At 39.6% G+C, this 53,907-nt stretch overlaps 1 protein-coding gene across 3 annotated transcripts; it reads right to left on the bottom strand.

Annotated features, from left to right (window-relative positions):
- Positions 1 to 12,239: 12,239 nt before the first annotated feature.
- On the bottom strand, positions 12,240 to 53,640 carry MND1 (meiotic nuclear divisions 1). Of its 3 annotated transcripts, XR_008233539.1 has the most exons (9): positions 53,531 to 53,640; positions 51,998 to 52,063; positions 51,124 to 51,181; positions 49,346 to 49,494; positions 32,639 to 32,713; positions 30,628 to 30,742; positions 30,164 to 30,205; positions 14,159 to 14,203; positions 12,466 to 12,492 (listed from the first exon to the last, which is right to left on the bottom strand). XR_008233539.1 is itself a non-coding variant. In XM_052777597.1 (8 exons), the coding sequence occupies exons 1-8, from the start codon at positions 53,531 to 53,533 to the stop codon at positions 12,386 to 12,388; spliced, it is 618 nt and encodes a 205-aa protein (XP_052633557.1). In that variant the 5' UTR covers positions 53,534 to 53,640; the 3' UTR covers positions 12,240 to 12,385. The 3 variants fall into 3 exon arrangements, 2 of the variants coding, with proteins under 2 accessions (XP_052633557.1, XP_052633568.1); XM_052777597.1 differs by lacking the exon at positions 30,164 to 30,205 and having other exon boundaries at positions 12,240 to 12,492; XM_052777608.1 differs by lacking the exons at positions 30,164 to 30,205; positions 53,531 to 53,640 and adding an exon at positions 52,737 to 53,264 and having other exon boundaries at positions 12,240 to 12,492.
- Between the last annotated feature and the right edge of the window lie 267 nt (positions 53,641 to 53,907).

The following is a 53,907-nucleotide window of genomic DNA, read 5'->3' as shown; positions in this document are numbered from 1 at the left end:
TTGAGATCCATTCATTTATTAAAGTTGAGCAGCAAGTTCGAAGAGAAAAACAGCCAGAAATACGGTGCGGGCTCATTAGAGCTGCGTAATGGTGAATACCCACCTGTCTTTTCCTTGCCCACCACTGCCGTGGCTCAGTTTAGCAGTTTCATCTAAGTCCTGGAAGAAAAAAATCAGAATAAGATCCCGTGGGGTAGGTTTGACTCCCCACAAGCGTTAGCCAGTACTGCTCCAGCAGCCTGCACCACCACTCAGCTGCCCAAAGCCCCTTACCTGACCTGAGGAGAAGCCCAAAGGCCAACATCTGCCCATGTCTTCCCTTCCTGCTCTCCCTGCTATAGAGGGGTGATGGTTCATCAACCCCATGCTCTCAGGTCAAGGCACTGCAAACCCATCTTCATGCACATGGGGTAACCCCGAGACCTTGTTCTCAGTCTCCAAAGTCTTCGGGTCCAGGAGCAGGCTTACTGTCTTGCACAAATGCGTGCATTCATCAGTACAATAAAAAAACCCCAAACTTACCAACTGACTTTGTTTTCTTGTTTACAATTAGGTTAAACACTTTGAATCATTAAGTAGAACGGATGCTAATAATATTCTTTTATAGATGTGCTAGAAACTGTTAGTATAGGAAACTCAAGAGGCAATTTAATCATCATCATGATTCCCTGAAACGCCAAGAAGAGGGATGCAACTGCTTTTCCTAGAGCAAAAAAGGGTGAAAGTTTCAGCCTGAAAATACATTTGTGATTTGGTAATTGCCATGTGTGAAGAGCATGAACTAGAGGACTAGACAGACAGAGAGGGACAGTAAATCATACGGATGTAAAAGCATGTTACCACTCAAGCTAGAAATACCATTTGAAGGAATTATATTGTCTGTTGGCATAATATTTTATTTTCTCTTAACTGAGCATATAAAGAAGTAGATCACTACTCAATGCAAACTTCTGAATTGGTGCCTCCCTACTTGGATTTATCTGTGGCCATACAATTATGGATGATCAAAACCAATTAAATGCATTCATTAAGTAAACCTCTTACCAACAGAAAATAGGTGAAACTGAAAAGTCAAAGAAGTCATAGGAGAAAATGTTCTAAAATTGTTTATATATCTATATTCTAATATGACGTACAATAGCAAGGAGGACAGGCTGATATTTCTAAAAGGTCAATTTTTTGTGCAAGTAATCAGCAATGAAAATACCAGAATCATATATTCCACATGATTCATAGTCCTAGCAACATGACCAGCGTGTGAAAAGAAAAGAGAGGATGCCTGATGCAACTTCCTCAAGGAAAAAGAGTGCAAACTCACCTCTAACTCTCCTGGAAACCCTCCCATTCCAAACAAGAAAAGAAGGGGAAGAAAGCATAATGGACTAAACTCGAAACTTGGTTTGTTTCAATTTCTGTTTTAAGTCATTGAAGATAAAGCATCCACCCTTCAAAAGCATTGAAAGCTGATGAGACTGATTCTCAAACTGAAAAAGGACACGAGAATTCTGTCAATTCCAAAACCAGTTATTCAGAAAAAAAAAATAAATCTGCTTTACTGCCAGTCTCTGTTGAGATCCCAGATCCTATCCAAGGTATATTGGGCTCTGAAAACAGTAGTAAGCAAAATGACTTTCATCTACTTTGCATTTTCCTGCTGTATTCAGAACCAGTCTCAATTGCTCCTGCAATAAAGGATGATTTACAATCCTGCTTCTTTGACAACAGAAAGCTTAAGTGAAAAAAACCTCAGAAAATCTCCCTTATCTACTTGAATTCATCTAACTACCCTAGGAAAGAGACCTGAGACTAACTCAGATTTTTAGGCTCCCAGTGATTTCAGTAGAACTTGGTCTCCTGAAAAGCTCTGAAGAGACATGGATTCAGAAGTGCCTTACACGGCATTCAGCAGAGCTGTACTCCGAACCCCTGGGGATGTCAAGGCAGATGCTGAAAAACACTCAATAACCTGCTGAGGGGCCAGGAGCAAAAGAGACTGTACCATGCTTAAAGCACGCCAGGAAAGCAGTCGGAGAAATTGCACTGTGGAGTAAGATCTTTTCCTTAGTTTGCAGGTAAAATGGAAGTATAAGTAAAAAATAATTCATTTAAAGAAAAAAAAATTAGCAATACTCTTTATGATGCTCATGAAAAGATAAGCTCAGGCTGGTCCTTTCCATAGGCTAGGCTGCAATACAACTGCACTTTTAAGTTGCATTTGATGGAAGCACATTTTTCAACAAAACCTCTTCAGTCTTGAAGCCTTCTGGTGTTGCAGAGAGAGCTACTTTTCTCAACAGCGGGCTAAAGCTGCATCTCACATCTCATTTTGACACACGACAGCTGTTTCTGCAGCAAGACATTACAAAACATGTAGCATTCGAGGCTTGTTCGCAGAGACTCTTTGCATGACTAATCTCTGAGCAATCACAAGCTTTCCTCGAGAGAAGCTCCACAGCGTACAGCAGATTACCGGGCTCTGCCTTGGCATCAAGTGCTCCGGCTGAAACACGTCCTGGGGCTGAGAAGTAAGAAGACATCAGCAATGAGGGAAAGGCCAGAGGCACAATATCCTGCATCATCTTGCATTGCACTACCTCCCAGACTCGCTGCAGAGAGCGCTCCAGCAAAGTTACTCTGTTTCGATAAAAATCAGGTGCGATTCAAGAAGCTTTAGCCAAAAGGTAAGAGGGAAGCCACACGCCAAGGAGTTCTGTAGCACAAACCTCCCATATTTTTACCCCTGAAGCAAAAGTTACCGATTTCAACTCAGAAGGCAGAAAGGAGTGGGAGAGGGAAATTGTGGGGGCGAAACCCAGGGCACGCTTGGTGGAGGTGAATGGGCACAAGAACCCTGATTCCCTAGAGGTGAGTAGGGTTCAAGTAAAAAGCGAATTTTACTAGGCTGAGCAGAGGATTCCTAAAAAGGAAATTATTTTCCTCCTTTTCATCGACAAAGATTGTTGCAGTGACAGAGTTACCATGGAAACTGATTTTGAGAATAACAAGAAAGCGTTTATGGTACAGAGCTTATTTTAAAGGATGGTGAACCAGTAGCATCCCATTCCCCTAACTGGATTGATAACCCGGCCAGATGGCCCAAAGAACCAAAATAACAAATTTTAAAGTGGTGTGGAATGGCCATGGTAAATGGAGCTGTCACAGCTTCGTATCACTGTGCCTTTAGGACCTTCGAAGCTGTGGACAGGAGACTCGAAAGAAAGTTTCTCCCAGGAGACGGCTTTAGCCACACTGACTGGCACCGCATCTCTCGGCGAGCGAAAGCCAGAGACTGGTGAGCACCTCTCCTCGAGTTAATTCAATTAGCGCGTCTTTTTCTTTTGTGTCATTCAGTTTTACTACAAAGGAAGTTTTTTTTTTCCCCCAGTAGACTGAAAATTCACAATTTTCAAACGCAAGGGCATGCACGACTGACCGAAGCGAGGAGGGCAGCACTCCTGCTCGCCACGGTGCCTTTACACTCACACATATCGCTTCTTCCTGCGGCTGCCACACAGACAAGGGAAACTGAGAAATACCTGCTACCCCAAGGGCTACCGTGATGCTGACTGCACACCTTGGTGGCAAATACTTTCCTCACCAGCTGTGGGGAAGCTGCTGAAAAAAGTAACTAAAGTTACCTGTAAAATTTAGCATACATTGAAACAAGCACATAGCCCCAAAATGCCCATCTGTGATTCACTCCAGCTGAAGCAGAAGCAGAGCACAGAAGGGTTTTCCCATTATACTAGCCCTTTGATCTCGAAAAACCAGGAAGAGCTGTGACCTTTCGGAAGGGCCCATCGCCTCGTGAAGCTGCTCTTTAGGGTGAAGGAGTTAATTTCTGCCAGGGCAGCTCAAGTCCTAAAGGAGGAGGAGGAGATACTACCTTGCACAGCCAGAGGTATTCTCAATGAGAGAGCATCCCTCTGCAGCGGGGAATAAAAAGCCGCTATAATAACGGTTATTGCGAGCGTGAAGTCACTGGCACCTAAAATTTTCATTCCCGTTAAATGGAAATGCAAGCAAAAACTACTTGTATATATTGCCCCAAGGTTTCCCATCTTGGGAGTAGCCATGTGAGGCTGCAAGTGATAATACTCACCGTCTGTGAAGAAAAAAAGTCTGGTTTACATTGATCTGAGATTCAAGCATGAGGTAGAGATAAGAAAAGACATTTCCAGGGTGTCTCTTGACACACAATCTTAAAATGTTGACTTCAGAGTAGAAGTCATGAAGTATTTTTCTTCCCCTCATCTTCAGTCTTTGCTCTGTTTTGTATTTACATTGTATTTTTATTGCTTCTCCTAAAACTTTGAAGGCTGAAGGACAGGCAGCTGGACACACGTGTTACCTGTATTTCAGACTTCAAAGACAAAGAATATGTGGACATGAGCTCTAAAATAAAGGGAATAATGTTCTACTAGCACTGCGACAATATTTTTCACACAAGGCTATCAAGAGCTTTTCAGCTTTCCGGAAAGATATGAGGCTGTTCTCTGCACACAAGTAACCGAGGAGCAGTATCTCCGCTCACAGCCACCCGCAGTGCTGGAAGGAGAACCTCGCAGCCCAAACTCCCAGGGCCAGCCTCTAACGGCTAAAACCCCAGATAAGATGACACCTGTCAGGTGGAGCAAAGACGAGAGGCAAACCCCAGGCTTTTGCAGGATGTGAGCGCAGAAGTGGATGAGAAAATAAATTAACTTAATCAGATCTGGATGCTTTTTAAAGTACTCGGAAATCGAGCAAGATTTTACTGCAGAAATGTTTCTTTTCAGGTAGACTGATTCTGCTCGGAAGGTTCTTCCTCTGCTGGCTTCTTGGCAAAACTTCTTTCATTTTAGTAAAAGCTGAAGCCATGTGTCCCACCATCGTTGCGTCGTTCATACAAGAGGTAACGGAACTGTTCCATTAGCATTGGCGTGGTGAATGAAACTAAAGCCTCTGAAATATATTACCTTGAAAGAAAGTACATTGTCAAGTAGATAGCTTGACATCAAATGGTTTCTTTCAGTAACTCCATAGTACACCCGCAAGCTTGGTCCTCTGAATTTTTTTATTTAATTGTAAATGATTGCTTATACTATTGCGTACTAGTTTATGATGCAAAAGCACTTGCATTAGAGTACAATTATTCACCACTCACTTGCCAAGATAAGCGTTCGTTAGGGTTACTGCGTCAAAAATAAAGTTGGCTAGAAGAGCTGAGAGGGGAACTGCTGTCAAATGTAGATCTAAGTGTAGATCTTGCTAGTGCTTTTTAAGCAGTGAACCCTCCTCCTTCTGGCCCTAATTCAGGACAGAGACATACTAACCAATAACAGTAACCATAAAAAGGAAAAATACTTTACAAAAAGTTGTCACTATTGTTTTATACCTGCTCCCTACCAAAAGCTGGATGATGCAGCTGGGGGTTGGTATAGGAAATATTTGCATAGCAAGTCAGGAACCAATGCTTTTCGTTTATGATTTTCTAATTTGGGAAGTCAGTCCAAAACGAAGGTCAGACAATGCCCACTCCATTGGCTCAAGACTGATGAGGTGAAAGCCTAAAAAGAACCAAACATTTTAAATTAAATTCCCCTTTTTCATTTCCTCAGTTCCTATCAAGTTAAGAGCCAAATTTGCATATCAGTAAAGGGCACTTAACAGAAAACTCTCTCCATTTCAGTAACTAACATAAGCATTGAAGAAAGAGTAAGAAGAATGAAAATACACAACCCCAAAATGCAGATTTTATATCATGCCTACTCAAAAGAGAGAAGACATATGTCCTGCTCAGACATGCATGGTTTTCCTAGGTTTGTACAATCTTCTAACAATTTAGACAGTTAATGATAAGGTAAGGGCTCCTAGACTTTTTTTTTAGGTAAAGAAAAAGACAGCTTCAAAGATGTGATAACCAATTTTGAACAAAACGTTTTAAATTGAAGTTTTGATTTTGAATTATTTTGAGTATTTTCATTTTTACTGCCTCCAATCTAAGGACAAAAGAGTAAACCAGTACTTCTATAACACCTTTACTTGAAAGGACAAGAAAAAGTTGATGGACTCCAAAGATGGATTTGAAGCTGGTTTGTTCAAAATAGCTGTTCAAAAAAAATTACTCACTCACTGAACGTTTGACAGTAGTTACACCAAAACCGGAACATATAATCCAGGCTTTTTTTCCTTTTTTTTCTTTAATACATGAGGATGCTAATGATAAATACCTAATTGAAATCAGCACATAGCAGAAAAGAAAAAATAAAGCTTGTTGCCTTTCACCAGATGATACTGAGACTGGTGTTTTGGAGCTCTTGGTATAACTTTCTTTGGTGTTATTTCTTACATATCCTTCTCAAACAGATACAGTATTAATGACCATGGAATAACAAACAGGTCTGCTAAGAGCCTTGACTTTTGGTTTTTTAATCACTGATCTCAGGAACTGACTGACTTTTAAAAACATAGTGAAAAGTATATTCCCTAGAATACTTTTTAGGAGGAAAGAAAGCTCACAGAGTAATATAGTTTATTATGATGATTAATTGATGTCCATGCAAAAAACTAATCAAAAAGCATTTCTGCCACTGGGAGTATATCTTTGACCAAATACAGCACAATAGGGAAAAAAGACATAATCTGACTCAATAGCCAATTCATTTTTCTGAGAAACTGAAAACAAGATACGAAAATCTGACTTTTATCACCCTACAAAAATCCTCCAGAATGCTAGGATCAGCCAGAGGCATTATTTTGCATGGCTAGTAATGGTAATGCAAGAGAACATGATGTGGTTGACTTTTTACCTCTCCTCCCTTTTTTTCTTAACAGAAAGGGGAAGGGGGGGGAGGGGGGGGAATCATCATTTTTCTCACTGTAAACTGCAGAAATGAGAAAAAAACATTTTTGCACCTCAGCATAAAAATCTGATCTCCAGAATGCCAGAGGATCAGCCTGAAGGTAGGTGACATGAACAAAGGTGGCCAAGGAAAGAGGTGGATCCCTGTAAGACACGGCTTTGGTATGCAGGCAGTAACTTGCGCCCTTTTCACTTCAAACGCAACTTCTTCCTCCGCTGGCTTTGTGTAGGAGCCATAATTTTTAACCAGCTTTCCCTTTTGAGCTTCACCGGCAGCACAGTTGAAGTTCATCACCTCACCTGAAAAATGGTGCCCCTCAGACTGGTTATAGGACTTACTTTAGAGCTGGTTGCCAACAGACCAGTAAGGTTTTTTGAAACAAAAGGATGTACTATTTTTTAACATGAAGTCTTTCATGCGGAAAGGCTCTTTGTTTCTTAGAATAATTTGGGTTTTTATCAAACAACTGGAAACAGAAAATCACCCAGCAGGTTTTGGTTGAAAGCTGTTCTTTATAAATACTTCACCAGGAGTTTTTTTTCCAAAAGGAAAATTTTTCTGAAATAATGACCGGATGACCAAATTATCCATAGTATAAAAACTGTTCATTCATTTGTGGGGCATTATAAAGCTTTTGAAGTGACCCTGAAAAGTTCAGTGGTTCTTGTGGTGGTGTTCACAGATAGTTCTGCCCTCTAGTCTTCTTACCATGCAACCTTCTGCACATGCAGTTTATAGAGGCAAGTCTAACGTATAGATGCTTGCCTTCCTATATGCCTGTACACTGGAAGGTGTGTGCGCTGACAGGCGTGTCAGCAAGAGGAGGAGTAAGACAGACAACTATCTGTACAGACTGCAGCGTGTTGCTCGTTCAGCCTACGTAGTTTCTGTGAGCAGATCTGAAAGGGCAACGACAGTGGAGGGACGGAAGAGAAAACGCAAAAGGGACAAGGAGGAAAGGAAACCGAAGAGAAAGGCTATCACTGCTGTGAAGGCAGATCCCTTAAGCACGTTGAAGCCACCAGCCATGGACTTCTGTCTGGGGTGTGCTGATTCTCTAGAGCAGGCAAGATACCTAATCGCTATCTCAGCAAAGCCTTGTGTAAATTTACAGTGCCACAAACCCCCAGACTAATAATCATAGCTCCATGAGCAGCAGAAGTAACAAAGCCTGGCTGCCAAGAGACCACTTTCCTAGATCCTGTTCCTTCCCACTGAAATGATGCACACGCTGTCCCATCTCCGTCTCAGCAATGCCTGCTGGTGGTGGAGTTGATGTGAGAGTCTGGCAGCACCAAATGCTTCCAGGTCTTTTGCAGGCATCTTTGACATTTGTCCTTCCTCCTCCCACCCCCAGCAGGCTCTACCCTTTCTCGGGTCCCTACACTGGCAGGTGGGAAAGGAAAAGCTTGTATTTATCAGGCAGCCAGCCAAGCAGAACAGATAAATCGCGAGCTCACACCACAGCCCCTCAGACTAAATTTGGCTGAAATCCATGGCAAAATTTAAGAACACTGGGAGGGAAAAGGAGGACAGAAATGACAGGAAACATAATCATAACAAACCTCACCTCTACAAGAAACAAGGTGAAGATAAAAGCCAGATCATCTGACTAGTGGAAATATGCCTGGGTGACAGGAGGACTCTGTAAGGAGCTCCTGCATCAAACGTCTTAGTCACCATCACAGGCTGGGTTTCTTTACCCATCGTTCTCCCAGTAAGTTTCAGTTCCAGCTTTGCCAGTCAGTCACAGCATCACTGTGCCATTTGCTTCAGAGCCTGGATTTTCCCTTTTAAAATGCGTAGGTTACTACACCCCCAGAAAGTAATGGCATTTCAGAGGATGCCTTAATGAAAGGGTTAGCAGCGGAATTACATCAAAACCTAAACCTTTGTGACTGTTAACATTTTAATGCTCTGCAAGTACCACAAAAGGAGCCCTAGAGTCCATGCGTGGCTAGATAAAAGAAAAGCTGAGGAAGAATATGTTGTTTCAGGGCAGATACAGTCAGCAAACTTTCTTTAAACTGGTAAGTTTTCTAAGCAGGTCAGGTACAAACAAATATTTTCTTCTGTGTCTAGGTTTGATTCACAGCGGCTAATCAACATCAGTCCCAAAGAGTAAGGTTTACCCGACACCTCAACCGGGTACTGTAGTGATAAACTCCTCATAAGATTATTTTGAAAAGCTGGACCTGATAGTGCTCCTGTAAGAGCTGCAGACTGCTAAAAACAACTGCCTTTGATATTCACACTTTGCACTACTAGCTGCTTTAATTATAAACCTGAATTGTAATAAGGGCCTGACCTCCTGACTTAGCTATAAGAGTTGAAAACATTTACCTTACATGGGCAAAAAACCTACAGGGCAGAAGGGAAAAAAAAAAAAAAAAAAAAGAAAAGAGGAAGACATGAAGACATATACATAATATAGCTGTGACATAACCACAAGAGTGACAGCAGAAGTGAGCATTTAAACCCAAAAGTGTTCGTACTAGATTCTTTAGAAATATACTAGATTCTATCTCAGGAAAACTCTGAAGAAACAAACTGGGACACAAGATCAGATTGATTGTTTTCTCTTTTTTTTTTTTTAGGCTAATAGCCAAAAACATCTCAGGGGAAGGAGAATCATTTTAACTGTTAGTGACTTTTAACTCAGCAGAAAACAAAAGTCAGCTTCTCTTAAAAATTAAAGTGAACACACATCTCAAACCATGTAATTATACATGGTTTCATACTGTGGGATTTAGCAGTCTGTTGCATATCTTTTTAAGAAAAAAATCTTCTAAAAGTGAGCAGATGCAGAGTCTGAAAGTATCTTAGAATATTCAAGACATACAAATTATCTCTTTTTGTCTCAGAAAGGATCTGGATTTGCTTTTCCTGTTGAAATTCACCTACACTAAAAGAATGCAGAATCACAAGAAAGTTAGTGTAAAATACATCAACTCCACTAGAGGAATAAGCATCAGTTTCTGATAATAACACGCCTCTTCTTCCCTGCCTCTCTTTAGCAGAGAAATTTCTGTTCTGGCTGTTCCAAAATTGTGTCCTTACAGGAGACGCATTCTTCCGCCAGGCTTGCTAACCAACACCAGAAGTAGAAGACAGGAGTAGAAAATAGAGTACGATCATATATCTGTGATCTATTCTGTACCTGTATAACAAAACCAAAACTTGACAGAAAATTATATTGCTGGAAATTTCTTGCACGTGAACTAAAGTTTTGTGTCCAAAGTATAAGGGCTGTGTTTGACATTTTAAAGCTACTGCTCATGTTGGCTGACTGTAGCATCGCTAAGCAAGTCTACTTCAAGTACAGTTATTTAGTTGCTATTTATTATATTTAATAGTTTTGTTCCAGTCCACAGTGCCTTCCTACAGACAGGAAGCCACAGTATTGCAGCTAAACTTACATAGCTGGTCATCCTCATTTCCTTCTTGAATTTGGAAAGTAACCAAAGCAGTAGAAATCAGTAAGAAACCCTCATCCCCACAGGTACCAGAGGAAGTCTTGTTGCGCTAACTGCCAGAGGCCATAAATTACCCGAGACTCCTTGATGAGTAGAAGCTCAGCCACGCGAAAGCGATTCTAAGACGTAAGAACCATCAGTAAGTTCACGCGCTCAACGCTCCTTCATACGAACAAGCCTTTTGAGTCATCGTCATCTCTTGTGCGTGGCAGATACGTGCTCTCAAATGCAGATGTGCCAAGTAGCTTCTGACACCTGTCAGATGGTACAGAAGGTATTCACAGAAAAAAACCAGACATTTAGCCAAAAAAAAAAAATCACTTAAGAGAGGTATTCTACAAAGAACAGAAAAAGCTCACTCTTTAGTGTTTCACAGCACAAAATCCAAGAGTAAGAACAACCACCCAAGCTACACACGCATCAGTACATTGGTTTGGCACCATCGCTTATCTTTGGTGCATAGCACTCCATTCATGGGGCAAACACCAGGCCTAGCCTGGTGAGAAACACTCCATTCAGCTCAATACTACCTACCTGCATTAAGCTTTTGCCAGTTAGCAGCTGGTAAGCTGTTACTCAGTTCGTAACACATTATATATTAAATATTGGATATAGTAGGAATAAAATCTTTCCAAACACATAAAAGGAGATGTCTCCATTGCAACCATAAGCACAGTGACATTTTGCTGTGTGCCAGGCAACGCTTGTATTTTCCTTAGGCAGCAGATAGCTTGCTACACTACCTCTAAGAGGAAAATCTTCCACTTGGTATCCTCCCAAGAACTTTGCTGTCTTCATAGACGCAAGATGACAATAGCCAGGGGCACACCTGAAATCCTTGGATTTTAACATGCACTGAACTGGTAGGAAACTTTTTAGTTGGAAAGGTCACAGGAGGGAGACTTCTGAGCATATCTCCAGCTAACTGTCACCTTCTCAGCGATGCTCTCATCAGAGGTTACATAAAAGGCAGACAGACACTTTCTGGTGGTACGCACATCTACCTTGCAGCAGGCCTGCCTGCCTCCTAAAGGTAAAGATTACATCCTCCAGAGCTGTACAGCAGAAACGCCATCTTGCAATCCATAGCTGTGGGAGGTACAATACCAGTCTGTACTCTCCACCTCTCTTTCTGTAGCCACACACTGATCAGAGCTAGAAAGTAGAAGCTGATACAAAGTGAGGTGCTTGTGAAATGTCACCAAATAAAAATGAGACATTCTGAAATTTGTTCTTATTTTGGTTGGCTACTCTTTTAGCCTAAAAATTAAAAAGTGTGCATAAACCCAAAGATGCTCGATTTTGAACAGCAAATTGAATGCTGTCTGTCACATCCCAGATTAGCATCCTAAATCTTGGTGCACTGTAGTGTGGTGTGAATGGATAGATGGGTACTCTTTGCTTCCTCTCCTATGCAGTAACAATCTTAACCAGAGAAGCTTTCTCAGTGTCAAATCCGGTACATTCGCTGGAACAGATTTAGCTCTGAAGAACTAGTATTTTCCAACAACAAACAAAATTTTGTCACTAAACTTACAAGCAGTTCTAGCAACACAATAAAAAACAACTTGAAATCAGACCTCACCCTTTCTACTCACATCCTTACTGTCTCACTGTTTTCCATTAATGCATTATGCCTCTTTTCTATTTCAATGGTGAGATGAGGGAAGAATTCATTCTATTCCATATTGTCCCCTGCTATTTCCACTCCAAAGTCTTTAACATGTTTAAACATAAATCCCTGGAGCTTCTAGCTCTTAGTACTACTCCCAGTTAAGCAAAAGAAGAGTAAAAACCAGTCTCAGGACTTTGTGATAGTTATTCCCTATAACCCCTGTCCATTCTTAGTCTGTCTTACAGAAGTAACTGAGACATTTACTGTCCAGAGACTACAAGGCAAAAAAGGAAACACAAAAAATATTTTTAGAATTTTATTAACTGTAACAAAACCTGCGAATTAAAGGGTGGTCAGTTGTTTGGAGAGGATTCAGATACACATTTAAATGCCAACTGAGAATATTTAACAAACTATGTACAACTGTGTCAGCCATCAACTGCTGAATGCTAATCAATGTAATCCAAATCTTCTGGGATTCCAAAACTTTTGTCAATTCTGCTCTCTTCAAATCCAAATTTACGTTTGGCCCAGGACTTTATTGAAAAGATGTTATCTGTAAACAGAATGAAAAACATTGTTTTGAATATTTAGGAAAATATGAATTATAGCCTTGGCTACAACAAAATACTTCCATTTACTTCCCTACCTAGTGGGGAACATCATTATTAAATAGATTTAGAACAGAAAACGGGAGGCTTTTGTTAATGACATACTTTTACTCAGTACTAAGTAAAATATGTCTTCCTTTTTGGAGGTTACCTTTATCTTTTCTTGCTCCTCTTCTATGAGAAGACTGAAAGCTACAGTTACAGTGTAAGCCTGCTATAGAGTGATGAGGTAAGTGTGAATATGCATAAGTATTTTATAGGTCCTTTTTGAGCTAGACACCTACTGTGTGTCTGTATACAGCTGCGAAAATCAGTTACCTACAAGGTCCTTTCTAGTCCTGAATATATTTGTTAAAATAATGTACATTTTGTTTGAAAATAAAAAAAAAAAAAAAAGACATTCAAGTAGCTTTATTTTAGTCAGCACTTCTCTTTTAGCGACACATTACTATTATTTTAGCATATACATTCTCTTCAGTTTAACATCATTTTTACTGCAGTATTGATTGAAACTCACTATGTCATTCCTAAGACCCATAAATTGCAGCATTCCTTAAGACAGGAAGTGTTGTCTGTGTCTGCACACCTTAGAAATGTTTTCTTTTTTTTAACCATCAGACATTCGGTTTTAAAACTGTTTCTTCAAAAGAAGAATATGCTACAGCATATAACCTAATTGTCTAATTAAATAGCAAAGTACTTTCTACAGGCTTTACACCTCTCAAGGCCTTGAGAACAACAGCCTGTCATCAACAGTAGAAACCCCTGACAGCAGTACTCACAGAAGTTATTTTCAAATACGTAACTTTATTTCTCCATATGCAGTAAACAAACCCAGTGCAAATGAAGATAAATAATAATAGTCAAAAGACTATGACAATGATATCCTGCTGCACTTGGCATAACCAATGATAGTGAGCAGTCCATCAGTAGTAGATGAATTCTAAACAAAAAATTACAAATTATATTCTAAATAAAAAGTAAGGACATATATATTGCTTGCTCTGCAAAATGGAAATAAGTAGCAATATAGCAAAGCTAAGCAATAACAGAAAATTGAGTTAAACTGCCATGCAAATGTTATCACGTAACCTTCCTCAAAAATGTGCAGCATTTTTCCTGCATGTCAAAGCTGATGAATTAGTTTGAGAAATACCTACTTTATATTAGCATCCATCATATGGTAGCAGCAATAAGGTTCCACAAAGCATTCTACTCTTTAGAAACAGATGAAAATTCAGAAAAGAAGAATTAAACTTTCTGAATACCTGGACACCACCATTTCCAGTCTCTTTCTATTAAAGTTTTCCTGATCTTAAGAGATTTTAACTCAACCAAGAAAATGAGTTGCAGGCTTTAACACAGTGTGCAAGATAGCACCAGAAGAAAAATCCATTATGTGACATGAAGTATGTTCAGTAACTAAACTGAGAAAATATATTCTTTTTTGATTCATTATAATTTATAAGTAAAATGTATTTCTGCGTGCTTTAAGTGAGGGCTACCCTACATCAAGTCCTAATCAAATTTAAAATTCTTAACAATGAGTAGGTCTTTTACTGAAATTGCTGTAGTCTGAAGCTGTGTTAAGCAATACAAATGCATACACACCAGTCCATCTATTGGCTGCCTCCTTGGCTACTTTGTTTGTTTGGCCTGAAATAGAGAAGAAAACAACAACAAAGCATACATCACAGTAAAATCATACCATAGTTTCAAGGCACAGAGATTAAATTTTTATTGATGTCATTTTTAGGGAACCACACAATATAAGCAAGTTATTCTACTGCTTCCAAACACTTCTTCTGTTTTATGCTTTTAAAGGTTCCGACAAGCAGAAAGCTAAGTTAAGGAAAAACAGGAACAAAGGAACATGAAAAATAACATATGAACAACTGTGAGTTTCTGAAGAGCATTTTAAAATAAAATAATCCTTGTTTGGTTTGCCTGAGGCCTTAATTGTCTGCACCAAGACTGGAACTAGATACATGGCCTGAAGATACTAGAGGCAATGGAGATGGAAAATAAATTATAATCCTCTCTGTACATAAGTCATCCATCACATAGGTATGCATGACTCTATATAGATAAGGAAAATGACAAGGGTAGCAGTCTATCATATTAATCCAAAAGTTTAGCATATAGCTCTGGAAGGTCTCCTGAGCTTTGAGAACCCCCTCAATGAAATGAAGACAAAATAGTGTTCCTGGTTATTAAACTTGGCTTCCCTCCCTTACCACCGCTCCATATCTAAATACATAATAGTAAATTACCATACTACAAATAGCTTTTATATCGTTTCCATGAGGCAAAACAGTATCAAGAAAAGTTCCTCTTAAATCACCTTGCTCCCATTAAAATAAGTACTGAATCAAATCAAGCAGGTTGGTTTGTAATGTGGGAATTTATCAGAATCATTATGGTTCTCACACCTACACATAACTTAGTTATTCCCAGTTAGTCTTGTTAGTACTTGCATGATAATACTCATTTGAATGGTCATCATGAAATTTGTCTCCAGATACGATCAGGTATCCATTGTTATAAAGATTAGACTTCAGGCAAAATTAAATTACATTGAAAAATTATCTGCTAGCACACAGGAAGGTAAGCACTCGTTATTCTACCCTTAATATTTCAGTAAGTGATGTGAAAAATATTTAAATCAGAGTAAAATACCATTTCAAAACCAGTGTAGTTTCTAAAAACGGCCTATAATTAGAAAGTTTGGGCACAGCACGAAGAAAAGCAAAAGAGAAAGACGGGCAAAAAAGGGAGTGGGTGAGAAGATGGCATTTTTACTTGCTTGCATGCATCAGAAATTCAAGTTATTCCTAGCCTGAGAGAGATACTCCTTATTTCCTTTGCTGACTGCTTGTTGCCACCCCCCGACTTGTTCCGTTCTGTGACTGGCAGCACTGACAACATACTGGCAGCCAATGGCATTTTGAACAGTACTTTACCCAACGCTACTTAAAGCGAGTCTGCAGTGTAAGGGCTTTCACAGGTCAAGATTTTAAATGTGTTAGCTACGATACTTCCCTCAGCATTTTTCTGAAACTCTGGAGTAAAACTGGAAAGCTTTGTTTGACTCCAAGTAATGAAGTTTGAAATGAAGTGGGGGGAAAGTAGGGTAGTATTAAACTCCATGGATCCAGAGCTGCAAGGTGACAGCATCCTGATGGCAGGTGAGCCAACATAGTCCACAGCACCTGCTAGGTGTCCACAGAAAGCTCTGCTTTGCTGGGAGCAGTTAACGAGCTGAGCCCTAAGCTTCTGCATCGCACAGCAGCTCTAAGTTCCTGCAGCTTTCAGCACGCAGCCCTGTGCTTAAAGCCCAGTGACCACATGGTACAATGCTTTAAAAAAAACCCAACAGTGGCGGCATGGTGCATTGTCACCCTTCAAATATTGCTTATGGATGTTTAAATATATATATGCGATCATGTGTTTTTAAAATGTGACTTCTTAACTCTGCCAAAGAAAAGGCTGAGGTGACCAACAGATACAGGCTGGGCAACAGGGTGGTTAGAATGGCAGTAGCTGCCTATAACCGAGTTGTGGCTAGAATTGAAATCATGGGAGCAAGAGCAGGAAGCTGTAATGGGGAAATCCCACAGTGGGCAGCACCTTCAATGACTTAAATAGCAGAGAAATAACAAAAAAAAAAACCAACCAAAAAACAAAAGAAACTCCTGAGAGTAGAAGTTAGAAATATTTTAACCATGTCATTCTTTCCATGCACCACCTGGGACTTATCACAGACTGGCAGCAAAGTGTCATGGTAGAAATGTGGAAGGATCACAAGTGGAGGCAGAACTTAAGGATGGGGAAGGTGACATTCAAACCATCTGGCTAAATATCAAAGAAGAGGCTGCCTCAGTCCTTCAGAGACTGGGAACACACATCCCCCACATCACTCTGCTGCCAGGGAGCTTAGAGCTGGGGAAACGGGAGCCACTTGTAAAGCCTCAGGCACATGACATCTCCAGGAAATGCATTCACAAGAGGCTGGGGCAAGTGTTTGCTGCTTGAGATTTCCCATTTACACTAGCTGGCCCACATGCCCATGTACATGATAGCATCATAGGGATGCAGGTATGGATTTATTCTGCTGTGTTGAAAGTTGCTTAGACCATCAGGCATACTGTATCAACAGTAATGCCAGCTAGCTTGGCAAGTTGCAAGACATCCGCGTGTTCCTCATGTCCAGCCTGAGCAAGCTCATGCAAACAAGACAGCTTGCAGTCTCTTGTCATCACGTGAGATTGTCACTGCCACTGCTGCAGGATGGCACTGCAGTCTGCTTAACCCTAAATTCCTTCAGTTAGGTTTTCCCCTCACGTTTCTTTTTCAATTTTGGGGTGGGGGAAACACACCTCATCCATCTCCAGAAACTACTATGTCATCACCTCAGCTGTTGCCTCATGGCTATGGGCTGAGCATTTAGCTATCTGAAGGCAAGATTTAAGTCCCTTGAGATCAGGCTCAACTCTTGCCTGTGATTCCACTGCAGGCTCTTGTCTGCCTGCTCTATCCAACACCATGACTGAAAGAGGAAGGAGACACAGGTATTGGTAGTTACTGACCTGCATCACCTGAAGACACGAGCTACATCCGCATCATCGCCACCATCTTCCAGAGGCCCCTGACTCCAACAAAAGAACTGACAGAAAGGAAGGAATCTGCACCTTGACTACTTTCTAGAAACCTTTTATAATTGCTTGTTGGGACTTTCATGGGTTGCATTATCTGTATGTGTACGTGCATGGATGATGAGGGAAAGGAGGAGTAGCAAAACAGACATCCCCCAGACTCACCTACTTTACGTACTGATGTAGCTCAAAGTCATGCTACTTCTGATTGCCTATTCTCTAGCTCCACAGGCTATTGGCCTCCTGGGTTTTAGACTGCACTGTAAGTTTAAGATCTAAAGAAGACAATAGCATGGGAACTTAATAATATATACACCAAAAAAGAATCAGGACACAAACTGCATGAACTATAAAAAAAAGAGAAACTCAGAGACAGCGCTGAGGGCAACTGGCTAATTGCCAAAACCACCACAACGATGGGGTCCCAAGCTCAGCTGGAGTCCTGCTGATCCTCCTGCTGACCAGAGTTGCTCTATCAGAACTTGATTTTTGGCAGCTACTAAATAGTGCTCCAGTACAGAAGCTGTGCAAGACAATGAAAGGGCCAAATGTGCAGAAGAGGTGAGCAATACAGGAGGCCACATATGTTCCAGATGTTCTAATTACCACTATTAGGCCCTAGTTACACTCTACTTGATATCTATACATCTGCACATAGGCTGACAATACATACAATTGCTGTCTGGAAGCAACAGAATAATCCGTTTGTTCTGGACATCACATTTATTTCACCAATTTGTGTGACAATGCATCAATAGACTTTCCTGCTCCCATGACTGCAGGATACAAGTCATTCACTTGGCTGAGGCACACACCTGTATCATCCACTGACCAATTTCAGGCACACTTGGCATTTTCTATGCAGGAAAATGGAAGTTTGCATTTTCTCTCCTGAACTGAACAAAAGCAACCACTGTGTGTACAGCAACGCAAGGCCCAGGAGCAGCATGGCTTGCAACACCAGTCTGTTATGTTAGCAAAACACACCTGGAAATATGCCCTAAACGTGAAAGACTAATACTCAAAGAGTTAGTTTTGACTAGTCTTCATGGAAGTCTCTTCTTCCCTCAACTTCAGGTATCTCTGGAGAACTGCAGGGAACTAAAAAAGCCCAGATTCTGGCAACTGAACCATGGTCCTATGCATCTGTGATTGTCCTTATCACAGGGACAATCCCCTGTATCCCCTTAGAGGAAAGCAAAAGTAGGGAAAGGAAGGTCCAGCAGCAGTGAATCTCTAAAAAGAATGTGAGGGAGGGTTGGAAACATGCTTTTTAATGCAGGCGAGTGACATTCTACAGTAATCCACAGGGATTCAGGAGCAGACCAGGAGACAGAGCTGACAAAAGGGCATGTGGACAGCTGTAGGACGTGCAGTAAGAAGCCTTCTAAAGCAAATGGACAGCACCTGGTCAGGAGTGAAGGCCAGCAGCACAAAACATTAGCACAGCAATGTTTCTGAACAAATCTGAATTGGCAATATATATTGGCTCAAATCTTAGCACAGTAAGGCCACATTGTTTCTGATGTGACTCAGGAAGCCCTGCAGTCATTCTCAGCATGCTGCAGGACTACAGCCTCCTCTTTTCTCTCTTCTTTCCTCCTTCCCCCAGATTCACTCACTTTTTTCCTGGAAGGGGAGGTGGTAGGAATTAAAGGTCTTATTTGCATTCCAAACTGGAATGGCCAAAAAACTGTTGAAGCCTCAAATATTTCCACAGGAGGGAAAGATGACTACATGCCTCAACAACACAATATACATACTCCAGGAGACTAAGTTAGTCTTTCCATCAGACTTTGGACACTTCCACAGGTGAAAAACAATTGCAATAGCAACAGCCATCACCATCTCCTCACAAACATTTTCCAAACCTACTTTCAGGTTCTTTCTAAAAGCTTTTTTAAGTCCTGCACGTATCATCAAAGGAATACTAAGGAAGCAGTCACTGAATAGTATTCAAAATCAGACTGTAAAGGTAACATACTCCAGCTCCAATAGCTACACTAAAAAAATCTCAACAGCCAGAACCAGCTCACAAACCACCTATAGACTTGGAAACAAAGAAAGAGCTGTAGCTTTCTTTCCTCTCCTAGCTTCTACAGAATAACAAAAGCTAGTTATATTTATAAAACTAGCACAGTTTGGTGCCAGTTTTGACCTACCACAACTAGTGCCACAAGAAAATTGTACAGATTTCCTCACTTAAAATGTGCATGACTGCAGAGGGAACTAGCGCCTCTTCAAGGAGACAGTCACTCATCAACCTGTGGGATTGTTAGCAGATACCTGCAAAATACAACTGCAGTCTTCAGCACGGGGGCGAGGAAGTAATTTTACAGTGTGAATCGCAATTCTTCTGCATGAAATGCAGCAAACGGCTGCAACTGTTCTCAGAGGCCAGTGAGGATTATTAGCCCAAAGATTCTCAGTCTCTCTCATGAAACTGGTCAGGGTAAATTAATTGCATTTGAATTCCAGTAGTGATTCTGCATCCACTTAGACTGAATTTAAGTATGAAAAATGGCAACTACCGTAAGAACAGTACGTGAACTTGAATCTGCAATGACTCTGATTATCCATTGCTTTCCGCAGAGTTATCCATTCTCCTGCTCGCAGGCTGCCTCAATTTCCAGAAACATTGTTTACCTTGCTATCACCACACTGTGACAGATTTGTGTTTCTCTTGGAGAAGCATCATTATAATATCCTGTGATGCAGTTTCCAAAATCTTTCCCATTAATGAAAACATCTCATGCAAATAAAGGGCCTGCCTCTAAAGGCCAGGGTAGAAGGTGAACATAGAAATTATACACCTATCATCCACAGAGAGTACAAAATGTAATTGCCTAGTAACTCCTACTGGCATGTCCATCCACAAACCGACACCAGAGACTCCGATCAAGAGACTGTAGCTTGCCATTGGAGACTATTCATGGCAATGATGTGATCAAGCGGCTTCTTTAAAGTCCGTATTTGAGTATCCTTGAGACTAAGTAGTCTACAACACTATCAACAGCCTAACCCACAACATAGCAAGAACAGCTTTAGAAGAATGTTTTGTAACCTAGTATTAGGCAGAGATACCTCCACACTACATGCAATCTTTACCTTCCCCCATGCTTCCCAAAGAGGTGTTTCCTCTTATAAACAGAATAAATATGATTTCTCATTTAAATGAGATTAAAAATGAGATAAAATTCAAAAGAACTATTTATACTGACATATTACTAAATAATAAAAAGGAGTATCTTTTTTTTTACATTTAAACTCTGGATAAAGTTTCAGAACTACAAGAAAAAGCGTTGACAATTATGAACCCTACCTACTGATCTACAACTATTTTGAAAAGCATAGAACATAATATAAACCATTTGTGATAGAAAAATACTCAAGAAATTTTGATATATGAATTAGCATTTCTGCTGCAACAGCTCTGTGTGCGTGTGTGTATGCTTGAAAATAAACCTGAGCAAATACATAACATGGTGCCAGTCTTGTCTATATGGTAAAACACGGCAGTGCATAGTAAAGCTACTAATAAGCTGATCCGCATCTCTGGGAATATGCTTTTAAAGGGTCTGCAATCTTTGTTAGTGTGTTTGAAAAAAGTGTCAAGTCTCATCAGCAAAAGCTCCCTCTGTCCCATATGAAAAGGTCACACTGTCAAATTTCATCAGGATGTACACAGTGTCCCTTTGAAAAATGTCCAACAGAATTTGTCAGAATTGCTACCAAAAGATTCCTCTATGCAAAATACATGCTCTTGCACTTAAGTTTACTATATTCATGTACCCACAGAAAAAGACCACTTACCTTTCATGTATTCTACCTGAAAGACCATGCTGAAATCTTAGTTGCATAACTAAAATACATCTATCCTTATCCAAAGAACAGAGGGAAGCAATGTGCTTACAAAGGGGAAACAAGCACACCAACTTTCTGATTCAGGGCTCCCTAACAACACTTTGTTTTTCTTTCAGTGGACAACTCCTCCCTCCCCACTTCGCTTACTAATAAACTCCATACCCACAGCACAGCTAAAGGAACTTGCAAACATCTGTGCTGCTGAACTGCATTTTGCAAGGAGGCCCATCCCAGAGCACTATGGGTTTTGTCTAGTTCAGGATGTCACTCTGCTGCATGCCTCACATGTCACAGTAGGTGCAGAGAAGAGCCTGGAAGGCATCGGAATAGGTCCTCCGCTCTCTGTACCCATGACTCAATGCATGTCCAACCTTACCTATGCCATTTCTGAGGTATTTGTAGCCTGTTTTTAAGGTTTCCAGTGTTAGAGCTTTTACAACCTTCCCAGGCAACCTAGCTCTGTGTTTTATTATTGCTACCATTAGAATAGATTTCCGTCTAACTTTTTTTTTCCCCTGCAATTTAAGGCTATTACTTATTGCTGAGTTCTCCATGAACCTGAGCAACAGGCTATTCCTTTCCTTTTTTAAAGGAGATACAGATATGTGAAACCCAGAAGCAACCTTCTTTCAAGCCCTATTTTTGTAAAATTTTTACTCCTAGAATGTGGTTGCTCAATGTCTGGTCTTTTTGCTCTGCTCTGAATTCTCCCTAGTTAGCTATATACCTCTCCAGTAGGAAATCCAACACTGACACAGTGTTACAGCTGAAGCCTCACTAATGCCAACTTGAGTAGAAAGATTATTTCCAACATCTCATTGCTGGTTATACTTCTGTTTCTGTATCCTAGTATGACGATTTTGCTTTTCACAACAAGAATGTCTCGTATTCAACCTGTAAACTACTATAACCCTGACATCTTTTTCAAACCCTCCCCCCTTAACCAACTGCTCCAGATCATTTGCGTAGCACAACATCCTTGAATGCGTATACATCCTTGCACTTGCCACTACTGAATTTTATTTGGTGTTTTTGACTATCTTTGCAATTGTTGTGTTCATTTTGAAATCTCACCTTGTCCTTTGTCCATGCATTCTCTCCTAGCTTCATCATCTGCAAATGTAACAAAAGTGTATCTTCTGTTCTATTATCCAGCTCATTAATATAAATACTGAGCAGATGCAGACATGACAGACCCTATTGCAGAGCGTCATCGATTCTACCTCCCTTTCTGATACTGAATTACTAATGAATACACCTTGAGTACAATTATAAAGTAGTTTGAGATTCACAATACTGCAGTTTCATGAGGATATTTCCCTACTTTCCTTACCACAGTATCATGCAAAACTGAGTCAAAACGCCAAAGACAAACTTCTCCCAATCCACAAAGGTCTCTGTGTCCTTCCAGGTGTTTCCAAACTGGTTCTTTGTTCCAGATTTTTTTCTGATATCCTGCTCTTTTCAGTGAAACTAGCTCATAAGATGTTAAAGCAAGGAGGGGAGAAAAAACATTGGAAATACTCTCAAATACACCACCAGTGCCAAGATTAGTCTTGCACTCATACAACCTGCCCTGCAAAATGTCTGCAGTTAAATAGCACAGAACAAGGTATCTATATTAGGAATATACACCAATAATATATGGTCCTAATCTAGATAAATCCATAGTGAAAACATAACTTACCATCCCACAACATATGGGAGATTTCCTAACATATGAGACTGGCAACACGTTTTTATAAACAAGGCCAGGGAAGACTACACTTGACAGTCCTGCAACTTAGCACTGAAGACAACGAATGAAACATCCACAATACCTTTCCTGACCTCATTTTGCATATGGAAGTTATAAAAAGATACAAACCAGTATTTAAAAAAAAAAAATTCCTTTGAATATCACCATAACTTTATCAAAACAGTCTGAATGAAGGGTACCATACACAACTAACTTAGCAGGTCTAACACTGGGAGAGAGAAGCAAAGTAATCACTCCACAGAAGCCTTTTTGTTTCATATATAAATGATCTATAGACTACTTCCATTTGATGCTCTCTTCAGGGCTTTAAAACATGGCCAAATGGATTGCTACTGATTCATTTCTAAATCAAGGAGTATCATAAATGTAGTCACAAGCAGCCATTTTCCACATCACAAATTTTATCAAGTGTCTACCATTCTTAAGCAGCTCAACAGCTTTTGCCATAAAGATTTACTGGCTCAGAAAATAAAATTATTCCCATATATTTCATCCATTTGCCTCTCACCCTACATATTTTTTCTGCCATTCCAATATAAACAAATAAGAAACAAAATAAACAGAAAGAAGAAAAATAAGCCTTGTGAGCGGTCTCATTTAATTGCAAGAAAATGTAACTTGCCAGAGTAGCCAGTTTATTTAAGGAGGGTGTTAACATGTTAGCTAAAGATTTGATCTTCCAACTGCCTCTTTTCTGAGTGTGCAAGTAAAACCCCACTAACAAAAGACAAGCTATTTTAAAATTTGTTCCTTTTTTTTTTTTTTTTTTGCTTAACCAGCTAAAATGCAGCTCCATTTTAAAGCAAGTTGGCCTAAGTTGATGCTCTCCAAGAAGAATAGTCTTGCTAGAATGTGTTTGAGGTATAAAAACACAAGTATGCATGTGTCTAAACATTTAGTTTTTCATTGCAGAGTAACTTCTTAGCTGGAGTCCAAACCTTAGGCCAAGCACAAAGACAGAGAAAATCTCTGAAACGCAGAGAATTAGGGCCTTTCACTGAAAACCAAATTATCCTTCTGAACTTCAGCTTCCCAGCTTCAGTCAAAAGCCCCACATTTCACTTTAAGATTTGCACCTTAGGAATATATGTGCAGATGCATCTTAAGCTGCACCAGTCTGTCCTGGTGGTCCTTCACTCATCATTCTTCGTGGCTGTTATCTTCTCCTTCCTTTCCAAGTGCCAGAAGCTGCTCACCCATTTACCTACCCCTGTTCCTCTCTCATTCAGTTCTTTCCAAATCCATTTTCTACACAGTTCAACTCGTTGCAGAGGTCAGGAAGATGCCCTTTGGAAATTTGTCACCTGATGTGCTCCTAGTTGGTCAGAGGATCTTTGGTTGCTCTTCAGGGCAACTACCACAAGACAGACAATTCTGAGAGATGCATGACAAACTACCACATGTATGAAAGCCTTCTGAAGAAGGTAGCGAAAGACTTCATCAGACAGACTGTTCGGTGGAAAGAGAGATTTCAAAGACCTTGGGAGAGTCCACCAAAAGACAAGGATATATACACCAGCAGTTCCTAACTCGAGCTGACAACTTGCTGTTATCACTGGTGAACTGCAGCACAGGAATGAAAGGCCAAGGTGAGAACTCTTTAACCTACTTCTGTCAGGGAAGATCTGTAAACCACCACATTATGGCCTCCGGTAATCACAGCCAGATTCTGCTCTGCAGGTGTTTGCTCCATCGAAGGACCAGCATTTTCAATAACTGAACTGCAAACAAGCTTCCCTTGATTTTCAAGATAAAAAGAAAATTGGAAGGGATGAAAAGAAAGGAGCAGAAATACTGCTTAAACTTGCAATTCCTTCTCACTTGCTATGATTACTGAAGGAGCTTGGAGCATTAGTGATCAAGTGTACATTTGTAATTCCACTCATTAGTACCCTGTTCCTTTTTCAACTTAACAGTTAAAATTTATTTTTACTCTTACTATGTGTAACTATGATTATGTACAAGTACATTTATAACTTTCAGAAAGAATTAGGAATAAAGTTATATTTAGTTTTGGTAAAGCATTTTGCTTTGTCTTTTAATGTAGCTTTTGAACAGGTAATTTAATTTGCCTACCTTCCAACTGAATGACAAGCCATTCAAAGAACAGTATAGGGAGCGGGGGAAGCATAAAAAAAGTATCTTAGCTTGATGCAATCAGTCGAGTAAATGTGTTCTTTCATTACTGGTGCACATCTATATACATTCTGGTACTCCATGATGAAGGAGGGAAAAAGGAAAAAAAAGGGGGGGTGGCTGGGCTTTGTGGTTTTGTTTTTATTAATAGCAGATAGCCCACAAATTGTGTACATGAACATACATTGTCTATTTCCTGTCATATCCTCATCCAGATCTTCAGGAGATGAATACATTAAATATACAATTCTTTGAAAGATGAGACTAAGTTAAAAAAAAAAAAAAAAAGGAGTGCTTGCTTTCAAATCTATTATTTTTCTATGTACTTTTTTAGCAAGTATCTGGTTCACTCCAAAGAAAGCTTAGTTTAACCCTCTAAGGCTAACATAAGTGTGGGTGGACACACTAGTTTAACTTCAGCAGAATGACTAATTTAAAATTGCAGATCTCTGTTAGTGGCATTGATGCATAAACCATAAAAAGCACAGCTTGTCTCTCAGATGCCAGGTGCATATTCACGGTCAGTAGCTAGAAAACATCTTCTTAATTGCAAACTGAACATATTGGATCTAGAGGTGATTAAAAAAACCCACTCACTTTATAGGCTTGATCTGTATCTTATTGATCTTGGTGGCACCTAGACCAGGCTTAAAGTTATTTGTAGACATTCACTTTTTCAAGTGAATCATTATATTTCTAAAAATAGCTACTTAATAGTTCATTAACCGAAAGTACTGACAAGGGTCTGAGTTTAAATAACCTTTCTGATATGTTTTCTGAACAATAGCCTTTGCCACAAAATATAAATAAAACCCATTAAACCATTTTGTAAATCATCAGTGGTCTGACGAATTTTGAATAAAAGTGATGCAACTCATTTTAAAGCTTCTCCATTAGCCAGTATAGTCTAATCTTCATTTCATTTCTTCATACTGTTTCATCTCTGGGAACAGGGACTATTCCCAGTATTAGTAAGAAACCCCCAAAAGAATCTAGCACTTGGTACTAAGTTTTTGTAACATTAAATACATTTGTATGCATAACACATTTTCAAATTGATTTGAATATAACAGAACATAGTAGCTGGGTGTATCAACAAAAAAAAACCCCAAACAAAAAAAGAACCCAAACCAAAACAAGATCCCAACTATGCACCCCATAAAATCCAGCAGCTAAAGCAACATTACCTTTTCAGCATTCAGCCTCAAGATATTAAGATGAATGAAGAAACTGGTAAACCCAGAACTACTTTCTCATACTGTCTGTATATCCCAATGTAATTCTTCACAACAGTTTGTCAAGCTGAAAGTTTCAGTGTTTAGACATAACAGAATTAAAAAATTCTGAAGCATCTACAATGCAAAAAGACACTTTCAAGTACATACTACATAGAACATGATATTTTCATGGTATTCAGTAAAGTCTGGATGTTTTCCCAAAATTTATTTTCACACAGCCATGTAAGTATTAGTTTTAGAAAACAATCTAACCCTGAACTGGACTGGTAGTCATGCCTCTGAGATCACACTTTTGGAGATTCAAAAGGATAACTATCTGGATATTTGTGGCTTGAAATCCTGTCCATTTGAACCACTTAAGCCTCTTGCTACAGGATAAAAATAAACAAAGAGAGCAGAATTAAAAAGGTTGAAACTAAAATTGCTACATTATATGTGTTGTATTTGGCAGTTTGCTAATTTTTGGGAATACAGTTTGTCTAGACACATTCACATCACTGTTTTAAAGGTAAAAGCCTAAGACATAAAAATTATCAGTAGCTGGACATTCTAAAAACATGCTAAATAAAACAGGAATGCTGACTGGCAACATCTAAGACTAGCTCCATAAATATTAGCACTCATACCACATGGAAGTCACTTACTTCAGTCAGTATGTAGCTATTTCTGAGATTACTGTTCTATGCAAAGGTACAAAGTAACCAAAGCATGGCTACTGTGAAAAAAAATAGCTAAGACCCAACAATGTTTTAATATAGTATAAATCAACATTCCTCTAATTACAGTGGAAGAGCAAGAAGTTTGAAATTCTAGAAATGTTTATTTTACAGTGACCTTTACAGTGAAAATGGTTACCTGTTTCCAGTTAAAAGCTGGCCAACAACTCAGAGCAAAATCCACACCATTTATACACTTAGGCTGCCAGACAAACCCTTCTATAAAATTAATTGTCAGAAAAATTTTATTAGCTCCCTAACATCTCTCTCTGGTGGGCAGAAAGAATTAAACTTATGCAGCAGGTTAATCTTGATGTTATATGGACCTTTTTTTGTTGGCCTTATGAAAATCTGGAAAAATTACGAACAATTGAAAGCTTGCATTTTCCATGCCTTCGTCCTCTACTGTAATCTTTAGGGAACCTAACAGCATCACATGTATCCAACTTTGCATACCTACATGTTATGTCATGAAGGAATAGAGAACCACTTCTCTACAATGACTGCTTCCCGTGAGAATATCCTCCAGCCTACAAAAACCTGCCTCAAAGCTGAGAAACAAGGGCTCTGTCCTGCAGCAGCTAAAGCAGGATTACAAGTTTAACAGAGAAGTATAAAATCCCAGTATTTATTATTTTTGTTACTTCTGATGACTGTTGTCAGTTTTACTGCCCTTAATGTTGAGGAAGAATTTATTACTCAATCCTAACTCACACAAAACAGCTTAAACAACATTTCCAAGTGGCAAAGACAAGCTTCAACCACTGAACTGCAGTGGTCGTTAGAAGAAATCCATATATGTTGCAATTCTAGATATATTTTTACAATACCCTACCTGCAAAATGGAATTAACCAAATATAGCCACAAGACCAGACTATTATGTAGCTTCCTCTAGTGGTCAGTCCCTTAATCTTGTTTCTTCTGCTATTTACTGTAGTTAATTGTTATTGAGAGTCTATACTTCAGCTCTCTAATACAAAAGCCAAAGAAATTAAGCCAAAACATATGGCAAAACATTTGTTACTGATATTAAAAGGACAAGCAGTGAATTCAGCAAAAAACAGTTAGTATTTTAGTATTCTGATTTGCCCCCTTGTGAATATACATTATAGTATATTTAGTTACATGGTCAAACATGACTTTCCCACGACAAGACTCAGGAAGCAAGACAGATGTTAAGCTTTCAGCTTAGTCTTCAGATATTTGCTATGAATCATCCAAACTTTGTTTTGACCCTGGAATTAGTGTGTCTGTGTTTTAATGAGGCTTATCGCTGCACAGTAGGTTTGTTTCTGCAATACTCATTTGAGGGAAAGAGCAATTAAAAAGGCATAGCAAAGCATTCACCAAATTTGGAGGCCACTGAAATCGGATGACAATTTGATATACCCCTAAAATACTACAACAAAAATCAAGGCAGCTCTATAATATGAGATGGGAAATTAATAGAGAGAAATGTTATACTGAGCACCAGAAAGATTTCCTTACAGGTTGAAGTCATTAAGGAAGAAGAGGGAAAACCCAAATGTAGAAAGTGACAACTGGCCATTACAAAACATATGATATTGAACAATCCAACTCTTAAAAAGAGTGCAATTATATAACATAACAGCCATCTCTGATTCCTGACTCAAAATTAAAATAAGGTAATTTAGAGTTAGTAATCTGCTCAGGTGATCTAACTGAAAATAATCACAAGGATTATGTTATCTAAATTGTACAGCTAGTGGAAAATCATATCGCCCACGTACAGTTTGAAAATGCTTTAAAATCTGTGAACCAGTAGCTCTGATTATAAGGTTATTCTTTGAAACAGCAGCAGTAACTTTCATGTCTAGCTGAACGCCTTCATTACTTGAGAATCTTTTTTGCCTTCTTATACTAAACCCCATAACTTCCTGCATCTTGTTTTGACTCTGGAATAAGAGAAATGCCTCCCAACCTTTCCCCCCCTCCCCGCCCCCCTCTTTCCCTTAATGCCTATAAAATTCCATTCAGCTTTGACAAAGACATTAAGTCCCCAAAATTGACATAACCATTTATTCATTTATACATTGCCAGCAACAATGTACGCTGCCAGTGCAACAATGACTGACGAAACATATAACGAAGCAGAAACTTTTTAATCAACGGTCAGGGACAAACTGTTTTCCAAACACTACTGCATATTCCCCTGGTAATCCTATAGGTAGCCCAACAAGGCTAACCTCACCAACTCCCTTAAATGCTCATCCCTCTATTGCAGAAGCTCATGTGGAGCTTCCACACCCTCTAACAAAAAACAACAAACAAACAAAAAAAACCAACCAACCAAAAAAAAAAAAGGGGGGGCATAGCTGAAGTAACTAACAATGACATTTCTTTCCCTTTCCCTCTTTTCAGGGTTTTAGTCTCCGTGCTGCCAGCTAATGCAGTTTGCTCTAGCATTCAAGGTGTGATTTGCCCCCTTGTGCCTAGTATTTAGGAATGTGCTCACTGCGACTGCTTCAAGCGAGAGGGTCCTCAAATCATTCAGTGCAATGCTTATGATAAGGGTACCTCAGCAGTTAAAATACCTGGCACTACGAATCCTTCTGCTGTTGGAATCTGCCCAACCTCATTCATTTTTACAGCTGGAATCAGCTGGGAAGTGTCTGTTGTTTGCCCTCAGGAGAGCACACAGCAAGGGATTTACAGCACAGTAACTAACCTCAGGTCTTGAGTTTGCTTATTCCCTGGCATATCATTACATCCTTGGGGAAAGATAACGCAGCTGACAAAAAATGTCACAGCTCCTCAAAATAAATAATATCTGTCCAATTTAGGGGTGTGTGGCCAACTGTTTATGTTCCTGGCTTTCTCTGACCACATTTCTAAAGCTGTGTACTTTGTTAGAAGAATAAGGAAAGAGAAAGATTCAGTTAGATATCTTCTCACAAAAAGGTCTGTGCCTGTTCCTCATTACTCTGTAATGGCATTTTGGCATTACAGCAACTGAATATGCAGTGGTGTTTGGGTAGCAATGTAAGAGCCTAATAAATAAAACATGAAAGTTGAAGTAGAGAAAATTCAATAAAATTTCATGCATGCTTTTCATTTTTCATGCTAAGGATCAGAATATTAAGTACATTTCAGTACCCAATTCTGTAATTAAGTATTAAAGTCACTCATCATTCCTCATATTCCATTAGAATTAGAAACTCCAACCAAAACCCAGCATGTCAGAGACAGTACAAACAGTAAGTCAACAATGTAATACCATACTTACGTATAAGCGACAATTAAGTGTCTCTAATGAAATGCTTATGTCCTAAATAGACAAGACAAAGTAAGTAGAAAGATACCTGTTTTGCCAGCATGGAATTGAAGGTAAATGAGAGCCAAAGACTACTCTTCCTACACACATTCTAGGGTTCAGCACACTTAGAAGTTATAGAATTAAGATGGTTCTAGAAAGAATGGTCCTGATATTAATTCTAATGCATCAGAGTATTTCAATTTTAGGATTGTTTGTTAACTGCTCAGTTGCTGGCAGAGTAAATATCAATAAACCCCCCCTTATATAATACAACAGAACATGAAAAGAAATCGTCAGTGTACCTGTATTGTATTGCTTACAGCTTTAAAAAGAAAATCAGCTATTCTTTGGCTTATCTCCGCATACCAGATTTTAAGCTAAAGAAGTGCAGACCTTTTCGTGCAAAAGTTCGCTTTGAACAATATACAACTTACGCATTTCTTCAATGACGTCTGGATCACATTCTCTGTATTTGTCTATTTCTGCCTTTAGCTGCTCTTTTTTCTGCCGAAGGACAGCAAGTTCCTCTATTAGAGCTGCACGTTCTGCCTGAGGATTCAAAGTATTTTGGTAAATATGAAAAAATACAAAAATATGAATCAGTAATTATTGCAGAGAACGTTTTTTTTTTTAAAAAAAAAAAGTAAATTTAAAAAGCTGTTCTCACTACTGCTTTCTGTCAATGAACCACTTGAGCATTTTATGCACACACAAAAATCCCAATGACACTAAATGATATCGACTACAAACTGCAAGTAAAAAAAAGATAAGGCAAAAATGGAGAAACAAAAGAACAATTTTCTACAACCTTTGAACTCAACATGGTTTGACAAACTCCAAACAGATCTCTTAATTGTTGGACTTAAAGGTTAAATGATATTTAGGAGTGCCAGTCTTGTAATTAAAGACAGCATTGCAGAAAAACCTACCATTCACACTTCCACAAATCGGGATGCTGTGTATGAACAGGCTCTGAATTTATTTTTCTTCTTTTTTCCAAGTCATTTAAGAGCAGTGGTCTCAAAAATAAATTCAGATATTTATGACATGATAGTCTTTGCTGGGAGAGGATACAATATCAACCTCAAACATTCTGTTGATCAATAAGGATCTGCAGACACTAACTCAACATGAGCTCTCCCATAGCCAACTCAGCACATACTTCTAATTCAGTCTGTAGTTACAGCCAAACACTGTAACTGGCTGGTATTCAAAGAACTCATGCTAGGGCACTGGGTAGCCTAAAAAAGCCAGATAGCATGAGTTTGTAAGCCATCCCATCAGGTTTTTAGCCAATGGCAATCTCCATGGCAGCCCAGCAGTCTGAGGTGTTTTGATTTTGCGGGAGGGGGGTTGTTGGTTTTTGGTTTTTTGTTTTTTTGGTTTTTTTTTATTTCAAACTTCCATAATCCCAGTGCTTTTGCCAAGAGTCTGGAGTCAGCACGTTCTGAAAATGCAGATTGGAAATCAAAAGCTTCCAGATGCTGGGGTATGGAGGCCAGCTGCTCAGAGACCAATATCATGATCTAGATTTCTTGGGACTTCTTCCTGATGTATAATCCAGAATCAAAATGTCGGAAGCATCAGCCAGAACAGGATTTCCAGGACCAATAGCTCCTTGTAACTAGGGCAGGCCACATGGTGGAGAAGCCCAAGTCTTGAACAGTCCATTTGGAAACCTGAGAAGCACAACTGCATGAGAAACCTGCCTGGGATTCCCTGATTACAGTCAAACCCAGAGCATTTCTATAAAACATTTTGGATTCTAAGATTTGGCACTTTCCTACAAAATTCAATTCCACCTGAAAACTTCTGCCATCCCTGTCCCTGTTTATAGGTTTATTTATTGGACATATAAACCACTTTAGACTCAGCATCTCAAAACAAATCAGCAACTTAAAATACCATATGAAGTATTTCTAACTAATATGCTACTTCATATGTATGATAAATATGATACCTAAATATTATTTTGCAGTGTTAAGAGCTTCAGCATGCAAAGACCACCGAGCTTACATGGCTGCTCAGAACAGTAATTTAGAAACATAGATTATAAATAAGGTTAAAAAAAAATAAGACCCCCAGCACCTAAGTTTGCAGTTACTAGATTTGGCAGTTCAGCAGCCATTGGCAACTTTGGTACATACCTCTGGGTAGTTCGAGTTTTAAGACATCTTTAAATCTGAAAAAGCCTGGAAGATTACCAGACTTCAGGCAGTCACACATTTTCTCAGCCTTGGAGCAGCCGGTTGTCAATATTTTACTCATTAGTGCATGACCAACTAAGGAATAATCTAATATCTGATTTTTTTTTTTTGTCCTTTTCTCATCTCCAGTATTTAGAATTCTTAATGGATTTCCAACAGCTACATCAGGATTTACAAACTATGCATACTTGTAGCCCTATTTTCTGGTAGGAATGCCTCCCCCCACAAAGCAACTTACAGTATCTTCACGTCCAATTTTTGATTTCTCAATGCTTTTTTGTAAAGCCTCTTTTTTCTGACTGCTTTCAGCAAACTGATAAAGGAAACAAAGAACAAAATCAACCTATTTCAGTAACATACATTAATCATATCTATACAATCTGTATACATAGAAATATATTTAAGTAAACAGGTGGATATACACTTTTAAGTATATAAATTTATATATATTTATAACTTGTGTAATAAAAATAAACACAAAATAAATACAAAAGCACCCAAATGTAAGTCTGAGGCTCTGAACCACAGAAAAGAATTACAGGAAGCAACTTAAAGTCTAAGAAATTTTCACTCCTGTGGCACATAATCTTGTTATGTAATGCATGTTCAACATGGGACCAAAATCCTATTTTATACCATAATCTGGCATCTCTATGCAAAGGACTCCATGACATGGAGGTTTTGGATTAGACGATTTCCTTTGGTCCTGTTCCAGCTCTCCTCATTCAATGGAAGCAGTGACAAAAGCTCTGGCAGATCCATCTGCTCAGCTGCTGATACCAGTCTTCCCAAAGTCTGGTATGCCATTGGCACGGCCCCAATCCCTTTTGCATACTGGTGAAGAGAAGCCTCTATAGGTCAAAGGCATGTAAAGCCATGGCCCCCTTTTTCTGTGCTGCACTCACACTGCTAGACTTCAGAGTTCCCTTCCTTGAGGCCCGAGGCAGAGGAATCTCGCAGAAGTCGCATCTCACAGGGCTGGTGTGAATACTCCCTCCATTTTCCTGTTACTCTAGGCGGAATCATTCGTAAAGAGATCTCTCTCCATTAACCTGCCACGCATCTTGAACCAGGCCCTTCCAGTTTAGTTGGAAGTTTTCCAGAGACACTTTGGAAACTCTTAAGCTCAGCAGAATGTATGACTCGCCCCTCAGGGACACAATACTGAGAATTAGCCAAAGCAACTTGAAATATTAAATGAGATGAATGAGAATGCAAAAAATCTAATAAAATACAGTTTGGAAACTAGTTACTGCATTTGAAACCAACACAAAAGAAAAAAAAAAAAACAGTAGTATGCTTTGTAAGTAGTCACTCTTTGGTTTAGCTTCAAGACGTTCTGAGCACCAGTCAGGTAGAAAACTAGCATATCAGACTAATTGTGAAGATGATGAAGGTCACTGTCAAAGCCCTAGTTTCATTCTGCCCTCCCCCAAAAACCCTCACATGAAGCCTCCACTTCTACATTCCCTTTCTCACTGAAGATCCCACTGAGTGGAAAAGCATTCCTAGACATTTCTTGCAATCCCTAGCCTAGATAATTTAACTGTATCATTTACATTCTTGTGCAGCTGAAACACCAAGACCACATTCATACAATACAAACAGAACTGTTCTGGAGCTATAATCACTTCTCAATTTCTATTTAAACTCATGTTCAGTCCATATTTTCAGAAATATGTATTAAATGTAAATGCATGATAAATATCAGGCAGAGCTTACTGCCAAGTCTCAGAGATCAGCCATAACAGTAAAAAGAAACTCTGTACTGGTGGTCCGTATAGATTAGGACCCAGCCCAACTGCAGCTCACTGGGTTTAGGGGCTCCTTTTATAGCTCAATTTTTAAAAATTAATTACTCTTTCTGGATAAGTATGTGTTCATACATGTGTGAGCATACACACAGACAAGAAGGTCTCTCTTCAAAAAGAATGTTTTCATTTTTCTTCAATTTATACAGAAATTACACTAATGGTAAGGCATATATAATTTGGGGAAAAATATGTCCAGCTGTTTACTCATGGCTCTCAGTGCAAGTAACCACAGAGGCAGTGTGGGTTTCAGTATGTGGCTTGAAGTACACCAACATCTTAATTTTAGTGGATACTTAAACAGTACTCTTTCTGGGCTTTCCACAAAATTCTTAAAATATTAAGTGCGTTAGTCCCCACATTATGCCATACTAAACAGAAGCATACAGTTCAGAAGAGGACAAGTACGTAGATGCAGTTCGCAGTTCATGAAGCCTGGGGAAGACAAACACCAGGGCACGCATCTTTCAGTATCTCTGAACAAAGAATTTTTCTGGAACAGAACTCGCAGAGGAAGCAGAGAAGCCAAGGAGCTTATCTAGGCCCATATGCCACAAGTGCAAAGCAGCAGCCAGTGCTTTCTGCAAGACAGGTCATAAAGGTGTCGCCTTTTCTGTTTTTTTCATATTCATGAAGTTCTTTAGGAATGTTTCTGCATTCTCTAAAATGGAAGCACAGAAGGAGCTCTCAGAAAATTGCAATAGAATCGTAAAAGCTGGTTTCCAGCTTGGAAGCATGTTTCCCAGTATGGCATCTTATTATTTTCTTGGTTCTCTATATTCCACAGCATTTAATCATGAAACAGACAGTAATGACAAACACTGAGAACTACAGAAATTTCTTAGATTCTGACCTACATAACATGCAAGGCTGCCATGCCACAAGGTCAGAAGATTAGATCTTCCTCTGCCTAAAAGCAGTGATGATTTTTAAACAATTTTATTCAAGATTTTGCTTTCTTCTCTCACAGATTTTAATTTCTTAGTTTTTTTTTTTAAATTCTGTCTTCACAATCAAGAATTTACAAAATAAAATGAAACTACAGCTCCTTGTGTATTATTTAGAAATCACAGTGGGTATTCCCATGACAACAAATAAAAGATGAGGATAAGGAAAGGAATAGCGGAAGGAGGCAAGACACTGAAAAAAACCAAACATCAGACAAGTCTAAAAGGGCGAGAAACAGATGGCCAGGATCTGTGCAAGGAATCTATGATGATGGGAGAAGCAGGAAGGCTTGGATACAGAGGTGGGAACACAACTGAAAATAACCGTACATGAAAGAAGGAAAGACAGTCAGCAAGGATAGAGGAGTCGGAGGAAGGATGAACACAGACAATAAAATACTTAACTGAGAGGTAAGAGCAAATGGCAGATGACAGGTTATAGGGTATTAGAAGAAAAAAGAAAAGCAGAATTTGCAAGTGTTGTATATGTATGACAGCAGAGGATCACATCTGGCCAAATACAGTGACTTACTTTCCCACTCACCAGCTGTAGAAAAGCCTGACTGCAAAGGACCACAGTAGCAGATGGAAGATTTCAATCCTTGGAGCAATCTTGGGACATTTTTCAAGGGAACTGGCAAATAATTTCTCAAGGAACAATAACCACCCTGAGAGAAATCTGACTCCTGCCAATAGCAGTGAGATTGATCTGGAGAAAAAGCTACTTATTGTCTCCCCTCTACATTTCTTAAGAGATGTCTGGTCTGACACATGAACAACCTTCTGCCACAAGTGTAGGTGACCAGGTATGGAAAACAAGTACAGAAGGAGATATTCTACTGTATTAGAAAGTTTTGTGTCTCCAGTCTGTCTGACTGCTCCAAATCAGCACATGATTAAGCAAGATGCAAGAAAGCTGGAAAAATGTCACCTAGGGGAAAGCTGTACAAAGGAAGAGGAGAGACTAAATAATTAAAAGCTAAAAGTAAAAAAAAAATCTCCACAAGAGCACTTTCAGTGTTTGCAAAACATGGTGGGAGCCTGCAAGAAGACAGATTAATGAAATAAGTAACTAGCGTCTATAAAACAGGAGAGCTGGGAAACAGTTCCTTTAATTTTACAGACCACTGTGGTCAATTAACTGACCGCTGGCCTAGCCTGGACACTAATTCAATCCAAAGTCCCCCAAAGGGATGTTCTTTCTTACTTTGCAAAGGTCTCACAATGTTTAGCTATACATTTGTGCAGCAGTTTGCATGTGCTTAGTGCTATGTGCTGATGATAACCATCAGTTCCATCACAGGCCTTGGGGTCTGGTTTGTATCAAAGGATACAGATTAGATGTACACAGGTAATTTATAATATACTATGCATGCATTATTACTAGGGTTCCACTTTGGCAAGTTGGTGATGTACATTTGGAAGAGGAACATTTAACCCTGACACGCAACAGCAGCAGGTTTCAGTTCTCTTCCTTCTCAAAACCTGCCTGATACTGTCCTAGCGCTACATGACTGGATTTTTATTCTCCAGCAAAAGTTTTTGTTGGTTGTATCCCTTCTGGTTCCTCGTTCTTAACCACTTTAACCACCAATATCCCACCAAACATGTAGCTTGTGTCCCTAGCACATTAAAATATCTACAAACCTGGTGTAAGCCATGCAAACACAGACCCTAGAGTATGTACACTGGACAAGAATCAAACCAAGGTCTCATACACTAACCACCAAGAGCATTCACAGCTGTTAGCCCACTGTCATTATGGTCTGAAAGAGAAATATCATATGCTCAGTTTTCTTTCCGCCAAAACACTCAACCAAAAATGGTATTAAAAACTACTGCTATTGTGAGCACCACTCACGGCACTATAAAAGAATTCAAGACATCAATTTTTTAATTGTGTATAACTTTGTAAATTTATTTACTTTGGGTTTGAAGCTCATATGCTTTGTTTCAGGCCAGAGGACAGGGCTTGTTTGCTTTTAGCTTAAACAAAACCAGTTCAAGAGTTTTAGGGTGACATTTACAGTAGATGAGTGTATTTCTTTCCTACATTAAACCTAACCCACCACTGAAAAACTTAAATGGAATTGACAGAAGGCATGGAGAGAAAGTACTTCAAAGCATTCCTCTAGATTTTAAAGAAAGATAAAAAAAACTTGAAGCCAGAAAGCAGACTAATAATATAGAGAGAGTAAAAATGCAAAGATTAACAGCCAAAGAACAAACTGAAAATATTGAAAACAGACCTGTTGTGTAAAAGAAAGGCATGGAACATTACTAAAAGAGACCGCTCGGCAATCACTGTTGACTAAAACAATAAAACTTAAAAGGGGGGGGGGGGGGGAAGGCAGCACATCAGTGTGCAGAATTGCTTTCTAAAGTACTACACAAAGCAAGCTAAACATACAACTACTTCTTTTACATATACAGTCACACATACATACTTGCCAGGGCCTTGAAATACACAGAAGCAAACTTCTAAGTTAGCTAATTATGCTCACAGCGGAGTAGAGAGTACTACCATGAACTGCAGTATTCTTACTTCTGCTCTGCTCTTAGGATGCCCACGTACCACTCATGAAATGCCAGTTTTGCATATAACCCAGCCAGTGAACTGAACTACAGTAGGAGCAGTTTCCAAGTTCACTGGGACTTCAGTCAGGGATGTGATGTACTCTTATTGAAGCACCAACAGCAAACATACACTTGTTATGTAAACACAATTAAAAGATTATTTTTTTTTCTTTTAAAGTTTGTAAAAGGAAGAGAAAAGAATCATGCAGTGTCTTACCCCAAGTCACTATAAATCACTTCAGCAATATGAAGTATGGAATCATGTTTGCTGGGACTTAGAAGGAGCATGAGAGAAGCAACTGGGAGACTGCAATGGTTCAAAAAATACCGGTAAGAACAAGAGTAGAGATTAAAGCAATGTAGAATAAGAATTTCTAACTCAGAAATTGAAGAATAGACAACAAGATTTTTTTCAACAAGAGAACACCATAAGATGGACAGGAAACAGACTGTAGAAAAAGAGAAGAGACAGAGTTAGGCCCACCATATTTCTGTACACACAAGAATTTTTTTTCTTAAATACTGCATTATAGGTATACTGGCAAAATGTTCAATACAAGAACTTTCTTCTCTTTATGCACGCTACAAATTTTACCATAAAAAGACTACTTCATTTTTAATGCATTCTTTGAAAGAGTCAGCTGAAAAACTTGGGAGAAGGTAGCGAATAAATATAATTTTCTGGAGAAAAAGGAGACCCAAACCAACTTATATTTGCTATTCAAAATTAAGGCCTGATACACTGTTTCTTCTAAGTGAATAATACTCGTTCCAAAATATCAGGCTATTAATTCTGCCAGTGTGAAAGTTCTGTCTTTTTAAATAAGTACTGAAGAGGTAACAAGTGGATATTTTTCAGTTTTGGATTGTAACTTATGTCAGTGATAAAAAAAGTTTCAGACACTCAAGCTAAGTGAAGGTTTTTTCAGGGAACTAACTGAACAAATATCTGACTGTCCATACAATTGTCTGACAAAGCACTACAAAGATTCTCAAAAAATAAGAATTCTGAAGTTAGATTTCTGCACTCATAAGCAGTATTTATATGTTTTGCTAGAGTATTCATGTGCGTAATACTGATTTACTTGCCCCTCCCACAAACACAATCCATTTTGTGTTTCAAGATTAAATTTAGGCCTATAATTCTGACTTATTTAGCATGCTAACGCATGAGAGCGAGACTGAAATATCACATGGTAAATCAGGCATGGCTCTATTCTCAGGTCATGTTGAGTATGAGATGAGTCCTTCTTCCTGCAGAATGCAGGGTATCCAGAAGAAACAAATGAGGAATTCCCCCTCCATTGGAACCTTCACCCATCCATGTACAAACCTTATATTGCTAGCTGCAATTATTTTGAAGATTATTACTATACAGTAAACCCCTCTACATTAAAAGTAGCTTTTAATTCAATTATTTTCCATCTTTTTAGATTTGCTATAATAGTTAAGTTAAAGTTACTTAGAGAAGATGTCTTGCTGTGAGCTTTTGTTTTTGCTTCATTCATTTGCAACACCATTTGGTAAGTACTAGTTATGCAACTGAAAATAATCACTCCAGGCCAATCTCCTTAATAGACAAAAGGTGAAAGAAACAGTTGTGCAGGCTGAATGAAAGACCTGAATTTCTCTGGCTCCTTTCAGAGTTGGCATACTTGGCATGACCTGAGGGACAGATGGCTGTCTACTCAGATACAAATACCAAGTATGCCCAATCAGCCTAAAAAAAAAAAAAAAAAAAAAAAAGCTGAAACGCCTCATTCTTCAACCCTGCTTGACAAATGCAAGCAGTCTAATAGGGAAAGCTGAAAGAGCCAAAAGGCATATGCATGACTGACAGAACTATAGAAAATTCTAATACCTGGACATGAAGGATGCTTGTTACTGCATATTACTGTATTTGCTAAACCTACAAAGTCCAAGGCAATAGTTAACAGGTCTGTTCAAGACAGAAAGAACATTGAAAAATATTTTCCCTTGGAAAGAAAGGGAGAGAAAGAAAAAAAGTTCTAATTTTTCCCTAAAGGGCTTTTAAAGATTGCTATCCTAACCAGTTGGGCCATACACTGACAATGCCTTCAGAGACTAAGCACAGACAGTCCCAAGTTAAAATACAACATTCATCTGATATTCCCTGAGCTCAAGTCCTGCCTAAAGACTACAATAAACAAATCAAAACTTTATTCCACAGATTTTAAAAAAAGCCCAAATTCTACACTGAGATATTATCAGTAAAATAATAAACCTCAGTGAAATACATCTATCAAATTTCAGAGTTTTGACAGCACTCTTACATATTCACTCTTTACGCCAATTTCATCATTTTTAAGTAATGCTCAGACAGATAACCAAGTCATCTCAAATTCCTGATACAAAGAATAGTCCTTGACAGAACTACCATGTATTCAACAATAATGAGCTGTCTGACTGTGACGACAAAGACCTTTCCTCTAAAGTCTCCCTACTTCAAACTAACTTCACACATTTTGGTTTTATACTCTGTTTTTTTTAAATTTTTTTTTAGTTCATTCCTTTCAGAAGAGGAAAATGCTACAAAGTGAGACACATATAATTGCATGCTAGTATTTTATTTCTGCATGCATGGTAATTTTCTAAAACAAAATATGCTATATTAATTGAACAACAAGATTTTAAGGTGAAAGTCAAAGTTCAAATTAAATCAGATTACAACTCACTGTCTCCATCAAATCCAGCTTTGAAAGTAGTACTGCCTCTGCGCTATACCCAGGCTAGAAGGTCCTGGCCCTACAGCAGAGGAAACTTATGGGTTTGCCAGACAGTGCAGAACATCTAAGCCTTTAAACTTTCTCAGGGTGCTGGGTTTCTGCTGATGCTGAACTGTCACTCACACCTGCCATGGGGGCATGGGGAGATGTGCAGGGCATAGGACTGCATCTGTGCCAGATTTGATTAGGCTTCTGGAGTGAGTGCCCCATGTTTATTCCCAATTTCTTTGCATTTCAGATTGGCAATTTAATTGCAATGTCAGGAATGGAGCCAGCAGCCAGTATGCAAGGCTCTTCAAAAAGGAAAGGTAAACCATGTGATGGTATTACCTAAAAAATTCACAGTTTCACAGAAAACACTGTTAGAAAAAGCTAGTATTTTTTCCTGCATTATATCAGAATGAATATATAATATACGCTACTGGGGCACAGTAACAATATATCCTTTTTAATATAGTAGGATTCTTCCTTCAAACCTACTTTATAACCTTTACAGTTACTACAGAGCCAGATTTAAAAAAAAAACAAACAAACCTGCTCTTAAATCATGCCAATTTTAGCTTATGCTCATCAAGAGGGCAGGAAAGGAAAACCTACACTTCACAGTTGCCATCAATCTAGTTACATATTAACAGCTAGTAAAAGGAAAAGCATGAAATTCAGCTAATGAACACCAAATTATGAGGTTGCTTAATTCTAACAGAAGCCTCCAGAGCACCATATTTTTAGAATTCTGCCGTGACAGCAGTAACTAAGCATACCCTCCAGGGCTTTGTAGCATGCCATTAAACATAATTCCAGAAGGCTCTAATAAGTTACAGCATTAGAAGAGTATTCTCTGCTGGACATTTTAGGACTCACTAAATTCAGAATCATTTCAAGACATCAACATTTTTCAAATGCAAGATGCAACGAGGTAACAAAAGCCCTGGACTGCTTCAAATAAAACTTTTTTAGCATATTCCAGGAGACTGATCCAGCATCAACAAACAAATGAGCAGAGATATAAACAACATATTCTCAATGTTTAAATGATGCAAATTCTCAGCCTCTTGCTTTTAGGATACTTCTTACTGCTACAGCTCCCACTGGATGGTATGAAGTTAGCTAATCATACCATACCAGCCTCACAGTTGGCCGTTTCTTTATGTGTCTAGTCCTTTATTTCAAAGAAAAGGTACAGGTCAGTGAAAGCCTGCAGGCTGAAAATAGGGAGGGGTCACTAATTGCCTCTGCTGGGAGAGTCATTACTACACAAAAGAGGAAAAAAAAAAAGTGAGCCAGAAGGGAATAGAATCACCCAGCAGACTGGGGCTGCAGATTATCAAAATGGCCAGGCCAAACCAGGGAAGAACAAATAAATAAATAAAGGGAAAAAGGGAGGCCCAGTACGGATATGGGAAGACTGCCGTAACTGCTTAGTCAACACATTGGGATCCTGCCTATGTATTTTAATGAGCATTGAAAGAGAGAACTCTACAGCAATTAGACTTTTATTTTTCCTGGAAAGGGACAATTTATTACGTTTTCTGCAACCTAGTAAAATTAAATTGTGAGCATACATATTAGAGAAAAATGTCTAAATAAATAATTCCTAACACAAGTCACACGCATTAGTTGCAAAAGTACTGATGTACTTCTCTGGCTTTAGAGGACAATTCTTTAACTATGCTATCTATTCCCTAACATTCATAAAATTCATATTAAAAAGATAGCTCTAAGCTTTTCTAAAAGGTTTTTCAGCAAAGCTTAAGATCATGATAAACCTTAAGGCACTTTATGCCTGCTAGTCCTTTATGTTCGATAAATGAAAAAAGTATTTTTAAAAACATACTGAATACTGAATTACTGCAGCTATTCAATTGATCATAATGTGAAAGTCTTGCACCCAAAAAATAAACTCTTCCATCAAAAGCATTAGGCCATGGATTCCAAAGGTGTTGCACATGTACCTCTAGGGGTAGCCCATCACTGCCACAAGGAGAAAATCCAGTGAGACCCTGTATTCAAAACCATTGACAGAGGCTGAAAATTGAAATAGAGATCTGAGGTGTGTAAGGAGCTCTGTTAAAGGCTGATACACCATCTACTGAGGACACTTCTACAAAGCAATGCAAAAAAGCTTGCTTCAACAGCACTAGGTCCCACAGGCACTCCTTGGCTGATTCCAAGTGCCAGCCAGGGTACACATCTTGTCCATCATCTTCAGCAACGTCACTCAACTCCAAACACCATCAGGCCTGCTACCCCTCACTGAACATCTGTCATCTCCACGGATTTGTACCTCAATTAAGGATTGATTACTTTAAGCCAGCCACCTCTGAGCACTTGCACCCACTCGCAGTCCAGAATCAATCTCCCAAACTGTGTGGAAATACACTGACAGTTGAGTGAGTCAATTGGATCAAGGAGGAGGCTGCTCAGACTGAAACGCTGTGGACAGCAGAAGTTTCTTATGCTTCAGTCAGTGGTCTGAAGCAGTCGCTATTCAGCAACTTTCCATGCAGTAATCCAGTCACAGTATTTGAGGAGGAAAAATATATCCGTCTAAAGGGATAGAAATAAATCAAGCTGCATCTTGAAAGAACCTTCTCATGGTTAAAACTCAAAATTTTCTGTGTGCATTCTGAACAAATAAGGTTTGCTCCTTTTAGTTATGTTGTCAAACATCTCCAGGAGGCTTCGAGCCAGATTACTCACCAATATGATTATTTTTTTCCATTAACTATTTTCAAACCATGTGCATTCCTAACAAAAGCATTTCCTAATATAGCATTCCCTGAGACTTTTTATTTTTTTTTAAATAAAATAAATCCTTTCTCTTTTCATATTTCAGTGCTCTGTCACACAGTGATGTGAAGTCACTATTACGACAAGTTCATTCCTGGGGTTTTGGTTTGGTGGTTGGTTTTTTTTTTTTTTTTTTAAACTAGCTGCCAAAGGAGAGTTAGTATGTACTGACTTCTAAATTCTTCCCCTGGCTCAATACATGAGTCATGGGAAGTGAAAATCTCTCCTCTTACCAACCCCCCTAGGGCAGGGATTTAAGGAATGAAACATCAACTAATCCCTTCCATCTTAACTAACACTGGCCCAATGCAATGCTTAGTGGGATAAAAAAAAAAAAAAAAAAAAATTGCCAGAAATTCTCCCCAAGTCTCTGTTGCTCACGTGTATCTTGAGGCGAGCACAGGGAACAGCATAAAAAGTCCATCCTGTATCCCGCTCTAAAAAGATTCTGTTGAATCTTTGTTGCAGTACAAGGTGACACCATCAGGCTCTTGGTCTCAGAAGGAACAGCAGATATAATACTGTTTGCCGTTAAACTTTCCCTTGCAAAGCCTAAGAATACAAAAGAATAACCCACAAGAAAGCAACAGCATGAGAAATAAGGTGTGACAATTAACAGTAAAATGGTGAAATGAACAGTTTTGAACTGAACAGTGAAATGGAACTATCAGAAAACCAGACTGGGGAAAGGAAGTAAACTGGTTGTTTCCCCAAGCTACTGAATTACAGTGCTCACAGTACTGTCAATAGTTAGACTAACAACTGCAAAATCTTTGAAGAACTTGGTATTTCAGTTCCCTATCTGTTAAAAATAGTACATTATGCTGTGGCAATCCTCTATGACCTTCTGGTTTGAGCATATATCCCTGTCATAATGAATGCCAGACACTCTTCGATGTCACCAAGGATCACTGAAGTTACTTCTGCCTCCCTTAAGCCCTGTAGTGTCAGTACTAAACCTGCCCTGTGCAACTCCAGCTGAGATCCCCCCAGTCACACTGGATATGGCAGACAATGTGCTGGAGAGATGGGACACTTCTTATGGCTTCTGAGGGTTGTGGTCTGCAGACTCATCAGCCCTTGGGTGAAAAAGGTCTCACTGTTACTAGTTACTTTAATTAATACTTAATTCAAGCCACTATAAAGCAAAATCCAAACAAGCATTAATTCACCTTATCTAAAACAGACAGCACAGTTGCAAGTGTTTTACCAAAGATGTCGCTGAAAAAATGAAAGAAAATCTAAGCTGAATCTGTTTATACTAAGGTTACATCAGAAAGGTTTCTCTTTTCCTCACTCACTGATACACCATTTCCTACCTGATAAAAATGTTGTCAAGGTTTTGGATGCATATGTGCCTTCTTTTCCTCAGCAGGTAACATATCCTTCATATTCATATCCCTTCTGTAGCAACAGGTACATCAGAACAATACAAAAACCAAACATGCAAGGGGGCTAATTGTATGAAACATACTAGCAGCTCTTGCCTGAGATCGAACATGACTGTGATTAACACGCTAGTTGCTCATCTCCAGTCTCCTCATTTTATGCTTGCTGTGAAATCAATAAAAGGCAGCAGAATCATCAATAAATTATGATCTTTCAGCTTACTCCGCATAGGTCAAATTCTTTGTTAGTTTAATAAAAACCCTAAGCTTCCAGTATTGTTATGCCAAGAATAAATATCTCATTTTGTCAAAATATAATTGATCATAGGTAATTCAAAACTTTAGAACCTGACTGCCAGGAAAATATTGATAAAGAATAAAACCGCATCCTTTCACCTTTTCTTATGGAAGGAAAAAAAAAAAGCAAACACCCTCTCAGTAAAGCTTCTGTAGTTCTTGCGACAAAGGTGAAGTGCCATTAAAAATTTCTCCACTTATAAACCTCGTTAAAACAGTATTTCTCAATCCACACCCTTGCTCTAGTTTCACCATCTCATAGCTGTACTGATGCAACTATAAACCCATCTAACCAAAATGTAACTTCCAACATCTTTTACTGTTTCAGTGGTCCAGTTCACAGCTGTATAAGCATAACCAAGAGATGAAGAACAAGCACCTGGCAGAAGGCATAAACCTTTAAAAGCAGCCATGCCACTGCAAAACAAATCAATACAAAATCCATAGGAACCTACTTAGCAATTCTTACTCTGTGAGCTATCGGAGAAAAAAATTGCAGCAGATGCTACACAAACTAAAGTTATTCACTGTCCTTGCTTTTCAGAAAAACAGGAAGAAGTCCAAACAGTAACCCTGGGTTAGAGAGCAACACCAAGATCCTAATCCTAATCAGATCAGCACAAGATTTGCCGTATACATCAGTTCAGGGGTTAGCGCCCCTCTCCAAACACCTGCCCCCACAAAAGCAAGTTGAAAGATGCGGGTGGGGAGGGAAGCTATGTCAAACAAGCATTATTTTTAATTGCCATATCTCTGCACAAGGTGATCACAGTGATGACGTAATAAATCTTTCCTGAAAAAAATCTAAGGTATACACAACCACTGTGAAGTGTAACTTTAAATATCCAGCCAAAACTGGCTTGCTCTTCATTGTGAATACCGAGTCAGACTTCTTTGCTACTGAGTCTCTAAATTGGGGTGGTGCTCAATAATCCGTAAAAAATCTGAAACGAATGTTTCAAGAACAGTTCTTAAACGAGCCTCCCCAGGAACACAAGCTCTGTAAAAATGCAGAGAGCTACAAGCAGCTTGGCTAAAACATTATGAAGTACCAACATATGCAAGAAAAAGGTCCTGTAGCAGGCCCAACCTGCCAAATGTAAGCCTCAGCGCTATGAATTAATACGAGAATTTGCATCACAGAGAAGCTTGTTCTATTCCTCCACATTATTTTCAAATGTCTCAGTTCAGCATTGGGGATCACCCCTTTCCCTTCACTACTTACCCATGCCCTCAAGCAAATAAAGATATTGCCTCCTGGTAAAAAACCTTAATTGCAGTATGAACGGAACTGCTAGATTTTTAAACTTGTGCTTTAAGTAAGGTGGCTTGATTCCAGCTTTTAACAGCTGAAGAAAGACACCAACTCATATAGCTAACAAGTGATCTGGACAAGACACAGGAAGAAAAGATGTCTCTCAGCATGCCGCAAGCTGTATACCGGTATGATCAAAGACAAGCAACGTGCAACAGAAATGGTACAATAGCTTACTTTTTTTCCTCTGCTTTGCATGTTCTAACAAGAAGTTTTGTGATACTCAGTGACTGGATTTAGAAACCCTTAAGAAAATCTCTATGTGTTCACATCAAGAAGAATACAAACACTAAAATAGCTAATTTGAACTCACAGACAGAATCTGTTATCATCTTGTAAAAACGTTCAGAGCGCTATTCATTGAAAATGCCACCTTTCCACTGTGTCAACAGAGAATTTATTTTCAGCTAGTGAAAATGTTTTTTCCCTGAAATGCTGAAATACTTCCATTCTCATCAGAAAAGCAAGGTAATGAATATAAGTATTTTTTAGGACTCATAACATGGTCTAAAGAGAGCTCTTGTATCAATAAGCCCATACGTTAGGAGCAGGACTTGGTTTGCAAATAAGGGTCTGGTAACAAAACTCTCTCAACTGGAACAGTTTTATATTGCGAAACTGTTTATATCAGCATAGTTTATCTCCTACACAGAAATAACCATAAAAAAACATTACAATACAATAACTACATACCTATTATAATTCCATAGTAATAGATGGTTTTATGTTTAATAATGTAACAGTACATTTAAAGCATATGTTTGTAGACAACCCCTGCATACTTATGGTGGAGCACATTAGGCAGATTCTGCAAGACATTCCAAGAAGATATTCATCAGGGTATGCCAAAGACCTGCTTGATCAATTATCTTTAAAATCATGATGGGACTGGGCCCAAGGGCAAAGACAATAAATATCAACTCCTTCAGTCAACTACTTGGCTATAATATCGAACATGAGCAAAAATAGAAAGTATCCAAGAGCAGATCATTTGCATTCAACAAGACAGTGGCATCAGGGTGTTTGATGAACAGAGCAGGAGTTTTGGCATGTATTTATTCAATTGCTCATTTGGCATTTCTGTTGTGGCAAAGTAGCCTGGTCTAAAACTTGTGTGAATATACTAAGCAGCTGAGTAACTTTACTAGGAAACTCAGTTCCAAGTCAGTGCAGAGTTAAAATGATCTCCTATAGCAGACAAACGAAACTTCACTGGAGTAGGAATCAGTGCATTGTTACTACCAGTCAATAAAAATGAATTTAAGCCCAGTCACACCAGACTAAGTTCATGCCTGATAATAGTACAAGTGTATCCAGCTAAATCGAGGAAGTTTTTAACATCTGGACTCATCTGAGTTCTGAAAACAAAGACAGTAAAGGAGCAGACAAAACTGTCAGTGGGACAACTTAATATTAACCAAGTCTCAGTACACACAAGGTACAGTTTATATCCGTGATACTAATAGGTCACCTGAGATGCTGAGAAAGTTACTCAAAACATAGAGCAAGACAGTGGCAGAACCCGAAATTACAGAGTCAGTAATTTTGATGACCCATACAGTACCACAATAGCTATCTCAAAAGGCACTTTCCAACTCATCCAAAGCACCTGCCTGAAAGGTTGTCAATACACAGTTCCAGTTAATGATGGGGAGGACTGCAGTACTTTCTCCTTACTGCCACAGACCCCTGAATGTATCACTAGGTCATAAAAATGATATGAATTAGTGAATAAGGAGAAAGGAAGTGAAAGTCCTAGCAAGTCTTACTCTTGATCTTGAAAACTGAAGCAAATGCATCGGGCATGCAACAGAATACCAGTAGTCTCCTCCCTCTGCCAGATCCAGGCAAGCAGACACACGAAATACCTTCAGATAGCCGTCTAGAGCACCCGCGCCAGTAATTAAAATGTTCAGGGCAAAGGGAAACAATCTTATGTTGGTTAAAACAGAACAGTGGACTGGACTTTTTCAGTTTAGTAATGACTGAGATTTACAAGCAATGACAAGGTTACCTCTCAGATGGTCACACTACACTCTATACATAAAAAAGAGATTTCAACTTCATTGATCAGGCTATTTTATCTGCTTTGGTGAACAGTCTTCAGATTCACAAACTGCTTTTTCATTTCAAGCTGGGAAAAAAGCGTGTTTTTATACAATTAATTTGGAGCTTTAAAGAAGTAGCTGAAGTTGACAACGCTCTGCATAGAATGGCAATGACGATACCAGAGCTATGCCTGAAGAAAATAACGTCTGTAAAGATGTTGAGATGCTACCAATAATTTTGCATTAATTCAAATGATTCTTTAATGAATGGACATAATGCTAAATAAGCATGGGAAAAGTTGGCAGTGTTGTGGTGCAATCAGACCATAATGCTAGTTTATTGATCTTGTTATCATGTACTCTAGTTGCAAATGAATTGATGAATAGATGCTTTCCCACTCCAATTAGAAGAAGCAAGAAAGACAGTTCCCAAAATGTAGGAAAGAACCTGATCAATAGAACAGCAATGTTGCAACAAAAGATGCCTTGCTCTTCTGCAGAAGATCATGACCAATTTGCTCTTCTCTCTTAACAAAAATGCAATATGGGATTACACAAGTGCTCCCAAATTAAGCTACCGATAAAAGCAGAGAGGAAAGCACAATGGCCATAAGTAGAAATCATTGCCACATTTACTTGGGTTATGCATTTCAGTCCTCTCATGGCTTTTAGATCATGACAACATGATGGCCTACATTATATAAAAGACACATAAAAGCATATGCTACCTAAATATTTAGAGGAAGTCCTTAAATGATATTTTGCATCATGAATAACCTGCTTTCACCAGCAAGTAGACAAGAAGTCTTCTCAAGCTCCAACAAGAACAACCTCCAAAATTTTTCTGACGTGATAACAAGACAATGAGAACGTCGTACCATGCGTGCCAGATGATTCCTACAGTAAAATCTGTGTGTGTGTACGCACACATGAGAGCGCGCAATATGAACAAGCGTGACAAGGGGGTGTAAGGAAAAAAGCAAACCCATTCAGGTAAATAAGTACTTTCCTTAAAACAGATTTACCTGGGACTCCAATTCTTCCAATTTAAGCTTCCTGGCATGAAGAGCTTTACTTGGAAAAGCCCAGAAATAATTGGAAGTTCCAATTCTATCAGCGTCCACCATGCCATCATCAACTAAGCTTTGCAGAATCTCTTTCACTGACATCGAGGCTAATAAAAGCAAAAATATCAAATTAGAACGGCATAGCATCTAAACTATGGAGAATTATGAATACCGTAAGCCATCATCTGCAGTCGTCTGTATGAATATTTTACTATAATGTCAGCTAGCTGGAAGATTTCAAGAGGATACCATGCCTGATGCTTCACTTGAAGGAATGAATCTCTTTGAAATTAGCAGTTTATACATAGAGGCTGCTATTCTGTACAGTCGGCTACCAGATGTTTGTAAAACACTGCTCATGAGTACCATAAAACATACGTACATATTACAGTACAATACCATAACAAACTCATGAGAGGGTACTTGAGAAGTCTTGCCATCTTAATTCTAACATGGATAACTTATAATTTCTTGATAATTTCTTGATTGTAATTACATTTCACTTTGTAATGCTTAGCAAAGCATTTAACAGCAGCAGAGGCACTAAAGCCATCTGTCTACAGACTCAGGAGGGGCAGATTTTACTTTTAATTATATTCAGTTCCAATACAGAAAGTCATCTGCTGTCAGAAGGATCCAAAACATTTCTGAACATAATTCTTCATTTTCTAGTAAATTTGCAGTATAATTCACCATTTCAAAAATGGTACCTGTTCAACAAAGCAAAGTAGTTATTATTATCCTCAAGTGTTGCAGATATAAAGACTTGTGAGCTAATTTATAGTTTTCAGTGTCTGACTCTCAATTTCAAGTCTAAAGGGGATCCCAGATCAGGAACATCCAGTCTTTTGGAAGCTTTAGTCTGGATGCCCATATGGGGGTGTTTCCACAGGCTAGACATTTTTCTCTTCAGAGTAACTGGGGCTTGGGTTGTGTGGCTAAATGCCTTCATACGCAGAGGCAGGATGAATTTGGACTATTCAAAGGTGTAGATGATTTTAGAAACTCTACACTCCAGATTTTTAAATGTGAAATTCCATTGCTTGTATTTACTGTTTTGCATCCTTTTCCTGCAAATTACAATTAAACATATGCATTGACAAACCAATCAAGACAGCACCACATGTCTTCAGAAGCCTATGAGTGCTTCTATTAGCTGCTGACATAACTGAAAAACACTGCTTTGCGATACTCACATATGTTTGCAGTTCTTTCAACAAGTTCATTTACTCTTACAGTGCCACAAAGATATGCTAGTCAAGGACAGTGGCAACTACACAATTATGCTTCGCCCCCCTTTTATCAATGGGCGTAGAAGGAAGCAGAATGAGGAACATGTAAAACGACTCAACACCATAAGATAAATCCTCTTGGACCTGATGCTAAACCAATGGATCTTATCAGGAAGGCTTTCATTGAAAAGACAAACCCCTTCCACTTACAGCTGTCTAGCCTTTTTTGGGGGAGGGAAAGCTCAATAGAACATTGACTGTGTACATCTGGACTAGCATTTTAAGATACTTGCGACATTACAGACAGACATTTAAATCCTCTGTTCACTACCTGAGTGCACGTAACAATTTCATAGACTGAAAGTCACTGCAAGTCAGGCATCTCAGAGCCTAGGAAAAACCCCATCCCGTGTTTTAGTAGTTAACTCACAGTCAGCTATGACATTTTAACAATGTCCCATTTTGGCCAAGGGCTCAAGAAAAATAACTTTTGTAAACACTTACTAATCCCTTTTTCTTTTGGAGCAATCTTCTCTATATCCTTCAACTGGAACACATCTTTCTGTGCAAAACATAAAAGACATTTTAGTTCCAAATGACAGCGTCATCTAAGCCTGGGTGGTTTTTACACTAAATCAATGGCAACAAAATCAAGTAGGAAATACATTGCATGTTTATGTTTTGCTAGGGAAACAGGCTGCATACCCCTCAATAGAATTAGAACATTCTCAGAATTAAATAAAATTTTTAAAAAGGCTATTATTGTAACAAGCCCTGTTCTTTTCTTTGGTGGTCTAAAGTCACCATATTTTGCCTCAAGTTAGTCAGTAAACCCCTTAGGGCAGACAGAGCTCAGGTTAGATTGTCAGCACCAGATGCACCACGTTGCTCAAGTACTCAAATGTCACAATAATTTTTTAATAGGTGAAACATAGTGAATTACATACGTCACCAATGTAATCATAGCTCTGCTTTTGGATTTCCAGGTTTCTTCTCCCCAGTGACCTCTTCCAGGTCTGCTCTCATCTATTCTAACGCTTAGATTTCTTCCTCCTATCATAAACCACAGTGGCATACTTCCTAATCTCTTGCTATCCCTCTTATGGTAACAGACTCAAAATGAGAAGATATGAATAGGGAGCACAGGAAGCATTTAACACCACCTGTGCATCTTCATGCCTTGGCTCCACCTGGGGATGAGCCACATGATAGAAGCTATATGAATCGAGCTCTGTCCCTGTAATTTATATGTTAGTGACACAGGGCATCAGTGAAAAGCACAGCGGGATATACAGAGTTCATCTACATCTACAGTTAAGCTCCTTTTAGGACCCATTTTCCCACCCAAGTAAATGCAGGACAATTACAAGTTACTCACTGTTTCAAGAAAGATCTCCATCATGCGAACTCTCTTCTCCTCAAAGCTCAGACCTTTTTTCTTGGACTAGAACAGGAAAAAAACCCAACAACCAAACCCTAACACATTCAGCCATTTGAATAATTAACATCTGCTCAGAACTCAAATCTATTTACCTCTAAGTTATATTTGCCATCCTTTAAAATACCTTACCACTAACCTCAGACTTTCAGATAAACTAATTCTCAAAGAATCATTACACCAAGCTAATCCACCTGCAATCTATTAAACTGAGGGACCTATATTCTAAGTTTGGAGCAGAGCTTTCACGCAATCCAGTTCAGCTCAAACCTCAATGTTTCCTGGCATATCCAAACAGTTCCTTGTTTTACCTTACTAGATTAAAAATGTCCATTTATACCAATTCTCAGCAACTCACCCAAATGTTTAATAGTCCTTAAAAAGATAAGAAGGAATATCTTTTGAGTTTTTTGTTTAGAATTGTTTTTTGTCTTATGATATAGAGACACTAGTGCGAGATGTAGGCCATTTAGGTTTTTTTAAGGAGATAAAGTGAATTTTGAGGTACTACGTCTTTCTTCAAGTTTCCTACAGAAGTTTATAACTTCAAAGTCACGTTTTAAAAACTGTGTTTATTTCTTTTCTCTGCAGTTGTGTGACCAAGCAGTAAATAACACGGATTGAAAGACAAGCAAAAGGCAGAAACGACTACTCACAAACTGCTACCGGTAACACAAACCCGAGAAATAGCCTCCTGTGATCACTGTCAGAGACACTAGTTTGACGTTCCCCTTGCAAAACTAGGATACAAGATACTTCGCAGAGAATTTTGAGTTTTATTAATAGAGCTCGGCACAGTCCTCAGCAACCAAACGCAGCGGAGTCGCCACGAATGTAAAACACAGCAGGCGCACCGGTTCGGCAGCCACAGGTGCCACCCCCCCACGCCCGCAGCCAGAGCCCGGCCCAGCCTGCTCACACCGGGGAATGCGGGCGGGCGGGCGGCCGCCCATTCCCCCGGCCTGCCGGCGGGACTAGTGGGCACCGTGCCCGCCTCCAGCTACCGCTCCAGGGGCCGGTTAGATTTACGTTGCTCGTCAAGAAAGCAGGCAAAGAAACGGCCCACGCCGCGGTAACGCTACACCCTCAGACCCGGCGTCGCGGGTGTTCATGGAGAGCCGTAGTGCCTCCCCCGACCGGGAGGAGAGGGCCCGGCGGACCGGCAGGCCTCCTACTGCCTTGCGGCCGCTGGGGACGCGGGCCCGGCGGCAGGCGGGCGGCTCCCGCCGCTCTCCCTCAGCGGCCGCAGCGGGGGAGGGAAGGCGAGGCGCGGGCGACCGTTACGCGCAGCAACGGCCGGCTTGCTCCGCCCCCGGCCCGCCGCTGCCGCCGCCGCCATGTCCGCCCCGCCTTGCCGCTCCCTCAGCAGCCCCGCTGCCTCATTCACGGCCCGGCCCGGGCGCGGTACCCGCGCCTCACGTCGCCAACGAGAGCGGGAGGAGGGCGGGCGGCCCCGCCGCGGCCGCCGCTTACCATGTCGCCTCCGGCGCGGGCGAGCGGCCGGGTTTGATTTCGGCGGCACCGGGAGGGAAGAGGCCGCCGGGAGGCCGCCTGCGCAGCTCGCAGCGCCGCCTGCCGCCGGCCCCGCCCGCACTCGCAACCCCCGGCGGGCTGCGCGGAGCCGCCGGCCGGGCGCCGGGGCGCCTTCCCCCGGCTGAGGCGGTGGGGAGGGGCCGTGCTGCGCCCGGCGCGGCCCGGCCCGGCCCGCTGCCTGCCCTGGCCCGGGCGGTGGGGAAGCGGAGCTGGCCGGCCTGCGGCGTAGAATAAAATCAAGGAGGAAGAGAGATGCCTGAAGTTAGAGTCTGGTTTTTATACCTCGTGCGTTTTTATAAAGCGCTCTTGCCATACCA

This window comes from Harpia harpyja, chromosome 2, assembly GCF_026419915.1.
Source record: "Harpia harpyja isolate bHarHar1 chromosome 2, bHarHar1 primary haplotype, whole genome shotgun sequence".
NCBI classification, from domain to species: domain Eukaryota; kingdom Metazoa; phylum Chordata; class Aves; order Accipitriformes; family Accipitridae; genus Harpia; species Harpia harpyja.
This window is presented reverse-complemented; position numbering and strand designations above follow the sequence as displayed.

Bases quoted from the DNA above. Each gene is read 5' to 3' on its own strand.
- MND1 (XM_052777597.1), bottom strand. The intron at 51,182-51,997 runs GTGAGTAACTTG...TGTTTTGCACAG, and splicing joins TGGAGATCTTTCTTGAAACA to AAAGATGTGTTCCAGTTGAA. The intron at 14,204-30,627 runs GTAAGTTGTATA...TCTCTATTTCAG, and splicing joins AGACGTCATTGAAGAAATGC to GCCAAACAAACAAAGTAGCC.